The 67835-nt window shown below is 63.1% G+C and overlaps 2 protein-coding genes across 3 annotated transcripts; both read right to left on the reverse strand.

Annotated features, from left to right (window-relative positions):
• Positions 1 to 4383: 4383 nt before the first annotated feature.
• Padi3 (peptidyl arginine deiminase 3) lies at positions 4384 to 29841 on the reverse strand. 2 transcript variants are annotated; one of them, XM_047563660.1, is made up of 16 exons: positions 29720 to 29841; positions 20703 to 20883; positions 18916 to 18988; positions 16248 to 16309; positions 15478 to 15595; positions 14435 to 14560; positions 14113 to 14291; positions 13832 to 13935; positions 13637 to 13748; positions 12885 to 12992; positions 11763 to 11914; positions 10500 to 10644; positions 10303 to 10405; positions 7913 to 7992; positions 6865 to 6990; positions 4384 to 5531 (listed from the first exon to the last, which is right to left on the reverse strand). In XM_047563660.1, the coding sequence occupies exons 1-16, from the start codon at positions 29809 to 29811 to the stop codon at positions 5298 to 5300; spliced, it is 1995 nt and encodes a 664-aa protein (XP_047419616.1). In that variant the 5' UTR covers positions 29812 to 29841; the 3' UTR covers positions 4384 to 5297. The 2 variants fall into 2 exon arrangements, with proteins under 2 accessions (XP_047419616.1, XP_047419606.1); XM_047563650.1 differs by having other exon boundaries at positions 12885 to 13016.
• A 1911-nt stretch (positions 29842 to 31752) lies between these two features.
• Padi1 (peptidyl arginine deiminase 1) lies at positions 31753 to 58861 on the reverse strand. The gene is made up of 16 exons (XM_047563676.1): positions 58728 to 58861; positions 47288 to 47468; positions 46581 to 46653; positions 46010 to 46071; positions 44638 to 44755; positions 44446 to 44571; positions 43726 to 43898; positions 43504 to 43607; positions 42808 to 42931; positions 42512 to 42619; positions 41434 to 41585; positions 37167 to 37311; positions 36352 to 36445; positions 35883 to 35962; positions 35317 to 35442; positions 31753 to 33516 (listed from the first exon to the last, which is right to left on the reverse strand). Exons 1-16 carry the CDS (start codon positions 58817 to 58819, stop codon positions 33283 to 33285), a joined length of 1992 nt encoding a protein of 663 aa, XP_047419632.1. The 5' UTR covers positions 58820 to 58861; the 3' UTR covers positions 31753 to 33282.
• Positions 58862 to 67835: the final 8974 nt, after the last annotated feature.

Consider the following 67835-nt stretch of genomic DNA (forward strand, 5'->3'; position numbering starts at 1 on the left):
TTTAAAGGCACCTGCCTGTATCCCAGCCACTCAGGAGGCTGAGGCAGGAGGACCCCAGGTTTGAGGCCAGCTCCGGCAACTTCGTGATAAAACCAAAAAGGGCTGGGGATGCGGCTCAGTGGCAGAGTGACCCTGGGTTCCACCAAAAACTTCATAAAGAAGCAAAAAGCCCTAACGCTCGGACACGCGAGGACGCACAACCATGTCCTCTGCGACCACAACCATGTCCACGTCAAGGCCTCCTGTCTTAGCGGGGCGCCTGTTCTCCCCTGCCACGCCACCTTGGCAGTCTGGGGGTGTCTCCCGTTCTCTTCTCCCCGGTCACACCGTCGTAGACTGACGGGCACACGGACATGCACGGGGCGGGCCGGCCTGGAGGCCACACTGACCTCGCGTTGCTCACGCCCCTCTGGGTCTGGTCTTTCTCAGCAATGCCTCCTGGAAACCCCTTCCCCCCGTGGGGACCTTCCCCTCTGCTAGTGGCACCCAGCACCATGGGACAAACAGCCCTCTGCAGACACAACGAACAGGAAATAGCTGGGCTGTCAGCAGAGATGTGTGCGAAACCACCGGGAGGGAGGCTGCCACAGGCGAGGCCCGGCCTCGGGCTCTGCCTCCGGAGTCTGACTGCACGGGCCCGAATCTGCATCCTAACGCACTTTTGGGGAAATCCCGTGGGCTGCGTTTAAGACCCACAGGTCCAGAAAGACAGTGTTTTTAATAAAATCTTTTGCGCTGTCCACGGACCTTCATTTGACTTCTTAATATGTGGTGCTGAGGGTCGAACCCAGCGCAAGGCACGCACCAGGCCAACCTCTACCCCTGAGCCACAACCCCAGCCAGAAAGGCCATTTTATGCCACTGGAACTTTCTAGTTGCTGGAGGTGCCACCCCAGTCCAAGTGACAACCCAGAGAAGGCGAGCACAGTCCCCTGAGGCTGCAGATTGCAGGTCAGGGGCTGGGTGGGGGCGTTGAGGGAAGGGCTCAGGGGACAGGGCGTCCTCGAAGCCTGCATGCCAAGTCACGGGGCTGCGTGGTGCAGCGTGCCAACGTCCAGGCAGAACCCAGGGAGGGGCCCGACCTGCTGGGGTTTAAAGCTTCCAGCAGAGGCTCGAGTGTGCTGGTGAGGACCCAGGTAGAGAGGTCGCCCGCTCTGTGCCAGGCAGTGCTTCCATTTCTCGGTGCCTCGGTTTCCTCATCTATAGAGTGAGGGCAGTAACACCACCTGCCTGTCGGTACCTGAGAAGGGCCCGCCCTCCCCGCGGGGCTGCTGGAAGCCTCCCGAGGCCACAGACTTGGGCAATCTCCTGCCCAAGGCCCGCAGGGACTCAGCCCTCGTTCTGAAGACAGCGTGAGTCAGGCCGTGAACCCAGGTAAGGCCAGGCCGTCTCTTCCTGCGTGGGCCGGGGCTGCCTCCTGGGTCACTCCCAAGCCACTGAGCCCAGCAGGATGCGACCTGGGAGTCGTGTCCACTTCTCTAGCCCCCAAATAGGACATCTGGGTCTGGAAGGGTCTTTGTCCATGAGAACCGGGTGTCTGCACTGCCATTGCCAAGGAGGCCTTGGGGGTGTCACACGACGCCCATCATTTCCCGAGCACGTCCAGGAGCCGTGCTAAGGGTGCCGCTAACACGTCCCTGGCTACCTTATTTAAGCTCCAGGTGAGCTCTGGGAGGCAGGCGGTTACTGTGCCCATTTCACAGAGGCAGAAACTGAGGCTGGAGACGGTAGCTAAGCCTGCAGCCAGCTGGCAGGGGAGGGCGGTTGGGTGGCTTCCCTTTCCTTAGGCTGGGTCAGGGCTCCCGTCCTGTAGAAGGAACCACAGTGGGGCGGGGTGGGGTGGGGAGGAAGTTCTCCCGGAGACCCCAGGCCTCATCCTGGTCTCCCCGGGGCCTCTAGGCTGGACACCAGGCCCCAGAAGGGACTCGGCAGTGTGGTACGGGCAGCTGCCTGGGAAGGTGGTGACTGATGGAGGCGACCTTCATCCCCAGGTTTGACGGGGCAGCTCCCAGTGCGGTGCCAGGGGATCCCATTCTTGGCCCAGCCTCACGGAGGGACAGGGCTGAGCAGAGCCCCAGAGGCAGGGCCCACAGACGGCCTCGTTCTCCTGCCGAGTCCGTGAAGCTTACGGGGAGGCCATAAGGTCCAACTCATGGAGACCAAGGAGACCAGCGGGGGCCTGGCTGCCTGGGGAAGACGGAGTCACGGCTTCTCAAGGCCCCCCTGCCCCAATCCCGAGAATCTGTGCATAGGTCACCTCCACGGCACGGAGGAATCGGTGGAGGTTGCAGAGTGTGAAGGCCGGCCCACCCGCCCAGCGGTGGCTCTCTGGGCCTCTCGTGAGTGCAGGAGGGAGGCAGAGACGAGGGACTCCTGGAAGGAGGCCACTGCAGGAGGGGAAGCCCCTCCGCGCAGGACGCTCGGCCTCCCGGAGATGGAAAGGTAGGAACCAGACTCTTCCGGAGCCTCTGTTGCCAGCTTGGTGCTCCTATCCTGTCAGAAGAATCCGACGGAGACGCTGGCCCAGGAACAAGCCAGCCCCTGGGGGACAGAAACCCAGGCCACTCTAACAAAGGACACGGCACACAGCTTTTACGGCATCTGCCCGGCAGGCGGGGTCCCTGTCTCTTGTGAATGTCACCATATGCGGAGTGGGTTCAGTTGCGCCTGAGCTCCCTCCTGCCTCCTCGGGAGCCTGGTCTCATTACCATCTCCTCGTGACCTCCAGTGTGATTTTACTATGCTAATAAAGTAATAAAGGCCAACTTAGTGACAGGCACCTGCCCCTCACCTGGAACCTGCCTCTCCCCCCTGGGAAAGTCCCTACAATTATTTTCAAAGCAGGACAGACTGTGACCTGTCTCCGCGGGTTTGATTTTAATGACCTTGCTTCTCGCCTCTGGCTTCCTGGAGTCTCAGCCGACCACACCGTCTTTGAAGCCTCTGCTGGCTTTTCAACCTCCGTCTCCAGGTGTATTATCTTAATTTTATAGCTTGAAGTCACTTTTTAATTCCTAATTTTCTGGTATGTCTGTTAACCCCATACGCCAGCTTGCCTCCTCCTGTCCTCTGGACGATTTTACTCCCTAGATCCTACGGGGTCCTGTTCTTACGGGGGTCCCTGACTCTCGCCCCCGGCAGGAACCAGCCCTGCAGATACCTTGACTCCAGCGCAGTGAGACCCATTCAGACTCCTGTCCCCCCGGCTGTAAGACGATGAATGCGGGTGATTTTAAGCCACCCAGTTGGTAATTTGTCAGAGGAAAGTAATTCAATGTGTCCTTCGCTGTGTGGGCAGGTGGATGTCGTTTTGGGATTTAGTTTGGGGCCCCCCATCCCCCACACGGTGGGGTTAGGGTCCTTGCTGTCCAGGCGTCCCGCCCACACCAGCCTGGAGCACAGGAGGCAAGCCTGGGTCCCCTGGAGCCAGTGGGCAGGGGTGGCACCCAGGGCGGGAAAGCCCCTGTGTAGCCCCCTGTGGCTGGGCAGCCTGCCCTGGGGGGCTTTTCTGTGTTTTGCCCTCTCAGGAGAGAACAGGGAGGCTCCCCTGGTGCCCCACAGTGGGCTGTTAGCTGCTGGGCAGGAACTTCTGGGGTCGAGCCCCCGCGCTTGGGCTGGGGGCGCTGCTGCCCCCAGGATGACTGGACCCCTTCGAGTGGCTCTTCCCAGACAAGACCCCCTCCAGAGGACCAGACGGGACTGGTTTAGAGCAGTCGGCGCTGCCCGGCCCTCCTGGAGGGGACTTAAAGTCACCGTGATCTCGTAATGGCCCACTCTCCACCCGGGGCACCCCACCCGCCATTTCTAAATGTCCAGGGTAAAAGTAGAATGTGGCGTGGCCCACGTGCAGGAAAGCGCCACCTCCCGGTGACCAGTCCCTCCGGTGGGAACAGGCACCTCCCTCCCTCCCTCCCTTGCTTCCTCTGTTCAGAGACACTGCTCTGCTCCTCACGTGGTGACCAGCGAACCTGCACTCTTTGATCTCCTGGTCATGCTTCTCAGTTTGGGGCTCACCCAGGGGGAACCACTGGGCTCGGTCACAGGGTCGCCTGGAGCCTCTTGATGGGCACGAGCGGGAAGGCAGGTGCTCACTCAGGCCTGCCCAGGGCCCTGCCCGGCCAGGCTGGCCCGTCCCGTATCATCGCAGCCCTCTGGGGCGGCCTCAGCCTGTTCCGTGGCAATCTGACCTTCGTACCCAAATTTGGGTTTATCAGCCCCTAATTCTTGGAAGGCCAGGCCACTCCCTGCAGAAAGTCCCCAATCCTGGCGGTCCCATTCCAAGCCCGAAGGACCAAAATTTTACCCACAGCATTTGTGTCTCTGTGGATTTATTAGCCTGTGAGGGAAGCGCAGCGGGGCGCATGCAGGAGACTGGAAGCTGACACCCGCGTGAGAGGCCCGGAGTCCACCCGTCCTGCAACCTGGCAGGATGTGGAAACCCTGACCCGAGGTCAACAGAAGCCTCGGCCAGGGCCAAGCCACTGGGGGGTCCCCCTGCGCAGAGAGGTCCCAGGACCAAGGAAGCATCCTTGTTCAGAAGGTGACCACCAGGGTCAACCCAGTGAGCGATGAAAGACACTTCCCATCCTCATACCCAGTCTTTCCCACCTCCACCAATTCCCAAGGGTACGTTCACATCCAAGAAATTCCAGGAGGATTTTGGACAGTCAGGTTTCTGTATGTCACATGCTGGGGCATGTGTACAAGGCCAAGAGACAACGACCACTCCCACACGAGGCCCCTGCCACCTGAAGGCTCCGGCGGGTGGGACAGAGTTCACGCCCTGGCCGGGAGCTGGGAGGGGCCACCTTGTCCTAAATGAACCCCCAGTTCCCTCCCTATGGGGGTGGCTTTAGGCAGGATCTCTCCTGCCCTGGGTGGAGTGGTCATGTCCCTGCTGCAGGGGAGGAAGTCAGGCCAAAGCAGAACCCCAGGGCCTTCCCCCTAGGACACACAGGCCACGATGGCCGATGAGATGAGTGGAAGCTTCTAGACCTCAAAGTGAATTCTCCCCCAAACAAAGGAATCTGAGGTGAAGGGACTTCTGCAGGGAGTCCCCATAGGTCACACGGATTCACCGGAGAGACCACAAGAAAAGAGGTCCTTCTTTGTGGGAGGCCAAGAAGATTCAAGCCTGAGAACCAAATGGGCTGCAGGTGAGGGGTGGACGCTTCTAGGGAAAGGTTTCCGAGAGGGACGGGTCACCCTGGCGTTTGGTCTGGAACCTGGGGGTCTCTGGATGCTCGTTCGGGGGCTCAGTCTCCATTGCCAGGGGGCGGGGAGGCTGGCGGGAGGGCTCAGGGCTCCATGTGCCACCACTTGAAGGAGAAGGGCTGGCGGCGCACGTTGGTGCCGCAGTGCACCTCCCCGTGCAGCATGTGGTAGGGCGTGAAGTCGTCGATGAAGGTGCAGTGCAGGCCCAGCGGCTCCAGCAGCGCGCGCACCCGCTCCTCCAGGCAGCAGCGGCCGTCGATGACCGGCCCGAAGGGCTTGGGGATGCCCAGGTGCCGGCCCAGCACCAGCATGTTCACCTGCGGGGGCGGCACCGCGTCAGCAGCTCCCTCCCCGACGGCTCCTCCCCCCACCTGGCTCCTCCTCCTGTCCTGCCAGGGTGGGAGGGGCCTGGCTGGTAAGAGCCCCGCAGCCAGATGCCCGGGGCTCCTCTGCAGAGCTCACCCCGTGGGTGGACGCCACAGCTGCCCTGTTTGTGCTAGAGTCCCCGTCCTCTAGGCCTCGGCTGGTTGGACCAGTGGTCAGTTGACCTAGGATGGACCAATCGGATTCTCTCTTTCAGGAACGTGGCGGGGAGTGTCTGGTCTCTGCCTGTGCAGGACCTAAATATGTCGCCATTTCCATGTGTTCCCAGGGGGAGGGCAACAAAGGAGGCCACCCCAGAAGGACAGGGAGAGCATGGTATAGACAGAGAAACGGGAGGAAGTTCCAGGCCCTGCTGAGGCCCAGGGCAGCTGTCCCTGCCCTCTGGCAGAGGCCGGCTGGTGCAGGGGGGGCGGGGTTCCACTTTGCCAACCCAAGAACCTGCGGGTTGCACAAGCTCCCAGGGGCACGTGCATGATCACAGGGCCACAGGAAGGAAACAGGCAGAGCCAGAGGGAGGGAAGAGGGGTGAAGCAAAGGTGGTGTGGAAAGGCCCCCTGGGGCTCTGGAGATGGGTGAGTTGGGCTCCTCTGGGGAAGCAGGAGCGAGGGAGAGGGCGCAGCAGCGCCACCTGGGGGCCGGTCAGAGCAGCAGCAGCCTCCCTGACCTCCCCCAGGCCTGCTGCATCCGGACAGTGGGCCCCAGGTGTCCTGTTTCAGAGGCAAGACTGAGAGGCTCCTAGGCAACCTCTTAAGGCTCAGTGAGGCCTTCTCGAAGCTTCTTGGACCTCCACTCCTACCCCTTAAGCTGGGAGCACTGTGCCTGCCCCTCCAAACTGAAATACAAATCTGAACTAGATCACTGGGACTTGTCTTCAGGGAGGTGAGCAGAGCGTCCCTCTCCACCATCACACTGGGCGCTCCCCAGAGCCGGGGCCATCCGGGTCGCGGGTGTAGCTCCCACAGGACATCTGAATATATGTGGGCGTGGCACAACCACGGGCCAGGAGGACGCGGGCAGAGCAGCCCCAAGAGCCGGGGTGCAAACATCCCTTCACTCCATGACTGTCACACGGGTCCCTCCCCCAGGGCCCGTGAGCCAGGGCCTGGCAGTTGCAGGGACCACGACAGCCACCATAAGCCATGGTGTCAGAGCAATTCACCAGCCACCACGATCCCAAGCATGCCACCAAACGTGTGTCCCCACCTGCTCTGGGGACAGAGGCTTGGAGCCTCACTGGAGGAAGCCCCAGCCAGGGGGTGGGCTCACCAGATCAGGGAAGAAGGCTGTGGCCTTTCTCCTCTCGGACTTGAAGAGTTGAGGGATGTCGATGATGTCCCGCTCGGCCAGGCCCAGCTCCCGCTTCAGCACCTCGCGATTCCAGTCGATGCAGCTCTGGGGGGGGGGGGGGGGGCTGGGGAGGCCTTGTCATGCGTGCTGGGAGTCCACGCAGTTGAGCAGGGGCAGGGGGCCCGAGTGCCCATGGGTGAACTGTCCACACAAACCCGACCTTTGTGCCCCTTAGTGGAGACACACCTCCCCTGTGTCCCACTAGCTGGGCTAAACAGAGTGTTCCAGAATCTTCCATCTGCGACCTCTTCTCTAGATCCCTCCCTCCTTGAGGGATCTCCTTCAGTCTCTATGTTAAAACACTGCCAAGTCCCAAGTTCCTGCCTGCCCCCTCTGTATAAGGTTGCCTCTGTCCCCGGCTCAGACTTGTGAGTACAGTCATCCCCTTGGGATGCTCAGATGGGTCCCAAGCCATCCCTGAGCCAGCTCCATAAAGTTCCCCAACTCCATAAAGGTGACCCCAGCTGCCCGGCTGTTTAGGCCACACACAAGTCCTGCTGTCTTTGTCTCTCCTTCCTTCCCACCTTCCTGTCCAACCCAACAGCAAGTCCTGTGGCACCATGCATAGAATCTGCCCCTGACCTGCCTGCTTCCTGCCACCTCCTCTGCTTCCAACTGCGCAGTGACCGAGTGGCTTGCCCACTGGTCTCTAGCCTCCTCTCTTATCCATGTGGTGGCCTCCCTAATGTTCTTCCTGAACTTCCAACCCTTCCTGTGTTTGAGGTCACACCTCTGCATGGCTGCTCACAGCCAATGACGGCCTGTCTTCCTCGGATGCATGATGCTCATGCCTTTCACCAGGTGGAAGGAGGGCACTGGAGACCTCTGTCTGGGCCATTCTAGCCCGGGCTGTCCAGAACTTGAGCCTCCGCCTGCTACTGCCCCGCCCCTCTCCACCCACCCCGTCCAAGCCCCGCCCCCTGTCCCGAGCCCCGCCCACTTCCCACTCGCAGCCTCGCCTTCCTACCTGCACAAACTTATTAAAGCTGATGAGGTTTTCGTTGGAGAGGACCTGGTTGATGGAGATGGTCCTGACCCGCCCGTCGCCTGTGGAGGGGAGAGAGATACGTGGAGGGCACACACCAGGCTCGGGGAGGGCCACCATCTTTGGTAAGCAGACAGGCCAAGGCCAAGTTCACGGCTCCCTGTACTGCTCCGGGTGTGGACAGCGGAAGTTGGAGGGTCCTGTTGCCTCTGTGAACTTTAGGCTTATTTGAGTTCCCTGGAAGCAGGGAGGCCTTGAATTGGAAATTCGCAGGCCCCGGGGCACTGAGTAATGGCTGTCTTCCCTCAGCCCAGGGGGAGCAGGTCACTTGCTGTCCTCCCCCACCCACCAGGGCCGACCTTTATAGGCTCTCTGAGCAGTGAACCAGCAAGTCCTGGGAGCGGACACCAGCAGGCCCTGGCCTGCCCCTTAGGACCTGGCTCCCCAGAAGCGCAGCTTTCCTGCCTGCCTGATGGGGACCCAGGAGGACAGACTGGACAGGCACGTGGTCCTCCCTGGTCACCAAGCACCTGGCACAGGCAGCCCTGAGTCAGAGCTCTGAGCTCAGCCTCTCACCACCCTCGCCCTGCGAGGTATGCATCGTGCATCGTCGTCTCCACTTGGCGGGTGAGGGACTGAGACCTGGAGAGTCAGGTGACTTGCCCGAGGTCAGCCGGCCAGGACGAGGCTCCTCCCACACCTACCATGCAGGTTCCCGTCCCCTCCACCCCAGCTGGAGGCAGATGGTTCTGCTGCCTCCTCTGGGCCAGGGCCTTCCCCTCTCTGAGCCTCTCCTTCCTGGGTCTGAAGGGGCTAGAGGACCTCCCAGGCTCTCTGAGGACCAGTGTGGCGATGCCCGTGAGGCCCCAGGCAGGGTGCCCGGCACACCTGGATGCCTCAGTCTCTGCGCGTCAGCCCCGAGGTGTGGAGGCTGCGTGTGGTGGCGTCTCCGTCCCAGCAGGCGGGTGGGAGAACTCTGCTCACCCTGATTCTGGGCCCCGCTCATGAAAACATGGCCCCAGGAAAGCGGCAGGGGCGCTCCTCTCCCCGCCCCACCTGGCCCAGCCGCTCTGGCTTGGAGGATTTTTACGGTCTACTTTGGGTTCGCAGGAATCTGGCCATGGTCCCTTTGGGAGTGACAGACTGGCAATTATGGGCTTCCATTTTATGCCCGGCTCCAGTGTCGGGCTGGGCACAGGGTAGCCTCAGCACAGAGAGCCGGGTGACGTGGGAGGTGACACTTGGGAGTTTCCGCAGCTTTCTCTCTGAGGTGGCTTTGGTCTTGGGTCTTCTCTGCTTGTGTGGCCATGGGACCAAGAAAATCTAGGATCCCGAGGGCAAAGGGGTTTCTGCCGAGATCCCTGGGATCCCAGACGTAGGTAGGACCCCCAGTTCAGATGACCACAGTGGGTGGGAGCAAGATGGAGGTGACGGCCACCCTGCAGGCTGGCCGGGTGGTAGCCCCGCGGCCCTGCCCCTCCACATTCCTCCTGTGGAAAATGAAGACGTGGGTTCCTCGTTCAAAAAGCAGGAGAGAGGAACCGTTGGAGGACGAGGCGCTGCCGCTCCTTTCTCCCCGTCTCCCTGAACCTGCGCCATTGTTTTGGATGTCCTGTTGGATGTGGCACTCTTTTGAGCTTGGGGACACACGTGGGACAGGGTGGACCCTTGCAGCACCCAGAGCCTGGGCCCTGGCCTGGAGCACAGGTGGCCACGCAGCCCCTGAGCGAGACCCAGGAGCGTGCAGGCTTGGGCGCTCTCCGTCCCACAGGCCAGGCCCCCAAGCCCGGCCAACGCAGGGACCATGTCAGAGCTCGGGAGGCCCCTGGCCGGGCTTGTGCTGGGGTGGGGCTCACCCCTGCCAAACTGCCCACCACCGTCCCTGCAGGCAGGTCCCAGGCCCCAGCTCCTCCTGGGGGAGGAGGACCACAGCGTCACTGGGTGGTGACAGAGACAGGGAGACCTGGCAGCTGGGGATCCAGAGGAAAGGGAGTGGGCACAGAGAGCCCATCTGGGGAGGCAGGGAGGTGGAGGCTGGGAAGTCGAGGCTCCGAGACTTCAGTACATGCCTAATTGATCCATCAGACCTCACAAAACTCATGTTATTGGGATCCCAAGATGGTGACCACAGGACATTGACCTCCAAGCTCCAGAACCTTCTAAGCAGAGGGCCTGGTGCAACTGTACTGGCCACAGCTGGCCATGTCCCCACTTTCTCCATGCCCACCCACATGCATGGTCCCTGCCCTTCTGCCTCAGCCCCACCCCAGCACGGGCTGCAGTGACCCGAGTCAGGGGTCCCCAATCTGGGGGACAGCACCACTTTAAAGTCTCGGTGTCCCTTCCCGTGGTGATGCGGCTCAGTTACCCACCAGCGACGCCCTCGAACAGGAGGGCCCGGCCGTGGCCCCGCTTCTTCCTCTCCTGGAAGAGCCTGAAGCAGGCGCCAGGGCTGGCCAGCAGCATCCGGAAGCCCTGTGTGGAGAAGGGCAGCTGAGCCCCGCCGCCTGCCCCGGGGCTCCGTCCTGCCCAGCTGCCCGGCTGCCCGAAGGGCGACCCGGGGCCTCACCTTCCCGTCGGGGGCAGGGACGAAGCTCAGGAACTCGTCCACGTGGCCCACGGCCAGCCAGTCCACAAAGAGCTCCACAGGCGGCTGCACCTTCTGGGCGTGGAGGAAGTCCCGCACCACCTGGGTGACCCGGCGGCCACTCGACCTGGGCCACAGTGAGGAAGGTCACTTAGCTGAAACAGTGCCGTGCGCAGAGGTCAAGATGTCTGCACATCTGACTTCGTAAGCGGGAAAGACCATCAGTGTGTGTGTCTTATATTCCACTCAGGGCGCGTTCCAGGTGAGAAGGACTTGGACAGGTCAGTCGCACCCGGGCAATGACCCAGCAGGCCCTGCCGCCTAGGCAGATCCTCAGAGCCACCCGCAGACCCTGTTCTCATCGCCTCCAACTCACTCCAACTCACACCCCTCTTCCATCCCTCCATGATCGGGCAGTTCTTCCTTGAGTTTAACTTAGATCTCTCTTGCTGCACCTTCACCTTCCTGGATGTCAGTGGGGAGATGGGGGATAGGAGCACCCCCAGGGCCTCTCAGTGTTCTATGTTTGTGAATTAAATTCTGTTTTCTTTTTGGCTTCTGGAAAAAACACCCAATGGCATGGCCCCGATTTCCTCTTTCTGGGGGACCATGTCTTTGAGGACAATTGGGCCCCTCCAAAGCTCAACTCTGGATTCATCTATTATCTGATCTGTTCTAACAGCTTTGCTGAATTGGTGGCTCAGTGTCTGGATCTCCTCCACAGCAAATAACCATTATGGTGTCAGCTCTCCTGTTCCACGCGGTGAATAGCAATCTGTGACGGTCGCCACCAGGTCACTTTTCACGTGCGCTCAGGAAAAGGCCCACTGTTAGTCATTTACACCGTAGTATGAACGAGCTTTGACTCAAATGCTTTGTCTCCCGGGACAGTCGGGAGAAGAGCCTCTTCTTCTATTACTGTGAACCATGGGCTCTGTAATCAGCATCATCTGATTATCTCAGAATCAGGAGATCTGAGTCGTAACTGTGTGACTCACCTACCGTCTCTGGGCCCACCTGTAACATGAAGGGTCAAACGGAGCGATCTCCAAGGTCCTGGCTCTGACCCTCTGGGGCTTCCCCGGGCAAGCGCGGACAGACCCCAGGAACAGCTCCCCGCCCCGCCCCAGGCAGGGCTATGGTGACGTCACCCCCTGCTGGTGCCGTCTGAGGGGCCAAGCTGTCCCTCGCCCCGCCTTCTTCCCCACCTCCCCAGCCTCCTCTGGAGGCCAGCCCGCCTCTCACCCGGGCAGGTTGCCCCCGATGAGGATCCTTCCCAGGGGGTACTCCTTCCCGTTGGCCACCACCGGGGGGCTGACCTCCAGGTTCCCGAAGGAGTCCAGGCCACTCACGGACCTGTCCCGCGGCTCCCGGGTCACGTAGCCGAAGTCCTGCCCCTGGCGGGAGATGCTGAGTCAGGAGGGGTGGGAGGCCGGGAGCGCCTGGCCGACTCGCTGGGCTCTGGGCTCCCGGAGGAGGGTGGCCGGCCGCCGGTTCCTCGGGCAGCAAGACTGAGTCAAACGCGGGTCAGACCCCGAGCTCGTCCGTGCACGCTGGCCCCAGTGCACAGGTCACAGCAGGGAGGACTCTGGTGGCGCCGGAGGCCTCAGCCGCCTGGGCCTGCAAGGCCTCCCTGCCAAGGCCGGTGCCCTTGGGTGCCCGCACCACGGGACCACGAGGCTGAGAGCCCAGGACCATCCCTCAGAAGGAGCGGACACCAGCGAGGGCCCGCAGAGGCCCTGCCGCCTGTGTGACCCAGGAGACGGAGGGTCCCCGCTTCTCTGCGGTACCCGGGAAGTCTCCCCTCCTTCCTCAGAGGCCCGAGCCAGCAGCCGTTCCTTCCCCGTTACTCCTGCTACTTCCAACAACAGGACCAGCTCGCGGTGCCACCTCCTCCTTCCAGGCGGGCACCGCGATAATTAGAAGCTTTACAGACGCCTGTGAAGCCAGAGCCGAAGTACTGTTCACACTAATGAAGCAACAGGCTCAGAGAGGGGAAGTCACTTCTGCTATGTCACACAGCCTGTGAGCGACAGAGCCAGATTGTTCTGACTCCCAAGTCTGGGTTCTTAGCCGCTGCACAGCGGCACCATCCCGTCTCCCCATCTAGGGCCGTCAGGTTTAGTAGATAAAAGTGAAGGATGCTTCGTCATTACAGATAAATGACACTTTTTGATTGACGTGTGTCCCATGGGACATTTGGGTATACTTGTACCAGAAAGTTGCTCCTTGCTTCCCTGAGATTCAGATGTAACTGGGCATCTCCTGTATTGCGCCTGGCAACCCTTCTCTCATCCCTAAAGGGCACGGTTCCCTGGACGCTCACCCTGGGCGCTCGGCTCCCCGCCGGCTGCCATGACCACTCACCAGGATTCTCTTGTGAGGAAAGTCCTGCAGTTCCCCATTCCGCGGGGAGTCGAAGACCACTGGGAAGGTCTTGTGCGGTGCCTGGACGTAGCCCAGCTCCATCTCGTCCTGCCCAGGAGGGGACACGCCCAGCTGTGGACAGCCAACAGCTCCCTGCTTCCCCTGAGCCCTCTGGGGAAGCCCACCCTGGGAGCCGGGTTTGCCCTTGGAGCTGGAAGGACAGGGGTCAGGATGCCTGCTGATTGGAGGATGGGCTGGAAGCTCAGAGAGGGCATGCTCTTGCCTATGGTCACACAGCAAGGCAGAGGCCAGGAGGGAATGAGAACATGGACATGACCTCGAGGGTGTCCCAGTCCAGGTCAGGCCAAGGTGGACCCAGAGAGGCCTGAGATGGACAAACAGGCCGCTGGGCACCAGCCAGCCAGCTCCTTTGGCCTTGGACAGGGCTGAGGGCCCTGGTGGGGTGCAGATGCCCACTCCTGGGACCTTGAGGGCCAGGTCGGTCCTGACCCCTCTGGCTCTGAAGGCAAAGACGCCCATCGCCCATGAACTGCCTCACCGACCAGCAGTGCCCTGGCGGGTGCCCGGCCCTGCCCCCAGCTCCGCGAACCCTGACTCCGAGAAGCCCGGCCACCCTGCCTGCCGCCCCCGTGTGACGAGGAGGTGGGGACTGCAAGGTCTAGTTCTTTGTCCGAGGCCCCAGCAGGGCCGGCCGGCCTCTCCCTTAGGGTGCTCCCTGGAGCCCCTGCTACCTGGATCCAGCGGTCATTGCGGTTCTCGGTCTGCGGGCAGACGGTCAGCTTGCAGCCGGCCTTCCGGGCCAGCTCCGCCACGGCTTCCACGAAACTCGTGTTGTTCCTCACGCTGCGGAGGAGCCGGGGGCAGTGACTTGGGGCCGGGCGGCCAGGCGGCCAGGAGCCGGGGACCCAGGCCTGCCCCGCACTCACCGGCACACGTACACCTCCAGGGGCGGCTGCGTGCTGGGCGTCATGATCCAGGGCGCCACGCGGAACAGCACGGTGTCCGTGAAGACGGGGGCCTCGGAGAAGTCCTGCGGGAGGCAGCGAGGACAGCGCTGGCCTCGGCCTCGGCGGCCGGGCAGGGCTCCTCACCTGTCCCCGGGGCCCTGACGAGCCAGCGGGCGGTCGAGAAGCCGGGTCCCCGGGGGCCCACGATCCGCGTCCACCAGACCCCAGCGGTGGGCGCCCTCGCTGCCCGGCGACCCCACCTCGTTGGAGTCGTCCAGCAGGGTGACGTGGAAGGAGAGCAGCCCGGGGAAGCCGGCGTCGGGGAAGCTGAGGCCCTCGACGAGGAAGCGCTCCTGGTCGCCGTGGAGACGGGGCACCTCGTAGGACACCTTGTCCCCGCCCAGCACGCACCGGTAGGCCGCACACTCGTCCTCGGGACCTGGGGGACGGGCAGCCGTGGCTGGGGGCCCAGGAGAGCCGCGGCCTCGCCCGCCCTCCTCCCTCCTCCCCTGGCACAGGGCACGGCGGCTGCTGGGGTGGCAGCCCTGCCCCACGCCCACGGGGTGCCTGGCAGGGACTCACCGCAGAGGTGGAAGACCCGGGCCCGCGCGGCATCCGAGCTGGAGGTGTGCAGGATGAGCCTGTGGTCCTCGAAGAGGGCGGCGGGGCCCTGGGTCCGCAGGACCATGAGGGACATGTCTTCCAGGTCTGGGAGGCCAGACAGGGCGGCCACTCAGAGAGGCCCGCGGCCCTGCACCCGCTCCCCGGGCAGGGAGAGTCGGGACTCGGGTCCCGGCCCCACGGTGACACACGGGCCACCACCAGGGCCCGGCGCTGGGAGGTGGCATGTCCTGCCGCCTGGCCTCGGCCGCGGGCCCCCATTTCCTGCTCTGCCCAGGGAAACGGCCGGCGGAGTAGCCACCCCGGGCCTGGCCGAGAGGCCCAAGGCCACCTGGCAGTGACGGAGGTGGGCGGTGACGCTGGGCAGGCCCTCCTGCCCCGGGCCTGGGCAGTCCCATCTCCACGCCGTGGCCTCCAGGAAGGCACCTGGGAGCCTCTCGCGTGGGAAGCACCTGCCAGCCCCTCCCCCGTGTCTCTGCCTGGTCCCTCTAGTGCTGGTGGACCGGGGGACCTGGCAGGAGCAGGGCACCCCTGAGCACGGGTCGGAGGTGCAGGGCGGGGTCTGCACGGGGGGCTGGCAGGGGAAGCCCCAGGCGGGCCACAGCCAGGCCACAGCCAGGCCACAGCCAGGCCACGGGCCTGCGGCTCCCGGGCCTCGGGTCTCCAGACTGGGAGGGCGAGGCCCGTCCCCTTGGGCGAGGAGGCGAGAATCTGCGAGGAGGCCTGGCGCGCAGTAGGCGCTCAGACAGCGCTGGCCTCCTTTGTTCCCCTGGAGGGAGGGGACAGCAGGAGGATCCCTGCCAGAGCGTCTGCAGCCACGAGTGCCCGCTGGCCTTGGGGACACTAGGGCGTCAAAGCTGCCAGCCCAAGGTGGCTCTGAGCCACACCGAGCGTGCCCGGGTCGGCGACGCTGGCTCCCGGTGCCGCCGGCAGAGCCCCTCCTGGAGCCGCAGCCCCGGGGCCTCTGAGCAGGACTGGAGGAGCGGCCCAGGCCGCGGCCCCACCTTGCAGGCAGTGCACGTGCTCGTCACAGTTGTCCTGGGCCTCGCGGCCCCGATCGTCCCGGTCACAGTTCACCAGCAAGATGGCTCCATGCCCGCCAGGCCCCCAGACCCACTGCCGCTGTCGGGAGGAAACAGAGCAAGCGACGGGCTGGGACCAGCTGCCCCCAGCGCCTCCCGGCCGGCCTCCAAGCCTCCACCGCCCTGAGGCGACCCTCTGCTCAGTCCTGCTTGCTCGCCAGCCTGCCCGGCGCCTCCTCTGAACACCCGCTGCTTCTAGTGCTGCGCGAGTGGGTCCAGAAGTCCCTCCCGCTCCCCAGACGGGGTCAGCTCCTTGCGGCCCGTGGCCGCGCCTGCTGGCCGCCCGTCCTTGGGATCCAGCTTTGCTAGAGCAGAGTCCCGCAGGTTAGGTGCTGGCTGCGGCCACCTCTGAACCACGGTGGGAGGAGAGGTGGCAGGGCCCGCACGGCTCAGACACTCACTGGCTTTTAGTTCTTTAAAGAAGCTTCCCACCCTTGACTTCGATCACAAATCTGGAACTTTCCTCCAACAAACCGAGGCCTAGCCCTAGGCTGGGAAACCCCGTGCCTGGTGACTCGGGTGATGATTTCTCTCTTGGTGAATGAAGATGCCCATCCGTGCCTGGTCCCCGGGCCTCAGCATCAGCCGGGAAGCAGGGGGGTCCCTGTAATGGCCTCTCCCTGCAGGCCTGCGCTTCCAGCAGCAGCCCCAGACTCCGCTCCCCGTGACTGGGCCCAGGTGGAGAAGCCTACCTTGTCCACGAAATCCCCGTCCCGCCTGTCTCCACGGTTCAGGTCACAATCCAGGGCGATGTCTGCAGGGAGGCAGTGGGTAAGTCCCCAGCGTGTTCCCCGGAGCCCAGAGGTGGGAGCTCTGGAGCCCGTGGAGAAGAAGAGGGCCAAGGCCGCTCCCTCCAGGAAGCCCTCCCTGACTGCTCCCTCTGCACCCCAGCCCCTGCTGCCTGGGGCACAGCCTGCACTGAGCCTGCGTCCCCAGGGACATTCTCGGTTTGTGTGAAGCTGTCTGCCTCACCTTCTTGGGCTGGGACAGCGAGCCTGGGCTCTGTGGTCAGGCTGATCAGGATGCAAATCGGCCCGCCTCCTGCTGATCCTGTAGTCCCTCAGAACTCCCACTTCGGCGCAACTCACACTCCCAGGCCCCCCCGCACCCCAACTTATCATTTCTCCCTAGAAACTGGGGAGATCTTTCAGCACCAGTGAAGTATTGAAGGGGTCAGAATCAATCTTTCTGCGCCTACAGAAATCTTCTTAGGCCAGGTTCGGCGGCTCATGCCTGTGATCCCAGCAGCTCGGGAGGCTGAGGCAGGAGGATCGTGAGTTCAAAGCCAGCCTCGGCAACTTAGCAAGGCCCTAAGCAACTCAGCGAGAACCTAAATAAAATATACAAAAGGGCTGGGGGTATGGCTCAGTGGTTAAGCACCCCTAGGTTCAGTCCCCAGTACCAAAAAAAAACTTCTTAGTTCTTCAGAGAGAAAGGGGCATGGTTTCAAATGATTTTTAGCATGTGAAAAGATACCCAGGCACCAGGCCACCGGGATGAACCTCACAGACCACCTGGGGCAGAAGGAGCCCAACCCAAAGGCACACATGAGACGATTCCAGCCACAGAGCTCAGGCAGTACGGCCAGCATGTAGGATAACAACCACACAGAAGCACAGGCAGTGCAATCGCAGAACAGCGCCCCCTTCAGGGGAAGCGGGGAGTCAAGACGAGAGGGGCGGTGGAGGGGACTTCGGGTGCTAGTCAGGATTTATTTCTTGACCTGGGCAATGGCCACTCCAGTGTTTGCTTTGTGATTGTTCATTTTGTGTGTGTGTGTGCACGTGTGTGTGCATGTGTGTGCACGTGTGTGTGTGCACGTGTGTGTGTGTCTGCACATAATAAGCCTTGGGACTTTTCTGCATGTGTTTCCAGTGAGTGTGGGGGCAGGACTGGGGGCAGACACCCAAGCCCACTCCTAACTAAAGAAAGGCAAATGTAAGCAAACGGAGGTGGCGACCTATCACATGGCAGAAACAGAAAGCTGAGACCTCGCAGCGCTAGCTAGGAGGCCCAGGCGCTGTTGCAGGCAAAAACCGCGGTTCAGAGCGCTTGGAAAGCGATTTGGCCGTCTCTATCGACATTTAAAGACACGCCCTGAAGCCCAGAGCTCTGCTTCTGTGAAAGCCTCCGACAGGTAAAACGTGTCCGGCTCTCTTGCCGATGGCTGCCTTGGGCAGTGTTGCTGTGTGGCGTGAGGCAGGGCTCCCCGGTTCCCCCAGGCTGCCCTCAGAAGCCTGGGTCCATGCCAGGTTCTCCGTTGTTCGCTGGTCTACGTACTTCATCCTGCACAAATTTCATGCTGCTTCGAGAACTGTCGCTTGGAAGAGTCCTGATACCGGGAACTGTGAATCCTCCCACCGAACTCTTCCTCAAACTTGTCTTGGCAATTATTTTTTAAAAATTTTTTAAATTGCATATGGACGCAATACCTTTATTTGATTGATTGATTTTTTAATGTGGTGCTGAGGCTCAAACCCAGTGCCTCACATGTGTCAGGCAAGCACTCGACCCCTGAGCTCAAGCCCAGCCCCTGGTCTTGGTCCTTCTTGCTCTTTGTGTTTTTTGTGAATTTTAGGATCAGTTTTATACATTTCTATTTAAAAAACACTTTGAGATTTTGATGGAACTGCATTGAGTTCAGACCATTTGAACCTGTCCCGGGCTCTGTCTGTGTTGCTCGTTTCACTTTTTTTCTCTTTGTTACAGTCCGGGTGACTTCTATGGACCTATCTTCAAGTTCACCGATTCTTTATTCAGCTACATCGACTGCTCCAGGGCATCCATCAAAGGCATTTTTCATCTCCATTACTGGTTTTCGCATTTTCTTTTGACTCTTATAATTTTCCGTTCCCTGTTGAAATTGCCCACCTGTTCACACAGGCTGCCCACCTTTCCTACTAGAACCTTTAACATGGGAATCCGTTACTTCCTGCTTCCTGCCCGAGAGCCTCAGCCTCTGAGCCACTCGCAGGTTGCTCATCAATTTGTGGAGACTTATTAAATTTCCGTTTTCAGCCGGGAAAAGAAACTTCCACGTCCAGTTCCACGTCTGCAGTGTGTTTCCTTTTGTTGATGACAAGGGAGGGCGCGCAGGAATACACACGTCTGCCGGACCGGCACAGCGTCCCTGGGGAACCGGGGCTGGCTTTGGGGAACTGGAAGTCTTGGTTTGGAGGGAGGGAGGCTTACTTTAAGTGTATACTCTTGTCCTGTTTGAATTTTCTAATGTGCACTTTTTTAAATTTAAAAAATAGGGCTGATTTTTTAAAGAAGCCCCCGGTCCAGGGTGGTCCCTAACCACCACCTCCCTGCCCCAGGCCTGACCTTTGGCCCTGCCCCCAGCAGAACCCCGCTTACCAACACAGGTCAGGTAGAGCACTGCGTAGGCCAGGGGCAGAGACTCGTGGCTGGAGTGATAGGCGATCTGCACCTGCGGAGAGACGGCCCAGTCACGCTGGCGGAAGCAGAGCCCCAGCCCCGGGGGGCCTGTGAGGGGAGGATGGAGGTCAGGAACCCCCGCTTCCTTCAGTCTTCTCTGGTTCTTCATGTTTCCCTGCCTGTCAAATGGAACTCGGCTCCACTTTGGGTCTGTTTTGCCATTTGTAAAGAGAGGAGTTTGGACCAGGCAGGGCTTCAGAACACGCAGACCCTGGACTTAGCCTGGACTTGACCCAGCACCTCTGGCCTCTGTGGCCTCGGCCAAGGCCCTTCACCTCTCAGAGCTGCCTCTGTCTGCTCATCTGTGAAACAGGGGCCACATCGGTGCCCCTCAGAGGACTACAGCACACCTGCAGGACGTGCCCAAGAAACACCAGCTACCGTCCATGGCAGGCAGGCGGCACCATGGAGGGTCACGTGCAGAGTCTGGGGGGCCTGGGCTCAGGGGGCCCCAGGTCCTGGATCCGGCAGGGCTGGGCACCCTGGGGGCTTTCCAGTCTTGCTTTCCCTAACTGAACATGGGAATAATAATGCCCGCCCCGCAGGATGGACAGTTGGCCGCGGGGGAAAGGAGCAACGCAGGGGCGTGCTCACGAAGCCGCCTGGCGGGCAGCGAGCACCGTCCCTGCCCAGGGCCAGGAGGACACTGGTGATGGCTGGTCAGAGAGGGACGCGCCCAGGTCCTCTCCCCACCGGCTCCCCCTGGGACATTCCCTCCAGAGGTGGCCCCAGTTCTTGGGCTCCAGCGTTCTCAACTCATCTGGAGGGTCGAGTTCTTGCAAAGGCCACTGACCCATGGGGTCCCTAAATCCTGCAGTGACGGGCCCCCAGACCCACAGCTGCCAGAAAGCTGAAAGTGGGGTGGGGAGCGGGGTGGGGGACCTGACCTCTGTCCCAGCAGCCACAGGGCCAAGGAGCCCAGGGTGGGGTCCTGTCCTGCAGGACAGGCTGCCTGGTCCTCCCCGGCTGCCCGAGCACTCTGCCCTGCCCCTCACGACTCCACGACTCACTGGCAGGGGTGACCTCAGGGAGCCACACCCCTTAGCTCCGCGGCTTCCCTGGCAGCAAAGCTCCGGAGCACGGAGGGAGCAGAGGAGCAGAGGCGGGTGGGGAGCACAGCCACAAGCCGTGGACTCAGGTCATCTGCCCATTAGCCGTGTGGCCCTGCACAGCCACTCTGACCCCCGTGACGGGGCTGGCCCCTCGCCTGCCGGGCCGTCGTGCGGGCGGGTGGTGTTTGCCGCCGGCGCCTGCCCTGGCGAGTCTCCAGAACATGGAGGGGCCCACGTCTTCCACCCACTGAGCCCTGGTCCCTGCAGCCCGTCAAGGGCGCTCACCCGTGCCAAGTTCAAAGGCCGCCCAATTCTTCCTGCCTTAAATGCCCCCACTGTCTTACGAATGGGGCCAGGAAGAGAGTGGATTTGGGGAAACTGAGGCCCCTCAGGGCGCCGTCACCTAGGAAGGGCTCCTCCCTGGGCAGGAGTGTCCCTCCCCTCCCGGGGTCCCCTTCTTCATCCAGAGTGGCAGAGATCCCCTCCCCAACCTGCCGCCCCCATGAGGAGACTGTCAGGCAGTTGGTCAGTGGCAGAGCTGGGACTGGAACCCAGCCTGTGGCCCCAGGGCCCGCGCTGGAGAGGGGAGAGGCCCCGTGGGGCTGGGAGGCCGTGGGGCTGGGAGGCCGTGGCTGCCCCGGCCGGGCCGCTCACGTGACTGTCGTTGAGGTCGTTGCTGGGGGAGTTCATGACCACCACGATCTCCAGACCCTCGTCGAAGTGCCACCGCCGGGTGTCCGCCCGCTCCCGGCTCCTCTCCAAGCTGGGACAGACGTAGATGTCCACGCCGGGGGTCCCGTAGACCTCGAACATCTCTGTGCCCTCGGGGACCGACCTGGGGAGACCAGGGACAGGGGCTGAGAGTTGTCCTGCTCAGAAGCCGCCCCGCGCCCTCAGGGCCAGCCTGGGCTGCGCGACCCGCCCCACACACGCGCTTCCCTCCTGGGTTTCTCTACCTCCAACCCATCTGCAAGCTCCTCCGGGTCAGGACCCGACTGCCCGCTCTACGCCCCGCTGCCCAGCAGGCTCCGTGGGATTCTGAGTCTCTAGCTTTAAGGAAAGAATTTCTCACCCGGGTCCGCCACATGCCTCCTTAGCAGACAATTAAGTGTCCTTGGGGTCTCCCTTAGGAAGAGATTAGTGTTTGCTGAGTGTGTGTGTGTGTGTGCGCGCGCGTGCTTACATGCAAAGTGAGCAGAATCATTCTCATCTGATGAGTGAAAGACCAGGCTCAGAGAGGTCTAGTAACAAGCTGAGACCACACAGCATCGTATAGCAGAGCCAAGCTTGCACTTGCCTCTTTCTGACTCTGCAGTGACCCCTGGGAAATGTGGCCAGATTCAGTTGAAGAACCAGGTGTTAATGATAGGTTTAAAATATCCACCATGACATCGGTCCCTGGAACAGTGTCTCCTCATTCCTGCTAATCCGGGAACGTGACCTGAAAACCAGCCTGTCTATCCCCTGATTATGGGGTTCCTGCTCTGCACCCCAGCACTGCCAGGCTGAAGCAGGTACCCACACTGCTCTTCCAATGCCTCGGAGCCTCAGATCCTGCCAGGGACTGAGGACCAGCATTGCCCAGGACAAGCCAGGGGTGGCTCTGGGCCTGGTGTCTCAGCTCAGTCTCAGGATGGGCAAATGCGTCCTCCAAGCTCAGACAGCGGCCCACCCAGGCTACAGCGGCAAAGAAAGGAGCCCTGCAGCTTGTCACGGCGCCTTTCTATAAAAAGAGAAAGGAACCAAGGCCCAGCTGTGCTGCAGCAGGCGGGCGCCACCCGGGGCACAGGCCCCGCCAGGTGCCCCAGCCAGGTCAGGGTGACACCTGCTTCTCCTTCCACACGGGGCTGCTGGATGCGGCAAAGTGAAATGCAGATTGGCCGGCTGGACTTCAATTTCAGATGAACGACAAAGAATCGTTTAAGCCTAAGTATGTTCCATGCGAGTCTGGGAACATGTCTCTACTAAGAATTATTCACTGTTTATCTGGAGTTCAAACCTAACTAGGGAGTCTAACTTCCGGGCTGGTGGTGCCCTCCGGCTGCTCTGCCCTGGCTGGGTGGGCCAGCCCCTGTCCAGGTGGAGAGGCCTGGAGACACAGGGAGAGAGAGCTGGGGGCCAAAAGGCGCAGAGTGAGGTTCAGGGGACAGTGTTAGCCTAGCGTGTGAGAGGCCCTGGGTTCCAGCCCCAGTGCTGGGGAAAAAAAGAAAAATGGAGAGACCCAAAGATAGAAGGTCAGAGTCGGAGTCAGAAAGACGGACAGAGAGGCAGACAGACCAGGGGGAAGTCAGCATCTCCCACCAGGGAGCCGGCCTGCAGCCCCCCACGGAGCCCGAGAGCTTCTTCATGAGAGTCCCGACACACAGCTGTCCCTGGGCCCGGCCCAGGAGCAAGGGCTCAGCACCCTAGATGGCAGGAGGAGCCCTCGGGGCCCAGGCCCTGGACCCTGGCTCTGGGTACTTGGCCCAGCTCCCCCGCACCTCCCTGGGCCATCCCCTGTGAGGTGAAGGATCCCTGGTCCCAGTGACGCTGGAGGCGGACGGCCCTGCCCACCAGGGGTCTCAGGGCAGTGGCCCAAGAGGGCTTCCTGCAGGACAGTCCACGCTGGGAAGGGAGGGGCCGCAGAAGAGAGGAGGAGTTGGGCCCAGACCAGGCTGGGGCCCAGGTGACCTCCAGGTGAGAGGCTAAGCCGCTTAGTGTCCCCTGTGACGTGGGGTGGTGACACCTACTCGGCCAACCTCATGGCCAGGGGCCATCGTGAGGCTCAAGTGTGATGACCCTTAGGAGAGGCTCAGAACAGCCCCCGGGGCGGGAAGGCGGGAGGCGGGTTGGCAGGGCCCAGGACCCGGGCAGATGGACGCGGGGCGTGAAAGACGCTGGAGGCGCCCGCGGGGAGGCACAGAGGCCTCCACCTGCAGCCCAGGAGGCCAGGGGACTCAGGCTTGTTCCAGCCCCACATCATGGGGGCAGCGATGGGTCCTGGTCAGGAGGGCAGCCTGGGGAGCAGTGGCAGGGGGTCGAGCCGCAGCCCCGGGGCAGAAGCTGGGCCCCGAGCCCCGCCGTGGGGACCTGGGGGGCAGGACAGCCTCCCTGCGCCTGCTTCCGTCTGGTGGGGTTGGGGCGGGAGGTGGGGGGCCGTGTGCAAAAGCACCTCGAATGAGGGAAGTCGTGCCTCATCACCGGGAGGGACATGGAAGCCCAGACGGGCGACCAGAGGACAGGCTCCAGTCGCCCGGGCCTGACTCAGCCCGTCACGGAAGCAGCGCACTGCAAACATCTCGGGGTGGCTGCTGGGGGGCCCCCCTCAGGTTCGGGGGATCTGGATTCCTCATTTCCCAAGGACAAGGGACGCCCAGGGCCTCCCCTGGACAAAGCTCTTCCTCAGGCCCGGCCACCTGGGGCTGCCACCTGGGGCACAGTCCCGCCCACCCTCCGAGGGCTGCAGGCTGTGTCCTGGCCCAGCCGATGCCATCCAGGCAGGGACGTCCAAAGTCCCCCCAGCCCCCGAGGGCAGTGAACAGGGGCAGGAGGGCGGTGGGCAGTGGCAGGTGACCGGCAGCCCTGCCACGCCGGGCGGGGCGTTTGTTCCTTGGGAAGGAGCCCAGGGCTACATCACGGGAGGCCCCACGCAACCCGGCAGAGCTGGTCACCCTCGAGGTGGCCGGCCTCTGACCCACCTTGGGGAAATGCACATTGGTGGCTGTAGGTGGCCCGGGCCATCACTGGACACTATTCTGACGCCTCGAGGGAGCACCGAGGCTCAGGGTGCGCTGCCTCAGAAAGGCTGGGCCCCGTCCCCCAGGGCGGATGAGGACGGCTCCGCATGAGGCCACCCTTCCCTCCTGGGGACCCAGGCACCAGTCCCCGTGAGAACCGCGAGGTGCGGGGTTCGGGCAGCCCCCGCAGCTGCACGACCTGTGTGCTCACTATCATCCCCACTTTGCAGATGAGGAAACTGGGGCTCAGAGACGGCAGCTGATTTGCTCAAAGTCACACAGCTGATAAGCGACAGAGCTACAGACCCAGCCAGCTCTGTCCTCACTACAGACCCGTCCTCTCCCTGCCTGGACCCAGAGCTTCGGCTTCTAGAACAAACCCAAACGTTTCAGGAGCCAGGAAACTGGTGGGAAAGGGCCCCAAGGTTGAAAACAGAAAGAAGGGCAAGATGACCAGCAAGGCCCCCCTGGGGGAACAGAGGAGCTCCAGCCCAGCTCTGGGCCGCAGCTGCCCCTCCCAGTCAGCAGGGCCCGGGTCCCCTCGCCAGGCCAGCCCACCAACAGAACCAGGTCCAGGAAACCATCGCCCTCTTAACCGCATGCCCTGCACCCCCGCCCCGCTCTGCCCCTGGGCAATGGTGGCCTCACCTGGTGGCACCACAGGGGCAGATCATCCCCTGGCACCAAACACCCAGCGACGTTGATAAGAGGCGAGCTGCTTTGCCAAATCCAGGACGGGGCTCAGAGCCCTCCGAGAGCAGAGCGTGAAACCCTGCTCTGTGCCAACCCTCAGTGCCCACGGGGAACTGAGGCCCAGGGAGCAGCAGAAAGTCGTGCAAGGTGCCAGCACTGGGACCCGAACTCGGGACTCCTGGTCTGAGACCATCGGGGGCCACCGTGGGGGACGAGGCCGGGACACGGGTGTGGCAGCGGGCACGCGGCTTCTCCTGCTGCCGACAGACCTCCTGAGACCCTGATGGGACCACAGAGGCAGAATGTTTGCACCAGATGAAATTGTGACCAGGGAGAGTCCCCAATACTCCTGCTCCCCTGTCCCTAGTCAACTTGGTCACTAATACTGGAAGCCACGCAGCTGGCCATCTGTTATTGATTTCCAATAGCTCTGCTGCGGCCACATCTCTGACGTGTGGTCACGGTGCTGACCGTTGCCTAGGTTACCCTTCAGGGACCCAAAGGCCATTTTTGCCGAAAATTGGAGTCTTCGCTGGGCCCGCAGCTGCCTGATGGCACCCGGAAGCGGGTTCTGCCTTCACGTCCGTCCCCTCTGCCACGTCGACCTTCCGGGCAGATCCTGCTGGGCTCTGCGTGCAGACGTGCTGGCCACCCCCTGGAGCTGGTGTCTGTCCCACCCTGTCTGCTCCTCCAGCAGCCCGAGCACCTGAAGCCCGGAAGGCCCGTCACAGGGCCCGGGTGGAGCCAGGGGGCCCGGATGTCGGCACAGGACGGTGGTGCTGACCCAGGGAAGCTCAGTCATTCCTCAGACAAGCTGCAGATGGCCTCGGGGCCACCTGAGTCTCGGGCAGGACGGTCTCTTGGAACCCTGCCCGGCTGATGGGAAGTCACCAGGCTCCCGCCCAGCTCGCCTCTCCCCTGTCCAGGGGCAGCGGGGCCCCTGGTCGGTGCTGCTCCCTCAGCGGAAGCCCGTTAAAGCCCCGCTGTATATTCCTGCCCACTAGATGTCCTTTCTACCGTCACCAAGTCCGAGGTCCTGACTCCCCTGCCAGTTCCATTAGGCACCTTTCAGGTGACATAAGCTATGTGTCCTTCCCAGCTAGGGTGGTGTCCCCGACCCTGGCCGCACACGTATCCCTGGTGAGTCTTGAAAAGAACCTTTGCTGCTCGGCTGCTGAATGGAGGAGCCGAGCACGATGGCTGGGGGTGGGCTCCACACTGGGCTCCATGCTGGCCTCCACGCTGGCCTCCACCCCGGGCTCCACCCAGCCCAGCACACTGGCTGCTTTCCTGGCAGCGCGGGGCACTTACACTGAGCTGCATGCACACTCCTTTATCATCGTCACCTGTTTTTGTTTGGAGACAGGATCTAAGCTGCCCAGGCCGCCCTTGACCTCGTGATCCTCCTGACTCAGCCTCTCAAGTCCCTGGGCTTACAGGGGCCACTGCATCCGGCCCCGAAGCATGTTTTTAAGGTCCCCAGGTGATTCAAAGGCACAGCCGGGTGGAGAAACTCTGCCAGGGAAAGGAGAGGCTGACAGCTCATGGCCGGCGCCGTCCCTCAGGAGACACCTGCTAACGGGAGGAGGGATCTTCCCGAGGTGGCCTACTTCCTGCTCAGGACGACTCGAGGTACCTCAGTGGTGGACTTCCTGCCTTCTGACTTTCCTAAGTGCTGCTTCTTGGGGCCATACCAAGGTGGGTGAGAGGTATACCGCCAAGGTCAAGGTGGCCCCTTCTCGTTGGCGTCTGGGCAGCCTTCATGAGGAGTCTGGGAGGGTTTGGTCACCCCTGAGCCGCCGTGCGGGCTGGGCCCTCTGCAGCCGTGCAGCTCAGACCCGACCGTCCTGGGCTCTCCCGGATGCGCAGCCTACACAGCTGTGCATCCGAGGACACCTGGAGCTCCAGGGCCCTTGGAGCCCAGTCTTCCAGTACGGAGTCTCTGCACCTGTGACTCAGTTTCCCCTTCCCCAATAGTTCTGAGCCTTACGTTTGAATTGGGCAGCTTGGGTTCTAGTCTGACCTTGCCCCTGGCTTGTTCGGCAATCCTGGGCAAGCCACTTCTTGCTCTGGGCCTCAGCTTCTCCCTCCAGAAAATGAAGGGTGTGTGAGACACCACTGCCCCTGCTCGGGCCAGTCTGAGGACTGACTGACTGTTGGGCATCTTGGGAAAGATGCCCAAGGTGACCAGTTCTGGTGGCCCGACAGACTCCAAGAAGTGCGTGCTCTGCTCTGGAAACACTGGTGGGAGGGCTTCCAGCCCAGCTGCCGTCCCATGGCTGGCCGGGCGCCCTGGGGTGACCCCCACGGGAGTCCTCCTGGTATTTCCATTTTGCCTGGAAGACCCAGACCTGCTCTCCTCCTCCAAGACTCGAGTCTGAGGCCCACATCTCAATGCAGATGTTCCAGCCTCGAGAAAGTCCTCCTGGAGGAGAGGCAGCCAGGCGGCTTCCACCCGGAGAGTTGGGCCTCCTAGGAAAGGATGGGTCAGGCCCCTGTCCCTCTGAGCCGCCTCCTCGCTTCAGTGAAAGGGACTCTTAACATCCGCCTCCTGTTGCCCGGAGGGGTAAGGGAGCCGCCCCCGCCAGCCATGGTGCAGCCTCAGCGTCAGTGCCCCCTTTCCTGGTCCCAGGACTCCCTGCTCAGGAGCGAGGCCGAGCCGGCTCCCGGGAAGGCAGGAAGACAGCGTGAGTGGGGGTGGCGAGGCCCGCGTGCCTCCTCGGAGGCTCCTCCTCCAGGAAGCCCTCCCTGCCTGCCAGCCCCTTTGCCCCATTCCTTCTCCCATATGGCCCCGCGCTGCTCCCCAGCCTCTGGTGCTGTCCACAGACGCAGGACAGAGCCTCGAAACAACCACGAGGCGGCGGTGACAGCGACAGTCTCCTTAACCCAGTGTCCACCGCAGGTCGGGCATTAGCAACTCCCCGCTCAGCCTCCCTGCCCGCCCTGTGGAGCGAAGGTCAAGCCACTCAGTCACGTCCTGGCCCTGCCACTCACTGGTCCCTCATCCTGAAGTGGGGTGAGGGTAACACCACCTCGCGGAGCACCCCGAGAACTTTCTGAAGTTGGGGAAGCGCTGACGTCAGTGCCCACCACGAGCAGGGCCACGTCTCAGTGTGACATTGTGGCCAGCTCCATTCTGCAGAGGACACACGGGCTCTGGGCGGATCAAGGGCCTCCCCACGGGCAGAGAGCAGAACATTGCAGACCAAGACTGAGTCACCACACCTGACGTCCTTTCCCTCCCTGGCGCCCGGGCTGGGCAGCCAGGCCCCGCCAACCCTCAGGGCCATCCCGCTGGTGGCCCTCCCAAGACAGCAGAGCCTGTAGAACTCTCAGAGGGGGAGCCTGCTGTGTCCCCAAGGCCTGGCACACACCAGCCCCAAAGAAACACTGATGGACGTGTGAGTGAGCCAACCAGAAGCCCCACTGGTCCAGGGTGGGCGGGCACTGCCATCCCAGGAGCCTCCGCCCTCCCACCCCGTGGCCGCCCCTCTCACACGGCTTCCCGTGACTCCCCAGCATGTCCAGCTTGCTCAGGTCACCCTAAGACCAGCAGCCTCACCGTGCCCGTTGTCCCAGCCCATCCTCCATCCTGGAAGGACGCTCTGCAGGGGAGGAACCAGCCCCCAGCATCTTAGCACAGGTCAGACCGAAGACAGGTTTGCCCAACGGGCACGAGGCAGCTGCAGCACTGAGTCACCCCCCTGCCACGCAGCCCTGGGGCAGACGGAGGCGCCGGGCAGCGTGGCTCTCTCCCCCTTCACCCTCCTCCTGGCCCCAGCAGCCTCTGACTCCTCTCCCACCCCCCACGGCCCACCCACCCTCAACCAGGACTTAGCTCCGGGTGGCCAGCTGGGCCAGGGTGTTTGAGACTTGGTTCCCCCACGACCAGCTCCTCACCACCCCCTTCATCCAACACTCAGGGACCATCTTGGCTTCCAAGTAAATTCACTTGGAGTTTTAAATTCTTAGTCTGGGACACTTGTGCTCAGAGCGTGGGTGGTTTTAACCAGGCATGGTGGTGCACACCTGGAATCCCAGCTAATCAGGAGGCCCACGCTGGAGGATCAGAAACGTGAGGCTAGCCTGGACAATTTAGTGAGACCCTGTCTCAAAATAAAAATTAAAAAGGGCTGGGATGTGGTTCAGTGGTGGGGTACCCCTGAGTTCAATCCCCAGGACTAAAGAGGAAAAAAAAAAAGAAAGGAAAGAAAAAAGAAACAGCAGGTGATTTCACACCCTTGGATTCGGCAATATCTGGAGACATTTCGGTTGTTGCAAGTAAGGCGGGGTGTCACCGGCCTCCAGGGAGAGGCCAAAGATACTGCTTAATATCGTACAATACGCAGGACCCCCCAAAAGAGCCAGGCTGACAGAAGGGGGAGGCCCAGGAGGCAGAAACGGTCACAGGGACCTGCACCCAGCCCCACCCAGGCAAGCTGCCTGCAAGTCCCCAGCCTCGGAGCTGAGACTCCTCAAAAGTCTACGAAACTGACTCCCTGGTGCTTCCCAGAACCCAGCTCCTAAACCCCTGTCTGAACCCTCCTCTCCTTCCTGAGAGAGAGGGACCACAGGTCATGGAGTGCTAGCCTGGTATGCAGTTGGGGCCTATTGCATGGGTGTGGAATGGCTGGAGGAAACCAGAACTGAAACCCCTCCGGTGGCAGGCACTCAGTAAGCCTGTGAGTGGTTCCAAATCCTGGCTGGGCCACCTGTTACTGTGTGGCTTGAGCCAATGGTTCACCGTCTCTGGGCCTGGCTTGCCCATTCATCAGCCAAGATCGTGCCTACAGTGAGCCTAGACCGCAGGGTCCTTGTCAGGGTGGAATTTCAGAGTGTGTGCCCACAGTTCAACTCAAGGGCCTGGCCAGCTCCAGAACAGCGCTCGGCGCCTACAGGCGTGTGCTCTGCTCTCAGGCTCAGGAGCCGGGTGCCGGGCTAGGGTACACCCCTTCTTCTTCTCGTGTGCCTCAGACAGACCCCCAGCCCCGTCCACAGGATCTCTGGACAGGGAAAAGTCAGTCACTGCGAGTCTCCCCCTGGGTTCGGCTTTGCTGCTTGACACCACGGCCGGAGCTGAGCTGACAAAAGCCAGCCTCCCTGATCACCTGCTGTTCCAAGGCCAAGTCTGAGGAGTGGGCTGCCAGGCCAGGTCAGGCCAGGCCAGGCGGGAGCCCAGAGGAAGTTCTTCACAGCCCCAGAGAGGAAGACCCATGGCGTCAGTACCAAGGACCCACAAACCCCTGGCCATCGGGTTCTTACCCATAAATGTCTACGATGGTCTCCACACCAGCCACGCACACGGCGCTAGTGGGGTGCTCCAGGGACACGCGCACGATCCTCTGCAGGGACATGCTGGTCTTGGGCTGGGCTTCGGCCACCAAAGCCAGCACTGCCCCAGTGGCCCTTTGGGATGTGGTTTAAATGTCCCTGGTCCCGCCCTTCCAGCCCAGGGTGCAAGCTCATTGGTTCTGGTTCTGGAAGCCCAGCCTCTTCCCAGAGCCAAGCACTCACGATTGGCTGGAAGGAGCCCAGCATTTGCATATGAACCTGTTGCTCCCACCTCCGCACCCAGGGAGTTAATTTCTGGCTGGAAGGGGGACAAGTCCCTACAAGTACTGGCCAGGGCATCAGGATTATTGGGGGCAGGGGAGGAGGACGGGCAGAAATGTGCGGTCTCCGTCTTGGCCCATGCTCGCCCCCTCTCCCCTTCCCTGCGGGTTCAGAGACAAGGCGGTTTAGTGAGGAGCTGGTGGAAATGCCGGTTCCCAGGCACGGCCTCAGCCGATGCCCAGGTCAGGGCTGCAGCGGCGCGGGGACTCTACAGCCTTCCAGGCATTGCCGTGCTCCTGAGAAGATCAACATTTCTCTTAAGAGCATGGCTTTTGAGGCAGGGCTGTGTTTCAACCCTGCCCGGGCCCCTTCCCATCTGGATGACCCGGACCTGAGGAATGGTCTTCCAAACTGAGAAATGGTTGCCGTGGAGCTGAAATGGACCAACGCTGATAGTGCTGTCCATGGAACTTGGCATTATCTTATTGCTGTTGCTGTTATTAGTGACGAGGATGAAAATCCTCTTCCCTCAACAGGAGCTCAGAATGCCAGAGGAGGAAACCCATTCTGCAGGTGGGGAAACTGAGGCCAGCTGGGCCATCCAGGCACCTGGAACAGCAGGAGCAAGGGCCCTGGGAAGAGGGATTTTAGGTTCAGATCCAGATCTAGGCCCCATCGTGCACTGGTCAAGTGGCCTTGGGTCTCCTCTCTTGGGGCCTCAGTTTCCTCATCTGTAGAAAATGCGGCTAATCACCAGGCCCAGCAGAGATAATGACAGGGACGCACCCTGCCTGGCGGAGACTCGAAGGTGCTGAATAGAGGTTTCCTCGCTTCTCCCTGGTGGTGCTGACCATCAGTGGCAGGGCGGGGACCAGACCGCTGCCCGGAGTTCTCTGCTGGTACATTCGCATCCGTGCAGGGATCTCAGCTGGGCCCTGAGGCGGTTGCTTCTATATCCCAGTTTCTGGGAAGGGTGTTCTGTACAAGCAGGGCTGCCAGGCTGCTGGGCCCAGTGAGGGCTCACTTTTTTCATCTGTGAAATGGGTTGGTGGCCAACTCAGCCCTGAAGAGAATGAGGACTTTAGAAGGAAGCCCGGACGGTCTCCCTCGCCTGCACAGTCGGGGAACAGACGGAGGCCCTGGCGGCTTCCCCCCGGCGCTGGCCCACTGTGCTGGGGACAGGAGGTCCTGTCCTCCTGCTCAGAGCCCCCGTCTCCCTTTGGAAGGAGATCCGTTCCTTCATTTCTCCCCGGTCAATACCAGCTTTTGAAAACAGGTCTGTGGCTCGTTGGGACTGAAGTGTCACCGACCGGTGGGCCCCAGCCTTTTGCCTCCCAGACCCCAACAAAGGCTAAACACAGTTGGCGCGCGCACGGTCAGCAGAGGTCGCGACCTGAGGCCGCAGCGGGTGGGAGGCGAGGGGTGATGTCTCCAGGCCCTGGAACGAGGCCCCCGGGGAGGGCATTGTGGGGCCCTGGGCGCCAGCCCGCTGGGGAACTGCCCACCTCTCCCCAGCTCCCTGAGGGACGGAGGAGACGGCCCAGGCGAGGAGAGGGGAAGAGGTAGGACTGCCGGCAGGTGCCAGGTGTCCCGCTGGGCCCGCCGCCCGCCTGGTGCCCGCCTTGTGGCCAGCAGAAGCTGAGCCTGGGAGCTGGTGGCAGGGGGCAACCGGAAGCCAGGCTCCTGACTCCCCCCACCCCGTCCTCCTGTGGCCCAGAAATCAGGTCCAGGAGGCCACCAGGTGGAGAAATGCATGCAGACATTTTTATTGATCAGAGAGGCGACAGGCCACGGACGTTCTTAGAGCCGAGGCCAGGCCCCGGGCCCCGGAGGTGATTCCCCAGCCGGCACGCTCAGCGGGTCCGAGGCTGGCCTCCTGGGCTCCACCTCTCCCCCTCCCTCTAGGGCTCTTCCCCAGGGACTCCGGATCCAGCCGTCCACACTGAGGGGCTTCCTGTTCCTTCCCGGCTCAGCCTCCACGGGTCGCGATCGCAGGAGTGTGCTCCGGCAGGAGCGGGGGTGCAGACAGGGCTCCTCGGAACCTTCTGGAAGGAGGATCCAGCTCCTTCCCCACCCACGTTCGCCACGGCAGCTCCTTGGTGTGCCGAGTGTCCCAGGCCCGCAAGAGAGAGGCGGACTGAAGTCCAGGGCTGACAGCCACCACGGCCCCTGGCCAGCCGGGGACGGAGGGCAGGCGGGTGCCTCTGTGACCTCACCAGGGCTATTAGCCTCGCCTGGCCGCTTCGTCCTTCCTACTGCGGGAGGGACACGGGCCCACCACGGGGGCTTGCTCACGGGCAAAACCCAAGCCCAAGACGTGCAGGGTCCCCCGGTGGCTGAGGGAGAGCGGTGAGCCTCCCTCCCACTGCCAGCAGAGCGAAGGGAACAATTAAAGTCTATTAAAGGAAATTAAGCCCCACCCTCGGAGATAACCGGATGGGCCCCCACCCCCTGCCACAGCTGGAACACCCAGCTGCCTTCAGATTCAGAGTCCAAAATCCAAAGCCTGGGAGCCCCAAGCTCCAGGCCCCGAGATCGTAGCCCAGCCTCCTCTGCCACCCTGGCCTCGACCCTCCTGCCCAGGCCTTCTTCACTGGCCTCCCCAGGCCTCACTTTGCCTTTCAGCACTTTTGAGCCGGAAGCAGCCTGCTCTCATAATTAAAGGCTCTCCGGACAGGTAACGAGCACCCTGCGAGGATGGAGCTAGGCATTAAAGAGTTTCTGTTGCCTACTTTTGTTATTATTGTTGTTTGTTTGTTTGTTTGTTTTAAAGGCCTGGGACACAGGGTTTTCCGGTCCCATCTGCCTACGTACACCTGCAGGGCGCTGGGGATCACAGCCTGGGTCCCCTTTGGAAAGAGGACGCTTTGGACCTCCCTTCCTGGTCTGCAGGAGCCAGAGGTCACTCGAAACCAGGTTCCTCGTGACACAGCCCAGGGCCTCTGGCCCCCATGCCTGGTGTGAGCCCAAAGCCATCTGGTGCCAAATAGAGGGGGGCTCCCAGCATGGCCACCTGGAGGCCACGGGGCTCCTCCTGAACGTGCGAGGCTGCCGACCTTCCCCAGAACCTCTGGGGGCCGTGGGGCTGGGGGAAGAGGGAGGCTGGTCCCTGGGCCGGGCGGGTCTCTGCCAGGCCAGGGAGGGCGGCGTCCACCCAGGCCGCCGCGTCGGTGTCCAGCACACTCGCGGGCACTGGCGGGCGGTGCAGAGGCCCCCAGGGTCGCAGCTCCGCGTGGTCCATCTCCTGACCCCGGGGGCCGGGCCGGGAGGGCTCAGGGCGCCATGTGCCACCACTTGAAGGAGAAGGGCTGGCGGCGCACGTTGGTGCCGCAGTGCACCTCGCCCAACAGCCTGTGGTAGGACAGGAAGTCGTCCACGAAGACGCAGCGAAGGCCCAGCGGCTCCAGCAGCGCGCGCACCCGCTCCTCCAGGCAGCAGCGGCCGTCGATGACCGGCCCGTAGGGCTTGGGGATGCCCAGGTGCCGGCCCAGCACCACCATGTTGACCTGCAGGAGAGAGGGCACCGCGAGGCTGGCTGTGGAGGCTCCTCCAGGGCCCGCCCGGCTCCGGCCTCTGCCCCCCAGGGCCTGCCTCCTCCGCGCCACAGTCCTGGGGCACCGGGGCGGGCGCTGCTCGAGAACCGCAGAAGCCAAGAAGAAACGGGCCACGGTGGGAAGGGGGTGCTCCTAGCAGCCAGGGCTGTCGGCGGTGCGTCACCCCTTCCTCCACAGCTGCCTTCCGTCTTTGAGAAAACCGTCCCACTATTGCCTTGTTCTTGTTAGAACAAGAGATTCCACTGTCACCTGCCAGAAACTTCGACAACACTAAGAGCTGCAAGGCCCACAGCATCTAAGCCCTCACCAACGGGATGCTTGTGCAGTAAGCAGCATGCTCCACTGTCCTTGGCAGCCCTGGTCATTGTGACTTTTGCTGAGCATCTTCTCTGTGCCAGATGTTTCCTCCCTACATCTCCCAGCCTCCCCCGGAAGCCGTGGCTCAGAGAGGTTGAATAACACACTGCAGCCACATAGTCGAGAACACTGAGACTGAGACCTGAACTTGGACTCCTGCCAGAGCAGGGCCACCTGTGGGGCTAAGGACCTGGGGAAGGGGCTGAGCCCTTGGGGACACTGAGTGTACCTGCAGTGGCACCTCTGCTTCCCCTGGTTGTAGCCCTGGCTTGGGGTCCTCACGTGGGGAGGGGAAGACACCCCAGCGAAGAGCGTGGTGGCTTCTTCAGGGAAGTCTCAGCCCCGTGGGCAGCAAGAGGCCGTAAGGGGCTCCCCCGGACTTGCCCCTGAGTGTGGGGTGGCCCCCTCGGGTCTGCCCTGCAGGGCATGGGCGTGGGGTCAGTCCCCGGCCTTGGCCCTGACTACCCGGGTGCCCACTGATGGCGGGGACATGCTGGGGGTGACATGCAGGGCAGAGGGCAGCCCTGGGCCTCCCCGTCCCCGGAAGCAGAGCCTGACGTCCCGAGAGCGCCACGGTGGAGAAGGGGCAGCACTAGCCGCCTGGGGCTGTTCCGGTGAACAGCAAGGCACGTTGACATTTCTGCTCTGTCCCCAGGAGCCGCATCTCAGCGCCCGGGTCACCTGGGGCTCTGTGGCCACCGTCTTGTACGTGTAGACAACATTGCGATCACCGTGGAAGTTCTGGCAGACGGCAGGCCTTCCCGCCGTGGGCCTCACTGGCCGTCACCCCCAAGGGGAGCTGTGTGGCATCGAGCGGCAGAGACCGAGGTGCCACCGTGCCCGGGACCGAGCCACCGACCAGCACACCAACCATGGAGCTGGAGTGGAGAGACCCAGCCTCCAGGCCTCTGCCCCAGGGTGAGGCCAGGTGCCACCGGGCCTCGCCCCTCTGCCTCCAGGCTGCACCGTGTCCCAGGATTTGCTTCCATCCCTTGGCTTGTCCCACCAGAGGGTCTCGCACCCAGGCAGCTGCTGAAGAGGAGGGTCTGCCTCCCGGGCCCGCTCCTCACTGCCACCCCAGCCGGCAGGCTTCCCCGGGGCAAATGGGCACTGTGGCCAGGCCCGCCCGACAGCATCGCTGGGCTCCTCCCGGTGACACACAGCTGAGGTCACACCCGCCCATCTGCCCGTCAGCTGCCCTGCTAATGAGCGCCAGGGAGCGGCCACCACTCGCCCAGCCTGCCCGAGGCGGGAGCCCACCAGGGAGCCACAGCGGGGCCCGGGCGAGGGGGACAGTGCAGGCTCCTGCCCATGGGCGCCACTAGCACCCTCCCCCGCGGCCAGCGTGGAGCCGGCCACAGCCTGCGCATCCACGGCACGGCCAGCGGGCCTCACCATGTCCGGGAAGAAGGCCTCTGCGTAGGCGCCCCGCAGGGAGAAGAGCTGCGGGATGTCCACGATGTCCTGCTCGGCCAGGCCCAGCTCCCGCTTCAGCACCTCGCGGTTCCAGTCGATGCAGCTCTGGGGGCGAGAGGCCGCCCGGGACACGGGGCGTCAGGGCCAGGGCCACCCAGGGCCAGGCCTGCACCCGGCCTGAGCCCCGCAGCCCTTCCGGGACCTCGTGGGCTTGTGCAATAGCAGACGTTGCTGTCCCAAGCCGGGGACGCTGAGGCCCCCGAGGGCCCCGAGGGCACGGAGCTGGGACTGGACCCTGTCCTTGTTGCGTTTACACAGCCCCCGAATCCCCGGCTGAGCGCCCGGTCTGCCTCCATGGAAGCAGGTCGCTCCCCCCAGCGGGACGCGGCTGTCCCCACGAGAGCCCCGGGCATGGCCCTGTCTCTTCCTCCGCCTGTGGGGCCTCCTTCCCCCTCGTCCCCGCAGCCCCGGGACAGGCAGAGGCCCAGGCCGGCCCCACCCGGGTGCCCGGGGCAGCTCTCCTGGAGGAGGTGGCCCAGCCTCACCTGCACGTGGAGGCTGTCGCTCCGGAGGCGTCTGTCCGCCAGCATCTCGTTAATGCTCCTCTTGGCCTTGTCTTTTAACCCTGCCGGGCAGTGACAGGTCAGGCTCACCGGGCCTCAGGCTGGGCCGGCGGAATCCAGGCCAGGATGCCCCCCCACGCCAGTGCCAGGGCAGCGGCAGATGCCAGGGGCCCCGCCAGGGCTGCGGGAGGACCCTCGGGAGGACTCAGGGCCTGATGACCACCGTGCGGCTGCCCTGGGTGACCGCCCACCGCGCGCCTTAATACTGACATTTACACGACTCGCCGAGGGGCCGTTATCACCCCTGAGGACGAGGAGAGGAGACGAGGCACCGAGAGGCTCAGAACCCACCCTGGGCTCATCCCACGGCTAACAAGTGGCAAGACAGGATCAGGCCCCAGGGCTGGTGACAAAATGTCCCCAAGAGGTGACGGGGCGCCGGCTCACTCACCCTCAAACTGGGCCGCCTCCCCGTGGCCCTGGTCCCTCTTCTCTTGGAACAGCTTGAGGCAGGCGCTGGGGCTGGCCAGCAGCAGCCGGAAGCCCTGGGCAGAGGGCAGCGGGCTCAGGGCAGGGCCGAGCTGGGCCCAGCCGCGCCTGCGTGGGGCTCGCTGCTCGGTCGCCATCCCCCCAACACCGGCCACCAAGGCCGCCTGCCAGGCCTGCAGCACCCGGCCTGGACCTGCCGCTCTGGAGGCTTCCCGCTGCCCCCCAAGGCCAGCCCAGGCTCTCCACGGGCAGAGGTGGGACGCGGCACTCGCCCCTGCCCTGGCGCCTCCTGCCACAGCCTCACCACCCGAGGCTGGAACCTCCGTCCTGAGAGGCCTCCACTCCCGGGTGGCCTGCCGGGCCCTCCCGCTACCCCTGCAAGGTGGAGGAGCTTGGAGGTTTGGGTGGCCGCCAGGGCCCCCATCTGGACTTGGATCCCACTCCCACCGCAGACGGCGTGAGCTTGGGGGAGTTCAAGGCCCCTCTGAGCCTCGGTTTCCTTACCTGTAAACGAGGGCGATAACACGAGCCCCCGCCTCCTGGGCTTGCTGGAGGGTGACGTGGATTAAAGCGTGCGGAGCACTTGGCACATAGTAGGTGCTCAGCAAACTTTACCAGTTATGGTCAGTGCCATTCCTGGCCTCCTCCAGGAAGCCTCCCCTGGCTACCACCACCTGACCCGAGGCTGCCCTGCCCCGGAGCTCACTCTGGTCACAAGGCTGAGCTGCTTCCCAGTGGCTTTGCCCTGGGGTCCCAGGCAGAGGGGGCGGGCCGTACCTTCTGGTCGGAGGTGGGCACAAAGCTCAGGAACTCGTCCACGTGGCCCACGGAGAGCCAGTCCGAGTACAGCTGCACGGGCGCCTGCACCTGCTGGGCCCACAGGAAGTCGCGCACCACCTTGGCCATCCGCCGCCCGCCGGACCTGGCCGGGGGAGAGAGCCGGCAGTCGCCCCCTGCCACTGTGTGCTGGCTTCCCGTGGGCACCACACGTGTCCCCCGCCAGGGTCCTCCGCGCCAGAGCCCAAGACGAGGCTCGGACACCAAGCCCAGGGCACCGGAGCAGGGCGTGGCGGGGAAGCCCCAGGAGAGGCCCAGAGGGGCCTCTGCCATCCTGAGACCCAGCACAAGACATGGGCAGCCCCAGTCCCAGGAACTGGCCTTCAGGCTGACGTCATCCAGGGTGCTGGGCCCTCCCCTCCCAAGACCCTCCTCAAGACCAGGAACCTGTCCCCGACTCAGAGAAGTCACAGGAGAGAGCTCCGGCGAGCAGAGGAGTCGGAGGCCGACCCTCATTCACAGCCCGGATTCAGAGAGGTTGACTTCCCACTCAAGGGACACACAGCTTTTGCTCAAGATATGACCAGATCTGATAAGCCCCTCCCCCAGCCCCAGGTGTCCCGAAGCACAGGCCTGGGGGGCCGGGGGCTTCGGTTCCGCAGCTGGTGCTGGGTTTGTTTCACTGAGGATGCGGGGCCCTGATGCCCGCCATGGCTGCTGGCCTTTGAGGATGGGGCTCAGGAATCCGTTTTTGATGCCCATCTGAATCTTGGCCGCTCCAGAGCTTGAGAACCACTGCCGGGCAGCTAGGGGCTCAGAGCAGGGGACGTGAGCCAGACAGCAGTCCCCATGCTGTGGGGGAGGCCACACTGTGCAGGGGAGGGACCTTCGTGTCCCCACTCTCAGGTCAGGCCGCTGAGGCTTGACAGCCTAAAGGTGACTTGCCAAAGTTCAGAGCGCCTGTGGCGCCCGGTCCGTCCATCTCTGCTGGCCAGGAACACGCACACGGACGACCTGCTTAGATGCTTTTCCACCAGTAAGCTTTAAACGAAAGGGTCCCATTTCTGGCCCTGGCTTGTCTGACTGGAGGACAACCGTGGACACACCAGGCCTGCGTCAGTGGTGGCTGGACCTTGAACAGAGCTGAAGCCAGCCCCGCCTCCCTCCCGCCGGCCAGTGACCTCCCTCCCTGGATAACTGGGCCTGTTCCTGCCGGGCTCCCTTGTGCTCTACCAAAGGAAGGTGCTTACATAGTCAGACCGCGTCGCTCTGCTGGTAGACCCGGCAGCCTCGCGTCTCACAGAACTGCTGGGTCTGATGCCGACCTGCACAGCCGTCCCGCCCCAGGACCCCCCGACCCTCCTACGATGCTCCTCTTCACTTCATTTCCAGACCCAGGGCCCCTGCTGACCCTTGAACTCAACAGGCAGCTCCTGCCTCAGGGCCTTTGCACATGTTCTCCTCTGCCTGGAGTTGCCCCCTCTCTGTGGCCCCAGGGCTTCCTCTCTGGTCTCCTCCAGGTTTAACTCAAGGTCACCTGCTTTCTCTAAGAGGCCTTTGAAAATGGCAGCAAGCTGGCACCACTGGGCCTGTCTGGCCTGCTTCTGAGTTACTATCTCACCTCCCGCTGGACCGTGGGCCTTCTAAGTTGCTCTCTGGGGAATCCGGGCACCTCGCCTTCAGACACACTTCAAAAACATTTACCAACGAGGGAGATGCTCCGGACAGCGGGCAGCAAGGGGCCCAGGATCCGCGTGTCCCTCTCTGAGACGCTCCCCCGCCCTCTGGAGGCAGGGGCATGGACAAGAGGACCCCAGCCCTGGGAGGCACCAGACTTGCCTCGGCGTCACCATGGAAGCTGCCACCAGGGGGCGGGCTCGCTCAAAGAATGTTCTCAGGCCGGCCGAGGCCGAGGGCTGGGGCTCACCCAGCCGGCCAGCAGCAGCCCTGGGCTTCAGGACCCCGCGTCCTGAAGAAGCCGAGGCTGGGAGACGCGGAGGCCCGTGCGCTCGCTCCCGTGCTCCCTGCAGGGGTCACGGTCCTTGTCTGCTAGGTCGGCTGGTTGCCTCCTCTTCCTGCCGAAATGCACGTAGGTTCCCTGCCCAGGCAGAAGCCCCGGCTGGGACACCGCAGCGGCCCCAGCTGCTAGATTTTAGTTGGGAGCCGAGGAGAGCTGGATTCTGGCTGTACCATAAACATGCTGTGTGACGCTGGACAAGAGCTGCCCCTCTCTGAGTCTCAGAGTCCCATTTGCCCACCAAGGCCCTTGTTCCCGACCCATGACCCCTAATGGGGGGGGCACCACCACACTGGAACTCTACCCGGGTCCTTCCCTGTGCCTGTGAGTACCCGGGGACATTGGGGTCCGGGCTCTGCTGGCTGGCGAGGGAGGCGGACAGGGTGGGCTGAGGGTGGCATAGGCTGCAATGTCACAGAGACCCGCAGGGACGCGGCAGGGTCCCAGACTCCTCCAGAGAGCCTCTGCCCCTCCTCGTCCTGCGTTCCCCGAGTCCTCTGGCCCTGAGACGAGGTCCCCAGGCAGCTGGAGGCAGGACAGCGTCGCGGGGCGTCTGAGCCCAAGACCGCAGCTCCCGACTCTCCCGCGCCTGGGCCCGCCTGAGCCCTGCCTGGGGTGGACCCTGCCGTCCACCGCCACCTCTACGGCTGCCGTCCGCAGCCCGGGGACCCGATTCTCTGGCCTCTGCCCAGCTTGGCTCCTGGCTTTACACCCCTGACCGCGACGGTGACGTCTTCCCGGCCCTGAGGAGCCCTCGGGTGCTGCGGGGTGGCCCAGCCTCCGCAGACCACAGACTCCCTGGGGCTGCTCCTCTCCCCGGTCCCTGAACCTGAGACTCGGTAGATTCGTGCAGGAAGGCCGTGGCTGGACTCCCTGTCTGTAAAGTGGGGACAGTGACACCCAGCGGGCGCGCTGTTGTGAGGTGGGCGGGGTGACCCGGGCAACGCTCTATGCGAGCAGCACACAGTAGGTGGTCAGTGCGTTCCAACCTGCTTCAGAACAGACCCGTGGCGGGGGGCACCTCGGCTCGTGCAAGGTGGGCAAGGTGCCGTCTGGCCCCAGGGACGCCCACCGCACGGCTGGGGACCCCCAGGCTCCTCTTGGGGACGAGGAGTCCCAGGCGAGGACGGTGGGCGAGGGTTTATTTAAAACGCATCCGCACGGCTCAGCCACGGTCCTCGCGCCTTCAGCCCCAAAGCGCCTGGGGTGAGCGCCTGGCTCCTGGTCAGACTGGACAGAAGACCCGCCCCAACTGCGCGGCTGGCAGGCAGCAAGACCAGGACTCAGCCCAAGCGCATCCGATCCCAAAGGCTGAGCTCCTGACCCGCGGGTCCCTCCCAAAGCCACAGCAAGACCACCTGCGGCCGGGGCCTCTCCGCCCAGGGGCACTGACTGGGCGGGAGTCTCCGCAGGCCGAGCGGCTCCCTCTCCGGGAACCTCAGCCCCGCACCCAGCATGGCTCCGTGCCAGGGAACCTCCGCACCTGGTCCAGAGCCCTGGGGCCACCCGGGACGCCACAGGAGGCTGTGTGGCCTTCCCTGCACGGCCTGCCTCCTCTGGGCCCAGCAGAGGCCAGCCAGGGCTTGGGGACAAGGTGGAAGACACCCAGGCCCCATGCCAACCCCCACAGGTGGAAGGGGCCCTGGGGCTGGCCCGGGCACTGCCTCTGGGCGGAAGCAGGGTCCCCGAGCACCGCTTGGCCCCCTGCAGGCCGGTGCGGGTCCAGGTGGCCTGGCCCAGCGACACAGTAGCCAGTCTGGCCACCAAGCCCCGCCCACCTTGTTTCTACCCGTCCCGGCTCCCAGGGTGGGGCCTGCCAGTCACTTGTCACCTCGGCATCCGGCCAACCACTCACGGGCAGCCACCTGCCCTGGGCGCTTGTGACCTCTTGGCCCCCGGGAGCTGCGGCCAGGATGGGGGACGTCGACGGGTCCCCTGCCCGGCCTCAGAGCCAGGCTGTCGCCCCCCACCCATCCCACTCGTCCACTCTGGGAGAAGAGAAGCCGCCTCTCCCGGGGGCCTCTGGGAGGCACGTGTGAGCAGGAGGCCAAGCCGAGGGGCCCAGGCTCCAGGTGGCCAGCAGGCCACGCCCGGCTGCCAGCTTTCTCCGGACGCCGACCTTCTGGAATGGAGATTCTGGGACCCTGAGCTGAGCCCCCCCCCAGGGACTGAGGCCGGGGTTGGGGGAGGGCCCGCGTCCCCAGCCCTGCCCCACGTCCCCAGCCCTGCCCGGCTCCCCTGGCCTCTCACTTGGGGAAACTGTCGCCGATGAGGATCCGGCCCAGGGGGTACTCCCGGCCGCCCACGGTGACAGGAGGGCTGACGTCCAGGTTGCCGAAGGAATCCAGGCTGGAGGGGCCGGCGTAGAGGATCTCCCGGGTCACGTACCCGAAGTCGGGACCCTGGAAGGAGCAGCGAGACCCACCCCAGGCAGGAGGGCGTCAGGACAGGAGGGAGCAGCCCGGAAGGAGGCGGCGGCTGAGGCCACACTGAACAGCCCCCTTCCCTTTCCCAGCCCCGCTCCTGAGCACCGCGGGTTAAAGTCCGTCACCAAGAGGGAGCTCGCCCTGCAGGGCTCCTGTCTCCTGGCCCGGGCTGGGGCGAGGGTCCCTGCTCCGTGCCCCCATGGGCTCTGGGACTCCCTCATCACGGCTCCCTCCTGGCCAGCACTCACCCAGTAGGTGGAGACGGGGGCCCACCTCAAAAGGCAGTGACCCCAGAGGCAGCCTGTCTGGTTTTGTCCATTGATGCCACCACAGGCTCACGGAACGACCTTGGGTAAGTTACCTAACCTCCCTGAGCCTCCGTTTCCTCATCCATAAAGAGGGGATAACAAAATAGGACTTAATAATAGCACAGAGTGCCCCGTGGATTAAATGAGGCAGTCCATGGAACGCTAGGGAACAGTCCCTGGAACTCAATACCTGATGGCAGGTGCTGCTGCTGCCTCCTGTGCACAAGAGGTAGCCTAGTGCCTGGCATGTGGTAGGGGTTCAGAAAACACTTGCCATCTGAAGACAGACCCCCCAGCTCTTAAAAGCAAAAGCCACCAGGACTCACTAAGGGTCCATTTTCTCCAAAAAGAATTTGGTCTCCCCAGGGCTGCTCACTCTGTTGATTCACCCCCAAAATGAACTTCGCTGTTCTACACCTCCCGGGATGGAGAGGGCGACCGTTGGTTTCCTGTTTGCAGGTGATTCTATCAGAACCCCTGACAAAGCCTCCCAGGGACTCCCGGGTTGCTGACATTCCTCCTTCTGCCGCCTCTTCCCAGCCTGTCCCGAGGACCCGATGAGACCTGACCCGGGCTCCCCACTCTGCCACCCACCAGGATCTTCTTGTAGGGGAAATCCCGCAGGCCTCTGTTCCGGGGAGAGTCGAAGACCACAGGGAAGGATTTGTGAGGGGCCTCGATGTAGCCAAACTCCATCTCGTCCTGGGAGGGAGAGAAGGCCACGGTCACTTACAGGAGAGCCAACTGTACCTGGGGTGCTCGGGGCAGCAGATCCTCCCGGGCAAGCGCCCAGGGCCAGGGCGCCAGGAGGGAGCAGGCGCCGAGCGCGCAGCAGCCTGGTGCCGGGGGACGGAGCCCGCCCGGCCTTCTCGCTGGCCTCCTCTGCCCACCTGGATCCAGCGGTCATTGCGATTCTCCACCCGCGGACAGACCACCAGCTTGCAGTCGGCTTTCGAGGCCAGGCGGGCCATGTCGTCCAGGAACTTCTCATTCGAGCCGTGAGAGTCCATCACGCTGCAAGGACCAGGCAGAGGGGTCCTGACGGTGGCCTGGGACCGCGGCCTGGGACCCTGGCGTCCCTGGGGGGAGCTTCAGACCCGCTCCCTGCCCTGGTCATGTCCCAGGTGGGGTCAGGAGGTGCGCACGCGAGGGGTGGGCCGGGCCCTGCAGCCCAGGGGCCTAGCACAGGGGTCAGCGTGGGCCAAGGAGGGAGGCCCTGGAAACCTGCGGGGCGCACTGGACCAGGTGGGCAGAGCCGCTGCTTGGCCGCGTCTTCCCGGCCTCCAGATTTATGTCCAGCTCCGGGGCGGCCTTTCCCCTGCTCCGACCCTGACGGAGGGCTGGGAGGGTCTTCCCGTGGAAGCCCACCCTCCCACCAAGGGCGGCCCGGGGCGCTGGACTCGCGGGGCCTGGAGGCTGGGTCCCTGTGTCCTCCGTGGGGACATCAGGGGAGGCCAGGGCTCCTGTGGCCTCCAGCAGCCTCAGCAGGACCTGGCCCTGCTGCCCACACCAAGCCCAGGACGACAGGTCCACCGGCTGTGCTGACCTCCGGGACTCGCCCGGGGTGGGGGCCGCGGGGGGCTCACCTGCACACGTACAGCTCCAGCGGGGGCTGGGTGCTGGGGGTCATGATCCAGGGGGCCACGCGGAAGGCCACCGTGTCTGTGAAGAGAGGCGCCCCCGGCAGGGGCTGCGGGCAGAGGAGGACTCAGCGGGGGCCCGAGACCCCAGACCGGAGAGGCCGCGGCCCCGCCCAGCACCTCCTCCGAGCTGGCCCCCAGCCCGGCTCCCAGGCCGTCCCTACGCACCCCTGCGTCCATCAGACTGACGCTGAGGGAGACCAGCCCCGCGAAGTCGGCGTCGGGGAAGGCCAGCCCCTCCACGTGGAACCGGATCTCCCGCTCCCCCGGCCCCCGCTCCACCTCGTAGGACTGGCGCTGCGGCCCCAGCACCTGCTTGTAGTTGGAGAGCAAATTCCCGCCTAGAGGAAATCAGAGTCAGGGCCAGCGCTGGGACCGTGTGGGGCCGCCAGGGAGGGACGGCGCTCCCAGGGCCAGGAATCCAGGGGCCCTTTGTGGTTAGGTCCACTTGGGTTCCTCTCTAAGCTCTTCCATGCAAGCTGTGTGGCCTTGGCTCAGTGGCTCACCCTCTCTGAGCCTCAGTTCCTCTTCTATAAAATACAAGCTTTAAACCGGATAAGGAGAGACAAGCACTGGCATAGAAGGTGACAACGACCCAAGTGTCCGGCCTCGGAAGAATCTAAGCCAAATGTGCTACATCCGGAGGACAGGACGTCAATCACCCATAAAAAGTGCCAGGGTACTGATGAGCTCCGCACCGCGGGGGCGCAGGGACACTGCCGGGGGAGGAAGCCAGGTGGGGGCCACTTCCAGAGGGCGGAGCCCTGCCAGCAAAGCGGCCGGCGGGAGCTGGAGGGGAGGGAGGGGGACCTGCTGGCGGGCAGGGCTTTCCTGGGGACGAGGTGCGGGGCCAGGTGTCGGGGACTCGGGGACTCGGCCCCCACTCACCCCGCGCACAGAAGACCCGCACTCTCCTGCAGTCGGGCCAGGGCGCCTGCAGGACCAGCCGGTGGCTCTGGAAGAGCTGGTCGGGGCCTCCGCAGCTCAGCAGCAGGGGGGACATGTCCTGCAGGTCTAGGGGAGCGGCCCTTGAGGAGCTGCCCCACCACGGCCCTCCCGCCCCCCGGCCCAGGCGCTCACCCTCCAGGGACATCAGCTGGCTGTTTTCGAGGTCGGGCCCCCGGGACCTGTCACTGTCCTTGTCACAGTTAACCAGCAGGATAGCCCCGTGGCCCTCAGGGCCCCAACGCCAGGCTTTCTGTGGAAAAACAGGAAGGTCAGCGGGAACAGGGAGGCTCCAGGGAAGGACTCTGGATGTGGCCCGGGCTGGCCTGTTGGCTTGGAGAATCTGTGTTCTGGGTTTGCTCAGAGATTTAAAGAGGGATCTTAGACTTGGGGACGGAGTACGTGGTTAGGCCTCACCTTGTGCAGTGAGCAACCTGCACAACCATACACAGTGACTCTGCCCAGCCATTAATTACACTGGAGGGGCTAGGCTGACGTTGCCACACACAGAAACGGTCCCCAAACCTGGCTGAGCTTTGTCCCTGCCTGGGGGACAAGCTGCCCACCCTGGACTTGATGAGGTCCAGGGGCTGGAGAATCCCTGGAGAGCCTCCCTGTCCCAGCGCTCTGCCCTGCCGGCCGACGTCCAAGCCGAGGTGGGAAGGATGGCTGGAACCGGCCTGTCCTCACCACTGTCCCCAACACACCCCCACTTTATGCCACCAGACCCGCAGACGGGCGCAGTTGTCCCACTTTAGAAGAGGGACGAGAACCTATAGAAGGCCAACCCTAGGAACACAGCTGTCCTCCAACCCCAGGTCCTTGGGACTTCGCAGGGCCATGCCAGCCTACATGGCACTCTGTGGCACTGTCCTCCACCTCTCTGGGTGGATGCCACCGTGCGCCAGGGCTCAAGACATGACTCGCATCATACCCCCACCTTCCACCTGGACTAAGCATCCTTGTGCAGTGAGCGACCTGCACAGCCTCCCATGACGGCCCTGCCCCACCTCATCCACAAAGCCTTGTGGTCCCACTGCCTCTCTGGGTCCTTCCCTCTAAAGCTGCTCCTGTCACTCCTTCCAGGACAGCTTCCAGCTACTTCCTGTGGTGTAATACTCTGAGCCCACCCCATTGTGCTCTTCGCTCTTCCTGGTCCAACTGGGGCCGGCTGCCGTAGCCCCCTTACCAGGAGGTCATTCTGCCACCAAGCAACCTTGCAGGGAACACCCACCCTGTGTGGGGCCCAGATACAGCTCCAAAACCAAAGAGGCAGCAAGCAAGAGAGCCGATTCCAATTCCAAGTCGGCACAAGAGACCAGAGAGGGTGAGCGGTTTCCGACAGTCACACAGGAAGAGGCTAATGCCCTCCGGGGCCCATTCGGCCATCCCTGGATGGGTTCCCTCGCTGCCCGTGCCATGGCCCTGGGAATCCATCTCCCTCTGGAACGGGGCATCCCCGGTCTGCCGGTCAGCCCTGGTCCCAGGGTGGCCGGGCGAACCTCACCTTGTTACGGCTGCCTCTCCTCGCCTTGCCGACGCGGGCAGCGTCGACGTCCAGGGAAACATCTGGAAAGGGTGGAGAGGGCGCCTGTCTTCACACTCTCAGGTCCAGGTCCCCAAGCCTGACCCTCCCAGGGCCAGGAGGCACCCTCCAGCCCAGCCCTGGGGACCGTCCCCTACACGCGGAGTCCCTGTGGCTCTGGTGGAGGGTGACATTCAAATCCTCGCTCTTGAGTGACTTGCTAGTCTCTGAGATGGTCATGTAGGTGGCCTTGGGCTCCCAGGTCACTTGCTAGTGGCCCCCAGCCCTGGCAGCTGGGGACTGGACTGAGCCCTGGGCTCTGGGCAAAGGGACCGTGTGGCCTCCGTGGTCCAGTTTGGGATTCCCAGGTAAAGGGGCCACCGTGGCTCGAGCCCTGGTCGCTGGACAGGGAGGTCTCTAGACCCCGTGGCCCTAAGTGTGGCTGGGCCTCCGCCCTGAGGTTCCAGATGGCTGGAAGGTCCTGCAGAGGCCAAGCTCCCGCGGGGCCTCGGAGCCCTCAGAGGACGGTCCCAGACGGCAGGAGCGGACTTACCCACGCAGGTGAGGAAGAGGACGCTCTGGCCCAGGACGCTGCCCTCCTGCTGCCCCAGGTAGGACACCGTCACCTGCGGGGCAGAGGCAGCCCTGAGCCCGAGCCACGCGCCAGAGGCCGGCGCGGACGGGCGCTTCCACAGTCCTGGCCAGTGGCAGGGGCCGCGGGGGCCACCCGGGGCCGGGGAGTCCGAGGGTCGGGGGCTCCGGCTTGGGCCCGAGCTGCCTTCTCCCTGGACTGAGGAGCCAGGAGGACGGGGGACAGGAGACGGCCGGGGAAGGGCTGACGCGGCCCCTCCGCGAGCCCTGCCCGGGCGTCCTGCTGAGCCCGGGACCTAAGAGGCCGCTGGCAGCGAGCAGAGCAGGGGCATCGGCCTCAGCTCCCAGCCCTGCCCCGTCCACCATGGCCCTGGCCTCCCTCTGCAGGGAGAGGGGCCGTGGACCCCCAGGCAAGGCGGGCAGGAGACCCGGGCCCAGGCGGTCCTGCCGCACAGCTACGCCCGCAGGGAGGGGACCCTGCAGGGTGGCCATGGGTCCAGAGGTGGAGGAGGGAGCGGCAGGCGGGGCTACGGGGGTGCCCGCGTGGTGAGGTCTCACGCGTGGTGGCCGTGTGGCCAGCGCGGGGCGGGTGCTGTGTGGCCGGCGCTGTGGGCGGCTCTTCCCCAGGTGGGGGTGGGGGTGGGCCTGACCGAGGCCCCGGCCTCTTACCTTGAGGTCATTTAGATCCTTGCTGGCTTTGTCTGCCTTCACCACGACGTCCACATTGGTGTCCAGGGGCCAGTGGGCCTCGCCGGTGGGCTTTGTCACCCGTGTGGAATCATAGACCACGAAGACCTCCAACTCGGAGCTCCCAGAGACCTCGAAGCTCTTGGCGCCCTCGGGCACATCACTGGCAGAGAAGGGGTGAGGATGAGACCCAGGGACTCAGGAGAGCGGCCACCTTGGGGGTGGGCTGGGCTGCCCAGCTGCTCAGACCTCACCCCTCACAGTGGGTCTGGGGACCGCCACCCAGTCCTCAAGTCTCACTTTGCTCTCCGGAATTCCTGCTGGTCCATAAGGCGGTCCTGCCCCAGGCCCCTTGCACGGGCCATTCTCCTTACCTAGACATGGACCTGGCTCGTTCTCTCAAACGTCAGGGCTGCGTTTGAATGTCACCACTCCATTTAATGCCACACCTTGCCCACCCCCCAAATGCCCTTTCCTCTTGCCCTGCTGGGATTCTGTTTGGGGGATGGGTCCTGGGGTTTGAACTCGGGGACACTGGACCACTGAGCCACTCCGTGCTCGCTGCTGCGTTCTCAGGACTATGCAGCGCCTGGGAGCACAGAAGGGGCTCCATGGACCTTTGTTGACAAGCGAATGGACTCTCCCTTCCCATACGCTGCAGGGGTCCTTGGGCTCATGGCAAACTCGGGTGGGGACACGGCATTGACCAACACAGGGCCCGGTGCCACTTCTCTCCAGCCAACTGACACCAGAGCTCTGGGGTACCGGGGTACCGCCAGCCACCCCAGCACGCAGGTCGGGACCAGCTCTGGAGAGGGGTGCCCTGCACACTCAGGCCACGGGACACCAAGGGTCGAGCCAGCGGGGACCCTGGGGCTGCCGCTTGTCCCCCATCACCCCTCACAGGGGAGCTGGGAACTCCAGCCTGGTCTCGGGGCTCCACCGGGGAGGGAAGGTCCTAGGAGGGACCCTCGCCTGGTGCTTCTCCCTCCCTCACGCCCTGGCAGAGCCCTCAGCTTCAAGGCCACCCCAGAGCCTGGTCCACCCAGAGACGTCCACTGGACCACAGAGGTGCCTCCAGAGGGTCCTTTACATACACCACCATCCTTTCCTGGACCCCTAAGAGCCCATGCAGACATTAAATCCTCCCCAACCCCTGCGTGGTCACTCTGTCCCCAACTGCGGTGACCAGAGTCACAGTTCCCACACCACAAGTCCCCACTTCACAGCTGAGACAGGAGTGGGGCAGGGACCCCAGAGCCCTTCGGGCTGCTGGCAGGATCTGCTCCCCCACCCGAGGCTCCTGCTCCTCCATCCCCACCAGCCAGCCACCATGTCTGCAGGAACCCTTCACAGAGTGCGTCCGTTACCATGGAAACCCAAGTCTCCACAGCCCCGTCTGTCAGGGACCAAGAAGTTCTCATTCTGAGAACATTCTGACCCTTACACCCGTCCTCACCCTCCTTAGGTGCACGTCTTCCAACCGCACCACAGGGTCATCTTGGAGAGTCCCCTGGGCCTGCTCTCCAGGGCCAGCTCCTCCCGCTCCCTCCCACCTCTGGGCCCGGCGGGTGGGGCGCCTCCTCCCCTCCCTGACCCTCCCAGATCCTGTCTTTCCTCAGTCCAGGAAGCCCCTGCAAGAACTGGGATTTCAGACGTCACCGCCTGACTACGGAGACCCGGTTTAGACCATGATTTGACAAGTGCTGGTCCTCTCCCCAGTGAATTCGTTATCACTAAATCTGATGTGCAACCTGATCGTGGGCTAAGACTTCTGTTTCGAAAGAGGCTGGTGGGCGTCACTCACTCATCAATGACAGTCACTTCCTTGCTGAATCAGATGGCATTGCGAGAACCCCAGCGCGACGGTTAGAGGCGCCACTCACTTTTAAGTTGCAGCTGCGTTCTTGACCTTCCCTGTCACTCTCTCACAACCAGATGACATCATGAGACTCTCGCATGTAGCGCTGGCCGGTTTCTGTGGTGTAAATATTCCCCATGCCCTGACCCAATCTCGGCTCCCTACCTTTCAACGTGGAGTTTCAAAGAGAGACCCGCTCATGCCCCCTGTTTCCACCCCACACGGCTCATGGAGATCACCAGGAGGCGGTGAATTGTCAGTGCTTAGCGCCTTTGTCCTTAAAATATAAATGGCCCCTGCTTCCTGTGACGGTTTGGCTTATCATCTTTGGCTTTACGATGATGAAGAAGAGCATCCACCGACGGTCCCTCTCAGTAGAGTACTCAATAAACTCACGGATGCTCGGCCTTTATTATGAAACGGGCTTCGTGTTGGACACCGCAGGCTGCTGCCGGGAGGCCCGGCTCAGCCGCCATGCTCGGCAGACGCGGCAGGTGATCGGCATTGGCAGAGTAGGAAACTTTCACCTTGGTGGGTGATTTTCCATTTTTTGATGGCTCGTTGGGCTGTGATGCTCTGGCTCAGAGCCTTTCCACCAGCCTGTGGCCACCTGGCTGCCGGCCCTTCCCCGCGCCCCCACGTCCCCGTCCTTGCTCCTCTTCGAGGCCGTGGTCCCCTTTGTCTGGAACATTCACACCCAGCGCCTGGTGTCCTCAGGTCCTCCCGGCCGCCTCTTGCAAGTTCTCTGCCCCCAGCTTCATCCTGACCCGTGCTCGCCGGCTCATCTCCCTCCAGGAAGCTGCTGCTTCTACTGTCACCCCAGTGTCCAGCTCAGTGCCTGGAGTGGACCAGGAGCCAGAGATGGCATTACAGATGAGTAATTGTCAGGCCAGCCTGGGAGCCGGGAGCGGCTGCGCTGGGATCTGGACGGGCTCAGGCCCCAGAGCTCGGCCGCACACCCCCAGAGCAAGTGAGCAGGCCGGGGCCAGGGCCAGCCTGGGGGGACTCTGCTCCACCCCAGATACTGCCACCACAAGAACAGGGCTCCTGGGAGCCAATCCCCAACTTTGGTCAAAAATAGACCGCTTGGAACAACAAGCCTGGCCACACAAGCCCTTATTTGGCGTCTTGGTAGGAAATAAATAATAAAAATAAAAGGAGGGAGCCTCGCACAGCCTCCTGCAGTGTGGACCTGCCTCCGCCCACCCCAAACTCTCAGTAGGTCCTGCATAGCAGGCCTCTCTGGGGCGGGGCTCCTGCTGGCCAGCAGGTGCCAGGTGAGCGGCGCAGGTACAGGGCGGAGCTGGGGGGGGAAGCCTTTGCCCCTGGGCAGGAGACAGCTGATGGGCAGCGGTGACGACCGTTCAGGTGGTCCAGGTCCGGGCAGGTGCGAGAGGACGGCGGGGTCCCGGGGCGGGGGCGGAGGGCCTGGGCTTCTCGCTGGGGGCGGGGTGGGGGCGTTCGCAGCCTCTGGGTCTCACTGCCTCGGTGTCCCGCCTGGTCCCCGCCCGGGCTTCAGAGACCGGCTCGCACAGGTTCCCAGGTCTGTGGGCGTGGCCAAGGATTAAGGGACAGGCCCGAGGAGCCTGGGGTGAGGCCGGGTCCCCGCAGCGGGATCCGCCCACCCGCTGCCCCCAGCTGCTGGCGGCTCCTTCTGTACCCCCAGCTGCTCCCGCGTGTGGGGGTCTCATGGTGCAGCCCCCAGGCCACGTGTGCAGTCCCCGCGTGTCCCCAGTTCACCGGGAGGTGACACCGTGGGTTTGAAAGCGCCCTGTTAAAGTCCATTCCGGACCTGTACGCGCCGGCGCGACCCTGACCACCGTGTCCACCGCCAGGGCCTCGGAAGCCCCGCCCCACTCCTGCCGCGGGTCCGGGGGGCGGGGCCTTCTCTTGCTTCGCTGAGACCAGCTCCAGACCTGGGCTCTGCGTGGAGTGTGGCCTCCAGTCTGGTCCCTGAATGACTGTGGGCCTCGACTTCTCCCCTCTGTGAATGGACACGATGCCACAGCTCCCTCCTGGAGCAGGCGGTGCCTCCGCAGCGGACCGATGGGGGTCTGGGGCTGCTGCGACTCTCCCACAGTCCCTCCCACTCCGGACAGGACCCTTGTCCTCTGCTCCTCCCCAGCCCTGGAGCAGATCACCCTGTGACCCCTCGCAGGCCATCTGTGCCACCCGGGGCACTGTTGACTCACCCTGCAATGTCCCCCACCCTGTGCCCAGATCAGGGCCTGTCACGCCAGGTTCAGTGGAGAGGCAGCTTCAAGGAGGACGGAGTCGGTTCTTAGAGAAGCTCACCGAAGGAGGCGGAGGTGGGGCGGGGCAGCTAAGCTCAGGTAATCCCCAGCCCTGCCTTCTGGCTCCTCCCGCCTGTGCCCACTTGCGGCCACGGCATGGGGTAGGTGCTTCCTGGGTACTGTCGAGGCGGGGAGGAGCCTGAATTTTCAAGCATTTGCTCTGCACATTTAGCTTTCAGTACCCATGATCTCATCCAGGCTTCCCAACAGTCCTTCTGGGGAGGCGGTACTGCCCCATTTAACTAATGAAGACATTTTCTCAGAGAGGTTAAGTAACTTTCCTCTGGTCACACAGCTGGCAAAGAGAGCAGGGAGCAGCAGCTTTCTGTTCTGTTGCGGGCTGACCTGGTCAACATTAAAACGAGCCTGTGCCCTGAACACGCCTGGATCAAGTAAGAGGGAGGGGGTAGCCCAGGACAGAGGAAGGAGGCAGGAAGAGGTTGAATCTGCGCAGCGCAAGCTCCTTGGCAGGGAGACCTCAGGCAGCATGGGGCCCTAGAGGCAGGTCCCCACCCACAGACCCGACCCTTGCAGGGGCAGAGGTCAGTGCAGGCCGGGAGGATGGCACTGGGATGAGAAGACAGGCACGTGAGCATGTGAGTTAGGTCAGAGGGACCTGGGCTGACCACGGCCAGCCCCCTGCCCAGAGCAGGACTTTGCTTGAACATTTCCCATGACGACCGCTCACTCCCTCTGGTGCAGCCAGTCCGTGACACTTGGGCCAGGAGCTGAGGGTATGGCCGGGGAGTCAGGCCCCTCTGCAACCCCCGGGCCCCACAGACTCAGTTCCCCCAAGTCAGCAGCCCGCGGGGCACACGGAGCGCCATCAGGACTGTGGGCCGTCTCCGCATGCTCTCCTGAGCGCCTTCCATGGGTCCCAGGCACAAGGGACACATGGAAGAGGGACCACCCGCCCAGCCCTCCAGGGCGGTACCTCCTGGTCCAGAGGGTCCTTCCTCGGCCCCCCGTGCCCGGGTGCTGCCCGCTGAGCAGGGAGTGGTCACTCTTCCCCAGCGTATAGAAGCAGAACGGAAGTGAAGAGAGCAGTCACAGAAGGGGACCGTGGCGGACTGTGAGTTGACCTCAGCGCTCCCCAGAGCTCCTCTGCTGCCCGGCCCCTTCGCCCCTCACGCTGACCCAGCAACAGAGACCACTGCCAGATAATGGGCTCTCCTGGGGTTGAGCTCATAGAACCTGGAATCAGGCCTGGGTTCCAACCCCAGCCCTGGCATTTGTGTGCTGTGTGATTTTTAAAAAGTCTCTCAACCTCTCTGCGTCTGTGTCTTTGCACTAAGGGGCTCACAGTCGTTCCTGCCTCCTGGGCTTGCTGGGGTTTAATTGAGATACTGCAGCCGGTGCGTCAGTTGGTGCTACTGGCCCAGGGCCATCACTGCGGGGATGGCGGGGAGGTGCAGGCTGACCAGGGCAAGCGAGGCCCCAGGGCCTGTGGGCAAGAGGGCCCTGCACCTCCCTTCGCTCCTACCTGACCAAGAAAACAGATTCGGTATGCGACCCCCGAAATGGTCTTACTCCCAAGGAAGGAGGGAGCTCACACAGGCAGGCACGAGCCCAGGAGAGCGGGGTGCAGGGCAGGTGCTGGGGCGTCTGGGAGACAGCCTCGGGCAAAGAGCAAGGGGCGGAGGTGCCCCGCGGTGGAGGGCAGCTCCGGCCTTGCCTGGGTCCTTATCTGGGGCTGGCTGGGTGGACAGAGGTCAGGAAGGGCCACGCGGCTGCAGACTCACACGCGGGCGTCTTCTCAAAGTCTAGCATCCCGCAGGGCGTGGCCTGTCCTCTCCTTCCCCGAGATAGTGATCGGTGCTGGCTGCCTCATGCCCTGTCATTGCCCGGGAGGGGCGTGCCCAGGGCGCCCAGCTGGAGGCCCAGGCAGGACAGGACTTCCCTGAGCGGAGCCCTGCCTGCCCGGGCATGGGGACAGGCAGCGGGCAGCTGTCCCTCACCGGGTCTCCAGCAGAGGCAGAGAGGGGCTGGGGACCGGAGCAGCCACAGAGAGCGGACCCTGAAATCAAAGCCAGCATCGTGAGGGCCTCCCTCCCCCGAGTCCGTCTGTGCTCCCTGGATGATGAAATTCCTCATCTGCAAAACGGGAAAAATAAAGTCGCCAACTTCAGACGTACAAAACATAGGTGGAGTCGTCCCCGCCTCGCCCAGGAGAAGATAGGCTCAGAGAGGCCAAGTGACTGGCTCCGGTCAACACAGCCTGCAAAGACCAGACCCACGTAGCCGGCGGCAGTGACCTCCAGCCGTCCTGCTGCGAGACGGCCTGAGCTCGGGGAGCTTCCTCCTGAGGAGCCCAGGCAGCCTGGTGCCTCCGACGGGACCTGGGCAGGGAGAGCTGTCTTGCCTCCTCCGCACCCGCCCCTTCCCTCTGACCAGCAGCCCGAGTGCCTGGCCGGGTTCAGAGGACACCGGCTGCACCCTGCAGGGCCCCACTGTGGACTCACCTGCTCACCACTGGGCAGGTGGGAGCCGGGGCCCTTGAATGGCCAGGAGCCGGGGCAGAAGGGCTTGCTCGCGGGGCTCCCGTGGACTCGAGGCAGGGTGCCCAGGGCGCATCTGGAGGCCGGACCCCAGGTCCTCAGCCCCGAGAGGTCAGGCCCCTGCCAAGACCCACAGGCCCAGGGTCCTCTGCCCCAGCCCCAGAAGAGCCTCCGGCCTTTCCTGGCCAGTCGCTGGGGCTCCCCGCCAAGCCTCCTCAGCTGGGACGTGCCAGTTGCTTCCACCGGCGTCCCCCACCAAGGGGCAGGACCACCGGGCAGAGCCAGCGGCAGCCTAGAAGTGGAGCGTGGCGGGCACCGTGGGGAGGAGAGCGCTCGGGTCGCGGAGGAAGTCACATCAAAAGCAGAACCAGCCGCGCTCCCTGCACCCAGAACCCTCCACGGGGTCCGCCGGCCCAGAAGCAGGAGAAGCATCGGGCTGACCACCGTCCCTCCCATCCCTGCCTGGCGGGAGAGGAAGCAGACGGAGGGACCACTGGCCGGGGAGCGAGGGACTGAGGGAGGAAGGGACACGGCTGAAGCTGAGCAGCGAGAGGACGGGAGGCCTGAAGGGCCAGCGCAGGACAGAGTGGGGACAAGTCCCAACCCATCTTAAAGTGGCCGGTGGTCCCTGGAACCCAGGAAGGTGGACCATCCGTCGAAGCCGGGCGCTGCCCTCTGCGCCCTGCCTGAGGCCGGTGCTTCCCGCCTGCAGGACGCTGGCCCGGCCGCCCCAAGCCAGGCTCACCACCCGCAGGCCCCGGGGCAGATCCCTCACGCAGCCTCACATTTTCCAGCAACCCTCAATCTTCACCTTTGAACATCGCTTCCAAATAAGGGTGTCCTTCCTGCCACCGCCATGCAGCCACCAGGGCAAGAAGGGCGTCCCCACCCAGCACCCACAGCCCGGGGGTCACGGGGACCCGTGTCCTCACCAACCCGTCCTTATCCCCCAGGAGTCCAGTTGTGCCTCATTGTGCCTCTGCGAGTTCAAGTCAGGCATAGGCAATGGGCCCGCGTGCCACCCCTCCTCCAGCCCCGCAGGCCTTCAGATGCAGGGAGCCCAGGAAAGGCGCTGGGTGGTTTTCCTGAGATGGCCCCGCGTCCTCCCTCCAGAGAGAGATCCCTCCACTCGCTAACCTGAAGGTCCATTTTGCCTTGGGGCTTCGCCGGGTGAGGCAGACGCAGGAAGATCCAGGAGAGCGTCCTGGACAATGGCCTGCCCTCAGCCTCTCCCTCCCCAAGCCCAACTGCGCATGTGGGTCTCACCTGGGACCTACTCTGGCTTCCGGACAAACAAGGAGGACCATGATGGGTCACCCCATGGATTCACCAAGATGCCCACCCACTCTCAGCTGGCGTGAGCCTTTGAGGGTCACCTGAAGTCCCCAGGCAAGAAGAGGGACAGCCAGAGCATTCAAGCCAGATCCAGGGATTCAGGGTGCTGAGCTAGCCCACTGTGCTGTGGGGCAAGGTAGTGAGCTAGCCCACTAGGTTGTGAGGGTTGGTCAGGGTGATGAGCTAGCTCACTGAAGAGAGGGTCAAGATGAGCTAGCCTGCTGGGGTGGAAGGTCAGGGTGATGAGCTAGCCTGCTGGGGTGTTGGGGTCAGTGGAGATAGCCTGGTGAGGTGTGGGGTTAGGATGGTGAGCTAGCCCACTGGGACGTTGGGGTCAGCGTAGCCAGCCTGCTGGGGTGAGGGGCGGGAGCTGCAGCATATGCTGAGCCAGGGGAATCCTCAGGGATCCTGGGGCTGGGCTACCCCAGGGCACACGATTACCCCAAACACAAACATTTCTCCAAATAACCTGTCCATGCAGCCCCTGGGGGAATGAGTCACTTCCGGTGATGTCACTCTGCACGCCCATCTCCGGGGCGCTCAGTGGTCTGCACGGCTGCTCTTTGGGGCCTCCCCCGCTCCTACCAGCAAGGCCAGTTTGAAACCCCTCGCTTGACCCCAGCTGGAGCCAGGCACCCGGCAAGGGGACGGGGAAGCCCCAAGTTCAAGGCTCACTGGCGAGTCAGCCCTTCCTCCTGCCCGGGCTCCTCTTGAACCCTCCCGCTCCCCAGAGGCTGCGGGCCTCACTGGCAGGAGACCCCTGCTCAGAGCTGCAGAAGAAACTCCTGTGCTCTGGTCCAGGCTCTGGGCAGCCCTGGCCCTGGTCGCCACAGGCGCCACGGGGAGGGTCCAAAGGTCTGTGCTGGGGAGGCTCCCCGCTTCCACCCAGTTCCAGCTCTGGAGGGGGCTGAGGGGCTCGGTGCTCCCTGGGAGCTTCACAGAGAGCACCACGCATGCCCAGAGCTGACCCCGCCCCTGCCACCTCCAAGGAGTGGTGGGAGGAACAGGTGTGGAGAAGGGAGCCCCGGAGCCCTCAGAGAGGAGCACCTGCCCGCCGGGACCCCGTGTACACGTGGTCTCGTCTATCCTCTCCCTAACTTGTTAAGGTCGGCATTTGTCCAGTGTGGAAACGGGCTCAGAGAAGTACAGCCGCTTGCCCCAGATCACACAGCCGGGCGTAAATAGAGGCAGGATGAGAAGCTCTGTTCACCTCTGGGGTCTTAGTGCTTTACCTCCCTGTGGGATTGCAGAGGGGACCCAGCTCATCTCGTGGGGCCCAGGAATGCAGCCCAGAGAGGGCCAGAGTCTTGGCAGGAAGTCAGCAGCAGAACCAGGACCAGAGCTAAGCCCTCCTGGCACCCTGTCAAGTGCCTCTGGCCTGAGTCAGAAGCAGGACACAGGGCTAGGGAAGAGCCGTGCCCCTGGATGGGAATGGGGACGGGCGTCAGGAAGGTGGGAGCCCATTAGGGACTCCCTGCCCATCACGGTTTTAAAGTGGGATTGACAGATGAAACGGAGGCTGCTCGCTGCTTCCGGGCTTCGGCCTCACAGCAGATGTGGGTAGTCTGAGTGTGACCCGGGCGATGTGTCAGACAATTATTTGGCACTAGGGGTGCAGCTCAGTGGTAGGGCACTTGCTTAGCCTGAAACAGGCCCTCGGCTCCATCCCCAGCAGCACACACGCACACAAAGTATATATGTAGTATATATTGGGGGGCGGTACCCCAAACTCAAGTTTAACTGGGCAGTCAACATTTTTGTTCACTAAATCTGGCGGCCCTAAAAGAACAGGAGGAAACAGGATTTCCACTGAATACGCAGATCCAGGATAACCAGCCTCCCCATCGAGGCCCCCAGCAGAAGCTTCTCAGGATCTGGCCTCCAGGGCTCTTCCCCCAGCCCTGACACAGGGACCTCAGGCCACCGCCTGAGAGAGGGAGAGGGAAGTCTCCTGGGGCTCCCCTGAGGCCAAATGGGCAGCTGGGCTCAGCATTCATTCACCCCACCAGGAAGTAAGGACTGAGACCCAGAGGGCCCTGGAGCTCAGGGGCTGCCTGGTAACAGTCCCCAGTCCCCAGGTCCTTCTGGAAGGGAACTCTCGCCCCGGGCCCCCAAATGCCAGGGACCCAGCCCCACCTGTCCAGGAGGGACACAGTCCATAGAAAGTCTGTCAGTCCCCCAGAGAGAACCAGGTCCAACTCCCTCAGTGGCAGGTGGGGAAACTGAGGCTGAGCCAGGTCCTTGAGGGCCCATCTGAGCAGAGCCGAGACCGGGAGGAGCTGGGCCAACAGCAGAAGCCGATGTTACAACTTTCTCCTCAGACGTCACCATTGCCACTATCGTCACCACCCTCAGCATCACCATGCCACCATCACCACCACCACCTCAACCCATCCTCCCACCATCATCTCCACCTCCTCCACCACCACCTCCACCCCACCATCATCATCTCCACCATCATCACCACCTCTACCATCACCTCCTCCACCACCACCTCCACCCCACCATCATCATCTCCACCATCACCATCACCTCTACCATCACCTCCTCCACCACCACCTCCACCCCACCATCATCATCTCCACCATCACCACCTCTACCATCATCTCCACCCCACCACCACCTCCATCCCCACCATCATCATCTCCACCATCATCACCACCTCTACCATCACCTCCTCCACCACCACCTCCACCCCCACCATCATCATCTCCACCATCATCACCACCTCTACCATCATCTCCACCCCACCACCACCTCCATCCCCACCACCATCATCATCTCCACCATCATCACCACCTCTACCATCACCTCCTCCACCACCACCTCCACCCCCACCATCATCATCTCCACCATCATCACCACCTCTACCATCACCTCCACCCCACCACCACCTCCACCCCACCACCATCATCATCTCCACCACCATCCCCATCTCCACCACCTCCACCCATCCCCATCTCACGGCAGCCCAGGACCCAGGCTGTGCTCCAGGCTCACGCCTCTTATATTGAGTTGTCCCCTAACCACTCCGTCCGGATCTCAGTCACCCTAGTTGCCCCTGGCTGGCCTCTGAGGATCAAACGGCCACACACCGGAGAGAGAAGGGGAGGTGGCAAGAACTGGGGGAGGGGAGGGGAGGTTCAGATCTCTTCTGACCTTGAGCAACAATTCCTCCTGGTGTTCTGCCCGAGGTCCCCCTCAGACGCCGAGCCCAGAGCCCAGGGCCTGGCCTGGGTCTCACAGCTAGAATCCTGAGGCTGGAGGCCGAGGTCCTGACTGGAGCCAGTGCCCAGACTGCACGCACCAGACCCCAGGCCTCCCGCGGCTGCACGGCCGCGCCCCCTCCTCTGCAGTTGGAACAGGCCCGTTGCCTGGGGCCCCATTCCACCCCAGCCCTGCAGCCAGGTGGGCGCCTCCCGGCCGGCCCTCACCTGCGGATGTCCACCAGCATCTCGACTCCCGCCACACACACGGCAGACGCGGGCCTCCTCAGGGACAGCTTCACAGCTCTCTGCGGGGCCATCCCGCCCCCTGCTCCCCGCCGCCAAGGTCAGCTCGGGCCGGCACCCCGGCTCCCCAGCTCCTCTCCGGGGCACCTGGCCACAGGAAGGAGCGTGAGTTCTGGCAGGTTGGGGCTCTCCTCCTCCCTTTTAATTTCACCCTGCGACCTGGTTAGCCGGCCCGAGCCCAGTCCCCACCTCCTGGCTCCACGCCCAGGCCTCCTCGTTCACCGGCTGTCAATCCAGGAGGCCAGCGACAAGGCGCCTGAGGCCTCTCTGAGAGGTGGAAAGCGGGGTTTCTGCGGGGTCCCTGGGTAGGGTGTGACTCAGCTACCAACAGGAGACTCGGTGAGCACTGGAGCTACCCCTGCTCCACAGCTTCACCCCTGACCTCGGCCTTCTGGTGCCTGAAACCTCACTGTAATAATGTCAGCGCTTCTGCAGGCTGACTGTGCACCGGGAGCCAGCCCCGGAGTTGGCAGATTCATCCCACACACGCAGAGAGCAGGGGGCCTATAAAGCACAGTGGGGCAGATCCCTGGGGTGCAGCTCGTACAACCGACGACGGGCATGGGGTTCTCCAGCTTCTCTGTGGCTCAGTTTCCACCCGTGTAAGAGGGCAGAAGGAGCGCCAGGATCTGTTCCTCTGGGTTGGAGAGGAGACTCGAGCTTCCAGTGAGAGGTTGAGGCCTGGGAGACGCACGCACTCACGGGACAGGGAAGAGCATCCCGGCGGCAGGTCACAGTGCCAGGACCTGCCATATGGCAGAGCCATAACTTGTACCTGGGTCTGCCTGAATCACTGCACTATATGACCCCAGGCTCAGAGGTGGCAAAAGCCGGTCCTGGGAACCCCCTTGGCCAGCCGGAGGGCTGGGAACCGGACAGGCGCTCCGAGCAGCCCCGGCTGGCAGGTGCAAACCCCTCTCCTATGAGCTCGGAACTCAAAGGAGACGCCAAGCTGCGGTCTGTTCTGCAGGGGTTCCACTCACCCATCCGACAAGGGTCTGCCGAGCACCCTGGGCACAACAGACGGCCCAGGAGCCGCGAGGCTCTTCCAGGCAAGAGAGGGGGTGCCTTGGTCCCGGGGTCCCAGAGACGTGACTGCCTGGAAGGCAGAGCTGATAAAAATGCCGCTGGCTCAGATGGGGGCGTGAGGGAAACAGCGCTCAAGGGGGACTCCAGCGTTTCGGACCCGAGCAACCAGAAACACAGTGCTGTCATCAGAGGGGGGAAGGCCGGACGCGGGCAAGGTGGGCAGGGCGGCTGGCCATGCTGGGCTGGACTCGTAAGCACGAGAGGCCCTGAGACCTCTGAATGGAGATGGCGAGTGGCAGGCGACATGTCCGCTTCTTACTGGGCATCTGCCAGGGCAAGGCCTCTGCCATGTCTTCCTCTCATTCCACTGACCACTCTGCACCCTGGACACACACGAGAATGCTCCTGTCCACAGGTCTGCTGGGGACAGCAAAGGCCGGTGGAGAGGGAGAAACCGGTTTGATGAGGCCTCAGGGACACACAGACCCGGCCTCCAGGACCCGCTAGCTTGATGAGGAAGACGGGACATATAAAAATGGCCTACACATTTATTTGGTTACTTTTGATTTTGAAGATTTTTCTGGAATGATCTTAGGGCCGACACATTTGACTGCCAATGTTATTAACCTGCAAAAATTCATTACACCCAAAGGGACCAAGGCCAAGTCTAGAACTTCCCTGTGGATACAGAAAGCAGCAAAGCAGCACTCGGGAGAGTTCTTCCTTCTCCCCCACCCCAAGCCCAAATGAGCAAGAAGTGGGTCATTTTGTTTAATAGCACTTATTGACACAAATATGTCTGTTTCATATGGACTGTAACAGGGGATGCAAAGGGAGCACCTAAAGAGCACACGGGTGTGTTCCCATTAGAAAAGAGAGACAGACGGATGATGGAAGGGTGGATGGAAGGGTGGATGGAAGGGTGGATGGATAGGTGGATAGATGGATGGATGATGGATGGAGGGATGGATGGTTGGACGGATGAGCAGATGATGGATGGATGGATGAATGGATGATAGACAAATGATGGATGGAGAGATGGGTGGCTAGGTGGATAGATGGTTGATGGGTGGTTGGATGGATAGATGGATGGATGAGTGGATGATGGATGGAGGGATATATGGTTGGATGGGTGGGTGGATGGTGGATGGGTGGATGGTGGATGGAGGGATGGGTGGCTAGGTGGACGGATGGTGGATGTGTGGGTGGACAGAGGGATGGGTGGATGGGTGGATGGATGGTGGGTGGGTGGATGGTGGATGGGTGGATGGTGGATGGAGGGATGGGTGGCTAGGTAGATGGATGGTGAATGGGTGGTTGGATGGGTAGATGGATAGATGGATGAATGGACAATGGATGATGGATGGGTGGTTGGATGGGTGGTGGACGGGTGGATGGGTGGACTGGTGGGGGAAGGCCAAGGAGGGAAAGGAGGAAGGCAGGCTAGCATGAAGAGCTGTCTATGAGGACGATTCTGGTGCTGGTGCTGCCCAACGAGGGTGACGGCGTTGGCAGACAGAGCTCCGCCAGGTGCCGGCACGTCCCGAGCCCCTTCCGTGTACACACCGCCTAATCTTTACGGCAACACCGGTGGCAAGTCCTGATCCAGCCTGGAAACCTGAGCTCAGACAAAGCGCAGCACGACAGCCAGGCGGGCAGGGCAGGGGCCCAGGCAGGTTGCGGTGCCTTCAAAGCAACACCCCCAGGCTGGAGGGGACAGGAGGGAGGCTCACAGCAGAGGACTTGGCAGGGAGGCCGAGAGGAGGGGGGACCTCTGCTTCACAGACAGGCAGCCAAGGCACAGAGGAGCCAAGGGTCCCTTGCATGGTTTGGGGCTGGAGGTGGGTCCAGGTGAGGGTTGGGCCTGGGCTCTCTTGACGCCCGGTGGGCTGGTAATGGGTGAGGTCCCTGGAGGTGTGACATCAGGTCCTTCTTCCTCATGCTTCTGTGGATTGTTTGAATCGTTGTTCGATATTTTTACTCTTGGGGGGAAAAAGATGCTCTTGCTCTCACTTTGAGAGAAAAAAAAGTAAAAAGAAGGGCCTCCTCCTGGCGGCCTCTCCATCCGCCCCTCCCCAGCCTCCCTGCCTCCCTTCCTTTTTCCTCCAGCCCTGACATTTCCTTGGAGACACAGTGACCTGCCTGGCCCCTGCCCTGCCCGCAGCCCACAGAGGCACATCCTGTACACCCATTCTGTGGTCTCTTTGAACTTGGGATTCCAGGCTCGACGGGTCAGAGCGGGAGGAGCGGGGGTGGGGGAGCCGTATGACATCACCGCCCCCTCCCCTCCCCCCTCAGGCAGGTGGAGCCGTCACCTGGGAGGGCCTGGCCCGGAAAGCCAGTTCCACGCAGGGGACAGGCCAGCCAGCTGCCTGGTGACCGTGGGGCTCCGAGGTGACTCCAGGATACCCCGGGTCAGCCCAGGGAAGCAGTGGCGAGTGCTGGACTGTGATGTCCCCCTCCCCAGCAGCGGCTGAGCTCCTGCCTTTATTCCTGGCCCTGAAGACAGAGAGCTGCGCCGCCAGGCGGGCCCTGTCCCGAGGAGCACTCGAACTAGCCGGCAAAGCAGGAAACAAACCCGCAGAATAGGGACCCTGGTGCCGGGACACGAGGACAGAGGCCAAGCGGGGAGGGTGGCTGTTTTGAGAAGGGCCATCAGAGAAGGTTCGCTGGAGAAGTGACAGGGAGCAGAGGCCGGGCGACCTCAGGGCTCCTCCAGCCTCAGATCCAGGCTTCGCCCCCCGGGTGTCCCCCAGCCCCCCAGGCTCCTCACACACAGGTGTGATCCAATAGGGGTGGGTGGTGACTGCGGCCACAGCCCGTCGGCTCTACCCAAAAGTCAGCACCCCTTAAAGACTGTGGTGCTGTGAGTCAGACCCGGACTTCCAGCTCGAGTTGCGGGCCTCGGCGTTTGTTCTTATGATTGCAGGGTAAGGAGGGTGGCGGAGGGATCACCTCTGGAGAAGTCGCTGGATGCCCGTAAGCTCCCTGGGCTCAGTGAGCCTGGCCACCACCGGGGCACACGAGTCACCTGCCTTAGGCCCTGTGGCCCGTCAGAGTGGTCCCGTCATGGCTGACTCCAGCCATGGCCTCTTCGAGGCTGGGGGCCTCCCCTCACACACGCACATCCCCACAGCCTGGCCTCAGTTTACCTGGGGCAGCCTGGAGGAGGGTGGGGGTCTCTGGACCCCTCACCTGGGCCGCTCTCCATCCCCGGAGGCCATAGTTCCCCTCGCTCATGGAATCCTCCAGCTTCAGGCTGGCAGGGCCCCAGCGATCATCCAGCCAGGCCCTTGATTTTCCAGCTGGATAAACCAAGGCTCAGAGACGAGCGATGGCTACCCAAGGTGGCACAGCAAAGCCGCAGGAAGCCAAGTCTGGATGAATCCACTCATTCGTTCAACACGCCTGTCAGGCGCTCGTACGAAGGCGCTGTCTCGAGCTGGATTCCAGTCACCCGCTGAGTGTTCTCAGGTCCTCGGCTTCACCAACCCCTCGGGATCCTCCCCAGGTAAACGGCCAACTCCTTCCTGTGCCTTCGACACCCACGTCAGGGTTGGGGACCTCCTGGTGTGTTGGACAGAGGCCTCAGTGACTGACAGAAACAGCGGGTTGTCCACAACTCCCGCAGGGCCGCGGCCTGGGGCCACTCGTGAGGGCAGGAAGGGCGAGGGCCGTGGATCTGGCTCCGCCTGCGCCGTCCACCTCCAGCCCGAGCCCCGTCCCTGGTCTCTGCTGAGCAGGGTCACCCACGCCCTCCCTGGGTCTGGGGACACCTGAGGCTCCACGTGTCAGCAGCAGCAGCACTAATGACACCGTTGGCAGGGCAGGGCTGGCAGGGCACAGGCCCCGCTGAACAGGCGCGTGGACGCTGCCCTGGGGCTTATGAACGGGTGGCCAGCTCAGCAGCCTCCCTGCCCTCGCCTGGCCGCCCCCCTCAGCAAGCCAGAGACCCCAGCCAGAGGGCCCGTCGCCCCCTCCTCCCGCCCCCATCCTGGTCACCCCTCCTGGCCGTGGACGCCGCCCCCAAGGGTCCCTCCCACTCCCGCCCCTGCCGCCCCCACCACCCGGCCCCCATTGTCCCTCAGGGGAGACCTCACGGCTCCTGGCCTCCCCCGAGGGGCTCACGCACTCCCTCCCCATGCAGCGGTGACCTCTGAACCCAGGCCCCGCGCAGGTCACGGCACTCCCCGGGAGGAAGACGTGGCAGAGCGGAGCAGCGGAGGCCCTGGGCCTCCACCAGAGCTTGCCAGCCCGGCTGGCGGTGCCTGAGGCTTCACGCAGGACCCTGGGCAAGCGGCCGAACTCCTCCAAGGCTCCTGACCTCCCAAGCGCCTCAGTCTCCTTATTTGTGAAATGTGGAATAACGTGGAAATAAAAGACATAAAGAGGTTGAGAAGCGTCCAGCGCACGGCTGACACTCCAGTGACGAAGCTCAGGGTGGCCCCCAAGGCCAAGCCCCCGACTAGCCTTACTCAGTGCCAGGCCCTCCTGACCACCCTGCTGAGGCCACTCGGGACTCACTCCTGAGCTGGGGTCTCTGTGAACCTCCGCCCACCGCCCGCCCTCCTGCTCTCCCCTCCCCTCCGTCCCCAGCCACGCTCCACAGAAAGACCCAGCCCCTCTGCTGCTTTATGGGTTTACATCCCACACTCTAATAAAAACAGTTGTCTGTAAAACACAACCCAGAGAAGGTTTTTCTGTTTGTTTGTTCCTCTGAGGAAGGAAATGAAGTCAAAGAATGAAGAAAGAAGAAAAAAGAGACAGGTGTAGAGACCCTGTCTGGCTGGTGGTTTTATCTATGAGTTCCCTAGTGACCCAGGAAAAAAGGGAAATGCAGTGGAGGGAGAGAGACCCAGGGAAACCCACCCGCCTGCCGCCTCTTGGTGGCTTTAGTAAATGGGGCAAATGTGGGGTCCTGAACTGAGGGGTCCACAGCATCCTCAGACCTGGCACATGGTCCTCAGGTTTATTTTGGGGTGGGGTGCGCCCTTCCGACTCCTCCATGAGTCTTTGATAAATGGAGAATGGCCGTCAGCTCCGAGTCTCCTCCTTCACGTCAGCCCTTCCCGAAGCTGCGGGAGCAGAGGCCCAATGTCCTCCAACTCAGCCAGCCTGGGGTGGCGTGGAGGTCCCCTGGGAGGCTCAGCCTGGCCCAGCACCTTCTGCTGACCCTGTCAGAGCAGGCATGTCATTCAAGGAAGGGTCAGAGACAGGCCCCCGCGGGGTGTCACCGAATGCCAGCTTCACGTCGCAGGAGGACCTTCCATAAACCGGGTCCGCCTGCCCCTGGAGCACGTGGAGACAGAGAGGGCTGAGACCTGCCTAAAACGCACAGCAGGGGCAGGCAGGATGGGCCCAGAGTCACAGACCCAGACTCTGGGCCGCGGGGCCGGTTCCTCAACACGCTTTCCTGCCCGAGGAGACGCTCCACCCAGGTGGGGCCTGCACCAGCCCCGTGGTGCCCCAGCCCTGAGGTTCTCGCCGTCCGTGGCGGTAAGCGTGGTCCCCCGAGACCCCCGAGGCCCCCTTGTGCAGAAGGACTGGCTTCCTTCCCAGGTCACCCACTCTTGTATCCAACAAATACTCCTTGGCCACTCAGGCCCGGCAAAGGGCAGAGGAGCAGGAGCTGGTCACAGCTGGCCTCATTGGACGGCTCTGTAGGGGGACGCGGAGGGTGGACACATGGTCACTAGGAACCACAGTAGCAACGGGATGGGCAGAGGCCCGGGCACAGACGTGGAGGGAGGGAGGTGACGGTGGGAGGAGGACGTGAATCTAGTCTCAGAGGGTCCAGCAGCATGTCCAAGGTGCCCCCTGACGAGGACGGAGGCAGAGCCAGGGCCCCAGCTCGTGGCTCCTGGAATGGCTGCCTCCAGGTCCAGGAGCACACAGCCCGGGAGCCGTGGCGCCCACGCACGCGGCGGCCACCAGCCTCGGCCGCCTTCTGTCCAGGGAAGGGCGCGTCTGTCCTGTGCCGGGCCCAGCAGCCCCCTGCACAGCAGCCTGGGGACAGGAGCACTCAGACGACACTGGATTCCCAGATGCCTCCCACACAGAGGCCCTTGGGGACACCGGCTGTCCTGTCCATCGCTCTGACCAGCTCTGGGGCCTTCAGGACATGGCCCGGGCCCCTGCTGGTCTCAGATTGGCCCGTGTCCTGGGAGCAGACCTGCCAGAGATTGGACCCTGAAGGCCAAGGTAGAGGGACACACGCTCCCAGAGAAGCCAGAAGCGGAAGCTCTGGAGAGAACTGCGACCTGGGGCGTCGCCTTGGAAAGAGGTGAAGGAGGAGGAGCAGCTCAGGCCTGAGCGGAGGGCAGGGTCCCTCTGGCCCTGTCGGGAGCCTGGCTCCACCCGCTTCTCAGGAAGCCACGGCCCGGCATGACGCCCATCAGGAGGCCGTGACGGGGCCAGCAATCGGCCCAGGGCCACAAGCACTGCTCGCTGCAGAGACAGAGGAGGAGCCTCGGCCGGCGGCTGGGTGGCCACAGCAGCGGTGGACAGAGCCCACCCCGGCTCCACCACTGCACAATGACGAAAGCGAGGTCGGGAACAGTCAGACGGTCCGGGTCCTCCGTCGCCCGGGTGAAAGCAGGAACCTGACGGAGAGACCAAGGGGCGGGGACCGGCTGCGGTCACGGCACCAGCTGCAGAGCCGGGCAGGTGCTGAGAGAACAAAGGAAAGCCCAGCCCCGCAAGGCGGCCAGGTCTTATCAGATGGGCCGTGGCCGACGCCCCGGAAGCTGTCACACACCGGCTGCCTCCTCCTCGTTTCTGGAAAGGGCAGCTCTGGCCTGCCCAGACCCGTCCTCTGCCCTAGGAACCGGGTCCCACTCCCCCAGTCTGGACTCCCCTCTAGGACTGACCAGAGGCAGAGTGACCGTCGGTGACAGAGTGACCGTCGGTGACTGTGACATCAGCGTGTCCTCAGCCTCCCCAAAGTCCTCTGCCCCTGGAGGGAGGGAGGGAGGACGGACACGCTGGCCCGCGTCGGGCAGCAGTCCTGAGCCCTGTCTCCGTCACGATGTCTCCTGCATCCCATGTGGCTCAGAGAGGAGGTGACCCAGGACACCCGCCAGGTCACATGAGTGACCTGGGACGATCATCCTACGGGAGCCCTGCTCCTGCCACTCCCCAGCTCCCTGGCTGCTGCTCCTGAGGGTTCTGCGTCCATCCCTGTTCCGTCCACAGCATGGCCACCAGCCCCGCAGCCTCCTCTCTGCATCTGCCCTGTGCCGGGGATGCATGGGCCGGGAACAGGGGCCACGTCAGGGCCCCTCCCAGGCCGCTGCTTTCCTGTCTGCGTCGAGTGGGCGGCGGGCAGCTGGGGGTCTCTGTGGGCCCCACGGGCTCCCCTCCTGTGACCTCACTTGGGGAGGACCTCACTTTGCCTGACCCGAAGCATCTACCTAGGACAGGTGAGCACTTTCAAACTACATGGTTTTGCAGAGTGCTACCCAGGCCCACCCACCCATCCACAGCCTCCAGCCTCCAGCCTCCAGCCTCCATCTCATCCACCTCCACTGAGCTCCAAGAACCAGGTTCCAAGCCCAAGGATTCCACTGTGCCCTGGATGGGCCCAGCTCACACCCCCATCCCAAGGTGGGAACGAGGGAGAGACCAATGTGTGAGCACACATTCAGCCCATGGGTGTCACCGGGTCAAGGAAACTTCTAGAAGCAGCACTCACTGCAAGGGATTGAAAGATCCGTCCGAGAAAAGATGGAAACCTTGCTTTTCGTTGCCCTCGAAAGAAATTTCCTTAAGAAAATTTCCGTAGAGTCCATCACGTTTGCCTGGCCGGGGGAGCTGCCCCTTTCAACCAACTACCTCATTTCTTGCTCATTCTGAAAGCCTGTCACCTCCACCAGAGGCCAGCTCTCTGTGAAAACAGAGGCCACGTCATGTGCATCTGGGGACCCCAGCTGGCAGCTGGGGGCCTGGCCCGTGTACTACCAGGGCCTCAGGAATGGGTTGAGTGAAATTTCCATACAGAAG

This window comes from Sciurus carolinensis, chromosome 1 (assembly GCF_902686445.1).
Source record: "Sciurus carolinensis chromosome 1, mSciCar1.2, whole genome shotgun sequence".
Lineage (NCBI taxonomy): Eukaryota > Metazoa > Chordata > Mammalia > Rodentia > Sciuridae > Sciurus > Sciurus carolinensis.

Bases quoted from the DNA above. Each gene is read 5' to 3' on its own strand.
- Padi1 (XM_047563676.1), bottom strand. From the start codon at position 58,819: ATGGCCCCGCAGAGAGCTGTGAAGCTGTCCCTGAGGAGGCCCGCGTCT. The intron at 44,756-46,009 runs GTGAGGTTCGCC...GTTTTTCCACAG, and splicing joins GGAGAGGCAGCCGTAACAAG to AAAGCCTGGCGTTGGGGCCC. The intron at 43,899-44,445 runs GTGAGTGGGGGC...GATTTCCTCTAG, and splicing joins GCGGGTCTTCTGTGCGCGGG to GCGGGAATTTGCTCTCCAAC.
- Padi3 (XM_047563650.1), bottom strand. From the start codon at position 29,811: ATGTCCCTGCAGAGGATCGTGCGCGTGTCCCTGGAGCACCCCACTAGC. The intron at 13,749-13,831 runs GTGAGTGCGGGG...GCTCCTCCGCAG, and splicing joins CTGGAGGTGTACGTGTGCCG to CGTGAGGAACAACACGAGTT. The intron at 11,915-12,884 runs GTGAGTGGTCAT...ATCTCCCGCCAG, and splicing joins TTCCTCACAAGAGAATCCTG to GGGCAGGACTTCGGCTACGT.